Source organism: Tenrec ecaudatus, chromosome 5, assembly GCF_050624435.1.
Source record: "Tenrec ecaudatus isolate mTenEca1 chromosome 5, mTenEca1.hap1, whole genome shotgun sequence".
Lineage (NCBI taxonomy): Eukaryota > Metazoa > Chordata > Mammalia > Afrosoricida > Tenrecidae > Tenrec > Tenrec ecaudatus.
Window position 1 is genome coordinate 20,101,932 of NC_134534.1, and position 60,948 is coordinate 20,162,879.

Genomic DNA, 60,948 nt, shown 5'->3' on the forward strand with positions numbered 1-60,948 from the left:
CAAGGATGGTCTTGAGTCCAGCCACCCAGGCGCCAAAGCCAACACCACTTTGACGCAGATGGGAAGCCAGCCAGGCAAGGTAGCGCTCCAGTGTCAGCCTCTCCCTCCTCCCTGGCTCAGGGGTAAAGGCTGTGGAAGAAGGGAGGAGAGGAAGGCCAGCCAGTGGAATCAGCACAGTGCACCATGTCTCATAGCCAGCAGAGGTAGAGCCTTGAATGCGGTTGGACAGTCTCCCCAGCAAGCAGAAGGAGCCGATTAGGCACCTGTGCCCTTCCATTGTGGCATCCACTCACAGGTCTCCCATGAATCTGCAGTGAGCAAGGAAGGCTTCCGGCAGCTGACAATAGCCTGTAGCCTGAAGGTACATGTTGTCACATACCTTCTAGCCTGCAGATGTCTGCTGCCGAAGGATAATGACCAGAACTGAGTTAAACAGAGAGAGTAAACGGTGAGGAGCGATGGAAGTGTGGACAGAACCTAGAGTGCAGGTTCTGGCTTGAAGCTTCAGGCTTTCTCTTACTCACCCTTTCAACGGCTCTCTGAGCCACTCACTTCTTGTCTGTCATAGAAACATGTTAACAGGACAATGGGGGAGCTGTACACAAGGTGCATTATAGTGGACATGGGAGTCACCACGGGAGTCAGAGAGGGCTCGACAGCCATGGACAACCACCACCGGCCAGTTACCAGAACGGTTCAGCTCACACCAATGGGCCTCTGGAAGAAAGAGGAGGCTGTCTGCTCTCATAAACATCTACATCCCAGAAACCCCTAGAGGCAATTCTAGTCTGTCCTGTGAGGTCAGTCTGAGTCCGAATGGACTCAATGGCAGGGACTTTATGGCGATTCTATGTTTATCTTTTAAAAGAACTTTCAAAGACCACCTGCTCTTTGGCGGTACCATTGACAGTCCCAACAATGGTGGATGAAGGCTCCATTTTCTACAATTGTCACCACACCTGGTTTTTTAATTCCTTTTAGTGTATGTTAATTTTTAAATCACTGTGATCTCACTGAGCGTGAAGTGATATCTCATGGCAGTCTGGGTTTGCATGTTTGTAGTGACTAATGTGCTCGAGCATGTGAGGAAATGGAAGGGGCCATGGACACAGCCACAGGCTATCCACCCGGCAGCAGGATCTGGCTGACTCCATTAGGTAGAGTGGTTAGACATGCCTCTCCCCTTCAACTTCCTTTACTTTACCCTGATACCAACCCACCTCTCCACTGCACTCTACTTCTTTGCTGGGTTTGTTAATACATGCTAATGGCCACAGACAGCTCCCTATTACAGGGTTTATTAGGGAAGCTAACAGGTTAGGATCAGAAACTTCAGGGATGTAGTTCTTTGATCCACAGCCCTTTTTCTCAGCCATGCTTGCGGACATGAGGACATGATTCTCTCTCTGGTCCTCAGGCTTGGCCAAGGGGCCCCTTGAGCTTTACCCTGCTCACGCAAGTGTTTCAAAGCTTCCTTAGGACTAATACATGCTCAAAGGGTTCCCTAGTCTGAAAATCAGCCTCTTGCCCAAATTTCCCAAGGCCACACCACTCTGCAAGCTAGCTTCATTTGTTGGATCCATCGGCCAGGGAGCAATAAGCACTGCTCGCAGAGTCTCGTGTTCTTGATACTGCCCCTCTATCACCATACCACGGGAGAGCGCAATACACTTTGCTCCTGATCTTCGTTCTCGGTGGTCATGGCATTCTCTGTTCCTGTTTCGGAGATGGCTCACTGTAAGCCCAAAGAAATGGCCAAGCCATCCTTGAGTTACAGCTCTGAACACTAGGCACCATTTGCACCCCCCCCTCCTCCCTAGTCATTTGGTGGGAGTTAGCAAGACTATGAATAGAGGAACCCTACCAAGTACTTCTATTTCACCACAGCATCTCTTCAGATGCTTGTTCAATATTTGGTTTTCTTAATGGATAGAGACAAACGTTGATTAATTACTACCTGGCGGAAAAGAGGGCTCATGCCTTAAGGGACATTAAGCTTTTTGTCAAAAGTAATGAAAAGTTGAGACAGTCTAATGGTGATTGTTGAACAGCATGGTGAAAATAGCTAAGGCCACTTGGTGATACATGTGAAACTAATCGAAATTGCAAGTGTTTTGTTACATTTATATCTACCAAGCTTATTTTTAATGAGTCCGGTGCATATCAATTCAGTAAAACAAAGTCCCCAAATTCAATTAAGAACTGGAGCTAATGATTGTAGAACACATATGGCATGCTAAGCCTTCTTCAAAGTTCCTTGTACATACTGTCCCATATGATTGGTAGGAGGGCTACAGGAGGTGAGGACACTATTAGCCCCTCAGTGGTAGATGGGAGGTAAATGCGACACAAGAGGAAAGAAAGGACTCTGTTATCAGCAAGGGGACAAGGGTTCAAATGCAAGTCATGCCGCTTCAAAGGCTGAAACCTTAAACACTCTGCTCTATTGTTTTTAGCCTAAAAGACCCAAATGACTTGAACACATTTGCTGCTAAACTGTCAGATCTTCATCCCATGGGACCTGAGTCTTATCTTTTATTGATTTGGGAAAAGAAAAAGGCCCTAAGAAATCCCCTTTTCAACACTTCCTGCTGCACCTGCTGCCCCTTGAGACTTCTGCTTTCGCATTCCTGTCATCTCCCCTACATCTGATACCAGACAGAGCTTCCTTCAAAAGCAAACGGTGGTAAGTACCAGGCTGTTTGGATCCCAAGGAGTGCCGTGTCAGTCACTGTCTACTTCACCCTCTAACAAACACCTCTTTGAGATTCTAGCATGACTCAGTCAGACATCCCACACCTGCCGAGCAGAATCGGCCACCCTCAGACTGAGGCTGTGCTGGAAGCACATGATTTCCAAAGACAATTTGTAGACATGATTTGGAAACCGATGCTTCAGTACGGAGGGAACACCCCTCCTTACCTAATGTGGGAAGTCAGGATCCCTGTGCTGCACAAGAACAGAGGAAAGCCACTCACTGAAATACAGCAAACTGGGGAGACCCCACTATCATTACTCACCGAAGAGCAAACATTTCTTCAAAATGAAGTAGCAAAGAAGTTTGACACTGAGGAAAAAAAGGACATGGGATGGTGTCTGACCTCTGGAAAGTCACACTCCATGTCAGCACCACCCAAGGTCAGATTCCAAGGCTGAGGTCAGACATGCCTCCAACTCAGTTCTTCTTAACCTATTCTGACACCAACAGTCCCTCCCAAGGCACGCCACCTCTGTGGCAAGGTTGCCTAATTCTTGGAATGGCCACACAGGCGGTGCTCACCACGACAGGGGTCATTAGGGAAGTTTACAGCTTGCAATTCGTGTGGGAGATGCTCAGGATGGTTACTCAGTAAGGATAGTTTCTTCTCTGCTATGCCTATAGGCAGGTCTCTCTCTGGCTCCATAGTCTTTTGATCTGGCCTCAGCCCTATTTGGACAATGTTGCAAGCCTCTTTGGGGGGCTGCCAAAAAATGCCCAAAGGTATGCCACTCCTCTGTGAGCCTCAGTCCAAAGGCATTCGGCTCCAGCTCCATGGGGCATCAAAGTCAAGTCTCCCAATTAAGCATCCCACTCACAAGTCAGCACCCTGCCCCAAGCACCCAGCTGTACTTACTCTGTAAGCTGGAAAGTCGCTGCTCTGGCTTGTGTCCTAGCTCTTCGTTCTGCTGCTGCTGCTCCTCTGATGTCCCAGCTGTCTGGCAGTACATGGAGGTTCAATGGTGCAGGATCTTAGAGTCCAGAGGACACCCCCTACTGTTGGCTTTCTCTCTTGTTGGTGGTGACATCTCTTCCTTTGTTTCTGAGATGGCTCATTTTCTAACCGGGAGGGCAATCAGATGAATCTTATTGTCATCTACCCTCACCCTCCGGTACGCAGGCCCATCAGGAGAAGCTCATGTGGTGGGAGTTACAGAAACGGGTTTGTTTGAAGAGCCGCATTATATAATCCACTATGCTGCAGGCATATTCCAAATCTGTTTTCCAAGTGGAGACAAGGAACTCATTTTTATGCACATTGCTTGGGGTAAGAAACTCATACCCCAAACCCAAACTCATTGTCATTGAGTCAATGATAACTCATAGCAACCGGTTAGGATAGGGTAGAACTGTCCAGGTGAGTGTCAGAGACTGTAACTCTTTATGGGAGTAGAAATCCCCATCTTTCTCCATAGCTTTAATGAATTTGTTACTCAGTCTTTGGTTTTGTCTTGCCAAGAAAACATTTGAGCCACACACTGATAAAGGTTGGAAACAGTAAATCATCAATTCTAGAGTCATCCCTCAGTCCTGTTGTGAAAAACTCTCCCAACTGGTTTAGTGTCAAAGTACAAATGCTCCTTCGCGCCCACTGGACCTCTGACCAGCAGAAGTGCGTCTTCTGAGAAAAGAAACTATAGCACAGATAACGTCTTTCCTATCAGGAGTAGGAAGAAAGACCAGCTGATCAACTTTTGAGAAGTAGTCAGTGAACTCCCTATGGACCACAACAGAATTAGATCCAATGTGCGCAGTGCTGGCAGCTGAGTCCTCCAGGTTGGAGAGAACTCAGCCTACACCGTGAACACAACACACTTGAACAAACCAACAACAGTAATGGTGAAGTAGGCCAGGAAACATCTTGTTATGTTGTATATGGGGCAGACGTGAGTTCGAGCCAACTCAAAGGCAACTAGCAACAAACCAGAACCCAAAAGATTGGGCTTCCTTGTTCTCAGCTTTCCCTGCTCTGATCCCCCCAATGAAGACGGACCCTAGTGGCTTCTCATGTTGTTTAGCACCTGCAGAAATATGAGCCTTCAAAAGCCATTTTGTATACCCGAGGAGGGACTTGAACGACACACGTTGGCTTGCTTCTTCTTTACACGCTGTTTAAATGTCTGCAGAGCCAACGTCTGTCTTTTCTATCTCACGTATCCTCCTGTTCCTCTTTTCTCTGCCTGTATCCTTGCTCTGGACTCCCACGATACTGTCTTGACTGTATTTAAAGACTGTTTAGTGCAGGCAGTGTGACATGCCTGTGTTAGTCAGGTCAAGCCACCCTAGACAGACCGTTGTTAGCTGCCAGCTTAGCTGGCCATCAACTGACAACAATCCCATGTACAGTAGAATCATGTTGCCTAATCCTGCTCTGTTCCCATGATCAGTGATAAACAGGACCATTGTCATCCACAGGGTTTTCATTGACTGGTATTTGGAAGTAGATTTCCTGGCCTTTCAGCCTAGAGTGTTTTTGTCTGAAAGCTTCACTACAGCCTGATCTACATCGTAGCAACAGGCCAGTCAACAGACAGATGGTGACTGAGCATGAGGTACTTGTCCAGAAATCAAATCGAGTCTTCCCCCTATTGGAGGAGAAGACCACTGAAGTATCATGGCTACAGCTGGTGACTAAACAACCCACCCTTTGCCATCAAGTCAGTTAGCACGCATAGACACCCTTTCAGACTGTAAATCTCTGTGGGAGCAGATAATCTCATCTTTCTCACATTGAGCAGCTAGTGGGCTTGAACCACTGACCTTGGCCAGTGCCTAACCTAAAGGATCATCAGTGCTCCTTATCCTGGTGCCTCCTAAGTACTAAATAAGTATGTCTTAAATTAATGATGATTATTTTATTGGTGTTGAATCAGACTTTATTTTTCTTATTAATAGTGTCCCTTTTGCTGAAAAATAAATCAGTTCACTGCTTGGGCCAAAGAGCTCTGGTGTCACCGTGTTGAAGCACTACGCTGCAGACCTACACATTGGGACCTGCTCAGTAGCAAAAGACAGTCCAGGCAAGCAGGAGAAAAGACCAGGCAAGCCGCTCCTGTCAAGCTTGCAGCCTGCACAACCATCTGGGGCAATTCTGCGCTGCCACAACAACACACTGAAGAGGCGAGGTTAGCCTAAGTCTTTGGGGTGGTGCTGATGGCAACTACTCGTTTTAGGAAACAATTCAGTGTTGCAGACAAGTTCCTCTAAAAAATTAAAAAAAAAACCAAACAAACAGCAAAAAAAAACCCAAAACCAATCTCATCGAAACCTTTGTTTTGTCAAGGTTTGTTTAAGTTAAGGGAGGGGACTTTCCTGAGTAGAAGCACCTACTTGACTCTTATGAGAAGAGTTCGAAGAGAGATTAGCTGTCATTCACCAGGTGCAGCTACCTCACACAGGCGTGGGGTGGGGAGTAAATCTTCAACCTGTGACTTGAGATGACCCAGGGTGATCAAGGGATTGTGCGGTGGAACCTGGGGTGGGCATTCCGTTTTCTTCACCCCACTTCCTATGCAACATGCATTTTTCCCTAAGCCACCAGGTGAGTGGTTTTCTTGGAATGTCCACCACTGTTTAATTAACGAACCAATTTATTGGGGCTGGAGTAAGCACCAGATGGACATCTGCATTCCAGGAAACTGGGAATGAAGTGATTGGTGTGGTTGGCAGCAAAGGTCAAAATGCCGAAGCAAGTGGTTCTGCGTCTCCCTCTAGTTGCTCAAAACACCAGACCCTTTGTTAAGGTCTCCAGTGAATTTTGTTCTTCACTTCCAAGCTTCCCCATTCATTCACATGGTCAATTTGGCGCAATTCTTGTACTAAACTTTTGAAAAGAAAATTGTGATGCATTTTGCAAGTGCAAGATGTTGACCTATGTTTTCCTCTGCCCAAGTGGGCAAGGCCCATCGTACTATTTTATGTAATTGAGCTTTTTCAAGAAAAGCATTTCCCTCCCACCCCCCCAAAAATGGGCAAGAATCCCTCCCTGCCAGCAGTTTGTCAACTTCACATAGTTAGGGGCCAGAAAAAGTAAACAGGCAATGTAACCTGGGCATGGATTAGAACCACCTGAATTCTGTTTTCATGGGGGCTATTATAGCAGAGAGAGGAGGGAGGAAAAAGTTCAGAAAAGGACAAGAAAGAAGAGAGAGAGAGAGAGAGAGAGAGAGAGAGAGAGAGAGAGAGAGAGAGAGAGAGAGAGAATGAACAGGTCGTGTTACATTTCTATAGTCATAACATTTATATGGGACATGCAGCAAGTCCACCACTTCTCTGTTTGTCGTACTATGGAGGCTTGCATGTTGCTACGTTGCTGGAACCCAGGTCACCAAATTTCAAATGCCATCCAGACCACCCATCCTGGACAGGCCTAAGCAGAGCTTCCAGACTGAAACAGGCTGGGACGAAAGATCTGATGCATTGCTTCCAAAAATTAGCCAATGAAAACCTTATGAATGGGCTAATGTCCATCGTGGTGCTGGAAGCTGGGCTCTCTAGGTTCGAAGGGGCTGCATGATAGCTGTAGCCATGGACTCCAGCACACCAGATTTGATGAAGTGGTGCTTGAAAAACAATGTTTCATTTTTTTAAATACATAAGATCATCCTGAGTTGGAGCCAACGTGACAGCACCTAACCTAACAACAACACGGAGCGAATATTTCAAAATCCCACATTTTCAAGCATATGAAGCATGCGATCACGAGTCATTGAAAAGCAGGGTAGACATGTGCCCGCAAACTTCTCTTGAAGGACAGAGGAAGCTGGGTCTGAGGGAGTTCTCTAGGTAGTTCTCGGCAGAGGTTTGAGGGATCAGATTTCCCACATCTGTGCAATAGGTGACAGGTTCACTGGTCGCGGTAGCGGTGATACTGCATCAGACCTACGTGAATTGCTGGGGGTCCCTACAATTCCTTTGTCATTGTAGTTTGGGTTGGAATTGGTGGTGAATTGATGTGCTTTTGTTGGTTTCTTTGCTAAGCTGAAGATTAAGGTAACTTTTATTGAAATTCCTTAGGTAAAGTGGAATAAAATAGATTTATAGTAAAATAAGCCAAGAGTGAGCCACATATTACTAAGATGTTCGCGATGGAAGTATAATTTGTTGTGATTTCTTTAGTAGTAAGAATTGAAACACATGATTAGGTTGTAATTTTAGGCCAGAAGAGCAGAAATGTTTATTAAAGAGTACTGTATATACTTGTGGATAAGCCGAGTTTTTCAGCACATTTTTAATGCAGTTTTTGTGGTAAAACTAGGTGCCTTGGCTGATAATCGGGTTGGCTTATACTCGAGTGTATACGGTAACTAGACTGAAAATTATTTTTTTGAGTCCCAGGGGAAAAACAAAGAGAATTGTTCCACCAAAATTGACCACCAAAGCAGAAAACAGCATAAGAAAGAGTGCATGATATTTGCTAACTGATATTTTGTACCTTATATAATTCATTCCTCTCAACCCCCACATCTGTCTGGGGAATTAGCTGGCTTGTGGGAGGTAATCCAATCACTCATTATGTAGGAACCGCAGCATAAGCTGATACAAGTTCACCCAGATACTAGCTGATACTAGGTCAGCACTGACAAAATTATTGTTGTTGTCGTTGTTAGATCCTTTCAACTCAGTTCTAACTCATAGCAATCCTATGTGCAACGGAACAAAACACTGGTCTTGCCCCATCCTTACAATGTTTGACCTCATTTCTGCAACCACTGTGTTAATCCAAATTGCTGAGGTTCTTTCTCTTTTTCACCGCCCTCTCCTTTACCAAGCATGATGTCCTTTGCCAGGAACTGAGCCCACTGCATAACACACCTAAAGTTCTTGAGATGAAGTCTCAGCATTATTTTGTCCAAGTAGCATTTTGGCTGTAATTCTTTCAAGACAGACTTGCCCATTCTTCTGCCAGTCCACGGTGTAGTCAATATTCTTCACCACCATCATCATCCACTTGTATCAATTCTTCTTTAGCTTTCCTTATTGTTTGCCTAGACTTCACTTGTATGTGAGGAGATTGAAAATATCATGGCTGGCTTGGGTCAGATACACCGCCTTAGTTCTCCAAGTGACATCTTCGTTCTTTAGCACTTGGAAGAAGGCTTGTGGAACAGATTTGCCCAATGTATGTAATTCCTCCTTCAATTTCAAGACAGCTGCTTCCATGAATGTTGATTGTAGATCCAAATAAAATGAAATCCATGACAGCTACCTCCTTTTATTAGAATGCCGCCTATTAGTTCAATGGTGAGAATCTTTGTTTTCTTTGCCCTGAAATGTAATCCAGGCTGAAGATTGTAGCCTTTGACCTTCATCGGTGTTTCCTCTTTGAGTTTCAGCAAGTAAGGTTGTATTATTTGCATATCATAGGTTGTTAATGAGACTTTCTCTAATCCTTCTGCTACATTCTTCTTCATATAATCCAACTTCTTGCATTATTTCTTTGGTATACAAATTGAATATGTATGGTGAAAGAATACAATCCTGACACACCTTTCCTGATTTTAAACTACATGGTTTCCCCTTATTCTGTTTCTGATTTTAAACACGCAATACCTCTTTGGTACAGGCCTCACAGGAGCACAATAAAGTATTCTTGAATCACCGTCCATTGCAACACTATTCATAGTTTTCTATTATTTAGATAAACAGAGAATAACAGAAAGACATTTACTGTGTTTCATGGACACCAAAGTCAGGCGCTATCTAAATCACAGAGTGACCCTGATGCAGAGACCCCTGTCAGCGCTGAGATGTTTACAATGACAGTGGATCCAAAAACTTTCTACCCACTGGCCTGTGATTTTCAACATTCGGCATCATTACATGTGTTTCGTGAGTCTGAAGAGGACTTAGACATATGGGCTAACATCAGACTTATGGACTTGATCTGGACTGGGTTGGGATGTTTTTTCAATGTTCAGTTGCTCTTGTATATAAATCTCTTTCTTATACACATATGTGTGTCCATGGATTTGTTTCTCTAGTCCACCCGGACTAACACATTAATAATAATAATAATAATCAAAAGACCGTGACCTGCCATCAGAACAAGCCTGACATCAGTCTTAGAGGAACTACAAGAATGTTTCTTAGGAGCAAATATGGCAAGATTTCAGTTCACTTATTTTGGGCACATTAGCAGGAAAGACCAATTGCTAAAAACGGACGGCCTGGCGGGTAAAACATAGCATCAGCAGACACGAGGGCAACCCTCAAGGAAATCTGAATGACCACAAGAGTCAGCACAGGGGCTCAAACACACCAGTGCTGGAGAAGAGGTCCCAGGACTGTTTGTTCTGCTATTCACGAGGACTCCATGAGCCGGAGCCTGCTGAGCAGCAACTCACGAGAGAAGAATCTTTGGGGAAAGACAACAGAGGTTTGAAGTGAAATGAAGACCCAATCTGCCATACATGTGTTCAGAACACAGACCATGGGAGAAGCATCTGTGACCTGAAATTGTAGTTTCAGGACCACTGAGAACCAACTCAAAGGCAGTGGGTACATGTGTGAATGCTATTTGAATTTCCACTCTATGCAGACACTTTTAAAACAACAATGCCTGGTTTGGTGACTGAAACAAAACCCTCTTTTGTGTGATTTGTAACTTATGAGTGCTCTCTCTTGTCTGCCTGTGTTGGGATCTGTAACCCTGAGAGGTTGCCAAGGTGAAATCCAGAGCTTGCTGCCCCTCTGCGGCTGCAATGACCATGTCGCTCCCAGGCTTGAAGCCTCCAGGTGGCTCTTTTGGAGTCGGGCTGGAATCGGTTACACTTTTCAACATGGCCGCTTCCCGCTTCCCTCGCCATCTTGGTTCATCCATGCAACATGGCGCTCGCCAGGCACCAGTCATCTCGAGCCTCTTCTAGATCTTTGAAACCATCCCATGCTCCCTCCCAACAGAGGACTTACTCCTACCCTGCCCTTTCTGCCTCAAGCTCCTCCCGCCCCCTCCCCCCCCCACCTTTCCCCAAGAGGAAGCATCTCCATTTCCCATAGCACTGTTGAAAAGTCACACAAACGCTCCTCCTGTAACTTGTTACTTTGGTCTAGTCCTGTTTCTAATTTACATATTTATATGACCCTTTGCTTGCCAGTTTTCTTTATTATTTCACCTTAAGAAAGTTTATTTATTCTGTTATTGTTGAGAAGATATACAACAAAACACACACCAGTTCAATAGTTTCTACAGGGGCTATTCAGTGATCTGGATTACACTCATTATCAAGCATTCCCACTCTTCTTTTCAGGATTTTTCCTCCCCATTAACCCAGATTCACTGTCTCCTAAGGTTCCCATCTAATCTTTTGAGTAACCGTTGTCAACTGTATCCCCTAGGGATCTTGAGAATAGCATAATGCTCAAGGTAGACTTCCTTTTTGTTAGTGAAACTAAACTGTTGCTAAGTTTCAAGAAGAGTTTGTAGATATTTTTAGTTTAAGATTTAAGGATTATTTTAGGAGAAAAGTTTCCCGGGTACTTTCAGCCTCTGTGGCTACAGAAAGTCTGTGGGTGGCTTATTTTAATGTAAGAATTACACCAACATAATCACACCATTAGTGAAGAGATGAGCCACAAATAATTCCTACTCACCCTCACCCCCTATCCAACACCTTTAAGCCAATCCTTAAGCAAGTCCACAGTTGAACTATACAACCAGAGTACTTCAGTTACTGCTGTATTTTCCTTCTTTGTTCCCACCCCCTCATGGGACATGCACTTCCATTCAGTCTATGGCACCTTGGAAATCAGTACCTTTTATCTACAATGCTAATGGAGTCCCTGGCTGGTTCAAAGGGTTAACATACACCATTGCTAACCCAAAGGCTGGAGGTTCAAGTGCAACTAGGAGTGTCTTGGAAGAATAGCCTAGTTCTCTACTCCTGAAGAGTCAGCCATAGAAAACCCTAGGGAGTACAATTCTCCTCTGACACATTTGGGATCCCTCTCAGGAGCAGACAGCTCAGCCCCACCTGGCACTGGTACTGGTTGGATATTTATACAGTTAAAAATCATGTTTGTTCATGAAGAAACTGGAGAAGCAGGTAGGCTGCTAGCTATTAACACATCTTTTCCCTCCTTCCTCTCTGTTCCTCCCAACCCGTCACTTCTTTTGAAGTCAAGAAAAAAATTCTTTCTAATAAGATTGAAAAAATCAGGGCCTTGTCTATAGCCTCTACCTAATAGACTCTCAAATACATGATGTCTGAACTTGGGATTTCAATTTCCAGGCAAGTGAACTTAAATGCATGATGTTTCACACACTTGATGTGCCACTTCAGGGTCTGCTGTCTACCTTGTCTCCCATGTCTACTTCCGACCCTGACTAGCAGACATTTCTATTATGATAATGGTTATAAATGGCACTCTGTTTCATGCTTCTGGGGTAAAAAGATGAATTTCCCCCCCTAAGGGAACTCCCAATAATCTGCTACCATCTCTCTAAGTTTAAGGAGTTACCAGAGATAGGAAACAAAACCAAAAAATAAAAGTGTGGGACCATCAGAAAAAATGGGGCGTGAATATGTGCCCAACATGGGGCCTGATTTTAATGAGGGCAGGGAAGAGAGGATGAAGGGTACCTGATGAGGTGCCACCCATAAATGGAGCATCACACCTATCTGGTAGCCATAGGCAGAAGTGAAACTTCATAGACCTAGTGCTTAATAGCATGGATGGCCACTGGCCAGGAGGCGCCTGTCACGGAATGATGAATGTAGTCTGTCAAGCTACTGTTCCAAAGTTACCCTTGAGTCCATGTGGAATCTCTGGGTCTGTTTCAATTAAAGGTCAAGATGAACTCTAGCTTCAGAGTCTTCTGAGCTCCATAGTGGGTCACTTGGGAATACCCCAGGGGATTGACCAGCTTGCTCCAGGAATATAGCAAATGAAATGACTGATAGCCCACACAGTCTGTCGTTTCTTGTCAGTGGCTGATTAATAGCAGGCCCACACTTGGACCCTGAGATAGGGTATTTTTTTTTAATGATTCTAGATAAATGCCCCCACTAGTCCCAAGATCATGAAATTGCAGCTAATTACAGTCTTAGAGGAAATACAGCCAGAACGTCCTTTAGACATGAAGATGTGGAAATAAATGTTGGCTCACTTACTTTGGCCACATCATTAGTTAAGGGCTAGAAAAGAGTATCATGGTTGGTCAAATAAAGGGTCATGGAAAATGGGGGACATGTTCAATGAGCTAGAGTAACACAAAAAGCCACAGTAGTGTCCAAAAAATACAAATGGTCTTGAAAATGGCCTAGGACCTTATGTCACATAAAAGGTCACCATAAGTCAAAGCCGACTCAAAGGCAAGTAACAAAAACCAGCCTCCACCAAGGCTCTATGACCACAATTTGTTTCTTCCTGAGCTAAAAGGGATTTAGTAGGAAACAATGATATTCTTGCTTTTAGCGTGCTCTAATCCAGGCTCAATTTGTGTTCATATAAATATGTCTGAGAGAAACCTCAGATAAGAATAAAGAATAATAACGGCTAATGAGCACTTACTATTTGCTTGACATGATTTTGAATGCTTTACACGGTTTATCTAATTTTCAACTTGTGGTAGCCTTTATAAACTTACTGGTAAGTGTGATTATCAGCCTGTCTACACAGATTAGGGAAGATAAACCAATCGGGGAGGGAATTTGCCAGAGGTCACAGAGTGGGTATTAGAGCTGGGATGCACAGCTGGGATGCTTGACTTTAAAGACAGGCACTTCCTATGGGCCAGATCCCGCATGTTATTGGAATGCTCATAACTGATGATGGCCATCATTTATGTAATAGCCTTCATGCTTTCATTTTCTCCATATCATGTTTTGGAAATGTACTTTTATCTTACAAATGAGAAAAACATAACTTAGTACTATGGCTTAGTACTGAGTCTAAAGTTAACACTGTAAGACTCAACCCTCGATATACATTTTCCAAGCTTCAAATCCCATATATTGTACCATATTGTTTTTGGTCACCACTCATCTGTCAGATCTTTCTGTGGCGGCCTGTAAGATGCTGGAAATGATGCCACCGGCAGCCAGGTCACCATGATAGACTGGTTTAAGTACAGCTTTCAAACAAGAAGGGCCTAGCAATCTACTTCTAAAGAGAATGGTTGGTAGAAACCTTACCAATAGCAGCATCTATATCATTGTTTGATATAGTGCTGAAAGGTGACTGGTCAGGTTGGAGGACACCCAAACTACCAATAAGGAAGAGCTGTCTCCTCAATGTAAAGCGGACCTTCATGGTGTGGATGGAACAAACATTTCAGGACCTTCCATTGTTGATCTGGAAAGACTCAAAATGAGAAGAAATCATTGCCGGTATCCATTACTAATCAGAATGTGGAATGTACAAATATTAATCTAGGAAAATTGGAGCTTGTCAAAAAAACTGATGGGTTCAAAATTGATATCCCAGGCATTAAGGAGCTAAACTAGGCTGATATGAGCCAGTTTAAATCAGACAAACATCTGATATACTGTACTCGGAATGACAAATCAAAATGGGATAGGATCATGTACTTTATCAAAAAGAACATTTCAAGTTAAAGATCTATCCTTCAGTACAACACTGTCAGTGAGAGTATAATAGCTCTAGCCCAATAAGGAAGTCCAGTTAATATCATTCTTATTCCGATTTGTCCACCAACCACTGAATCTCCTGATGAAGAAACTGAAGAGTTATTAACAACTTATTCATTCTGAACATGGATCAAACATGCAATGAAAATGCATTGATAATTACTAGTGATTATAACGTGAAAGTTGGAATCAGGGAGACAGAGTAGTAGTTGGAAATATGGCCTTGGATATAGGGGTGATGCTGAAGGTCACCTGGTAGAATTTTGAAAGACCAATGATTTGTTCACTGCAAATGCCTTCCCCCCACCAACACATAAATGGCAACTACACGCGTGGAGTAGCCTGAAGGGAAAATACTCCTGTGGAAAGAGACAATAGGGAAGTTCAATTCTTAAGTCAGAGCAAGACATGGGGTCAACTGTGGAACAGACCGCAGGTTGCCCATATGCAAGTTTTAAATTGAAGCTGAAAAAAATTAAAATGAGTCAATAAGAGTGAAAGCAGGACTTTGAGAATATCACACCTTAATCCAGATGTAATCTCAAGAGCAGATTTGAGGCACTGGACATTAGTGATTGAAAATCAGACACACTGCAGAATGACACCAATGGCATCATATATGAGAAAAGAAAAAAGGTTACATGGGAAAAACAAAGGGTTCTTTAAAAGGAAAGAAAAGGCCAAAGTGATATCAGAAGGAACTCTGAAATTTTCTCTCTATTGGAAGAAATGATGAACTGAAAAAGCCGAATAGAAGACTTAAGTGGAGGCATCAGAAGATAAACCAAAGCAAAACGAAGTTCACTGCCTTCAAGTCTATTCTGATTCACAGCGACTCTACAGGACAGGGTAGATTTGACCCCTATAGGTTTCTGAGATTGTAAATCTTTATAGAGTAGACAGCCTCATTTCTCTCCCGAGGAGCAGCTGGTCATTTCAAACTGTGAGTAGCAGCCCAACGCATAACCCACTCGCCCAGGGCTCCTTCGAGAAGAACAAATAAAGTATTGTGATGAAAAGAGCAAAGACTTGGGGTTAGATTTTCTGAAAAAGTCCTTCAGCATTTCCCAAGCTGAGAAAACTGAAGAAAAATTCAGCTGTAATGATGCAGCAAGCATAAAAGAATGTCCAAGGAATATAGAGAGTCACTATACCCCCCCAAAATTGGTTGATATCCCAGTATTTCAGGAGGTGGCACAAAATTAAGACCCAGTGGTACTGAAGGGAGAAGTTCCAACTTCACGAAAGGCATTGACAAAAATCTCCAGGCTCCAAGACTTGGCTGGTACCAACTGAGTTGTTTTACCACAACAAAACAAAATGCAAGATGTACCTAATTATCTATACCAAGAAATTAGGAAGACAATTTACATGGTCATCTGACTTGAAGAGATCCATATTTGTAACCATTTAAAGAAAGGTGACCCCAAAGAATGTGTAACTTATCAAGCACTGTTATTAATCTCTTAGGAAAGTACAATTTTGCTGAAGTAAAAAATAACATTGCAGCACCACATAGACAGGGAATTGTCAGGAATCAAAGCCAGTTTAGAAGAAGATATTCAATGTGAGATATCCTCACAGATGTTAGACGACTCTTGGCTAAAAACAAAGAATACAAGAAAGATGTTCCCCAGTGTTTTATTGGCTATACTAAGGTATTCAAGTGTGTGTGGATCATAACACATTATGGGTAACATGGTGAAGAATATAAATTCCGAACACTTCATTATGTTCGCATAGACCCTGTACGTACACCAAAAGACAGTCATTCAAAGAGAACAAAGATGTACTTTGTGCTTTAAAATTAGATAAGGTGTTCACCAGGGTTGCATTCTTTCACCATATTTATTCAGTCTGTGTTCTGAGCTAGGAATCTGAGAAGCCGGACTCTGTGGAGACTGTAACCTCAGGACTGCAAGAAAGTTCATTAATGACCTGCAACATGCAGATAACACACTCTTGCTGTTGAGAGCCAAGAGGACTTGGAGCATCTACTGACGACTGTCAAAGACTACATGCAGCCTCCATTATGGGTTAAATCTTGCCATAGAGAAACAAATTCCCTCACATCTGGACCAATAAGGGTCATCATGTAAACTGGGGGAAAAAATACTGACATTGTCAGCATTTTTACATTTTAAATTTTGATTTATTATTATTTTATAACAGTCCATAATTCAATTAGATCAAGGATGATTGCACAATTGCTACCACCAGTTTCAAAACATATTTAATCTTCTTGAACTTTTTGATATCAGCTCTCCTTTATCCCCTCCCACCCCCACCCTAGCCCCCGGAACCATTCTCTCTCTCTCTCTCTCTCTCTCTCTCTCTCTCTCTCTCTCTCTCTCTCTCTCTCTCTCAAACACACACACACAAAAACAAAAAAGCAAGGATCCCCTAAAAAACATAATTTTTTCAAGCATATGTATTTAATTTTTTTTAGAAAAGAACCTTATCACTTTCAAAATACCTTCATCACACTTAATACATTTGTCAAATATGTAACTCCACTCTGGAAACATTTTTCAAATTCATCTCTGAATGGCTGACAGCATCGCCCTTGTTTTTTCTTCACCTCTTCTATGTCATCAAATGTCTGCCCTATCAGGTCTCTCTTTATTCACAGAAACAAAAAGAAGTCACATGGAGTGAGGTCAGGTGAGTCAGGTGAGTGGAGCAAGCGAGGCATGCAGTTTTTTGCCAAAAACTGGTGCACCAAGATGGCTGCATGAGCAGGTGCATTGATGTAGTGGCATAACCAGTTCTGTATGCCACAAATACAGCCTTTATTGTTGTAGACTGTTATGTAATCTTTTCAGAACCTTTAATAGAAAGCTTGATTAACAGTCTGATTTGGTTAAATGAACTCTAAATGCATTATGTGCCCCCCCACACACAAACCAACACTCCCCAAAACAAAAATAGATGAGCATCATCTTGATCTTTGATTACACTTGATGCACTTTTGTGGGCTGAGGTGATGATGATGTTTTCCACTTGCTTGATTGATGTTTGGTTTTGGGGTCCTAAGCATAGCACCATGTCTCATCACCAGTAATGACCTTGGGTTACTTCAGAGTTGTTCTTTCACAGTATAGCATGTTTCCACTCAACGCTCTTTTTTTATGGTCAGTCAGAACCTGAGGCACAAATTTCGCAGCCACCCTCTTCATTCCCAAATCTTCTGTTAAAATTTGCTGAATCGAGCTCCAAGATAGTCCAGATAATGCCCCCAACTCTTCAATGGTCCATCATCCTTGTCATTGGTCTTTGAACACAAGTGCATAATTTTGTTGACATATTTGTCTGTTTGGGAAGTTGACAGAGGCCCAGAATGAGGTTTGTCATTGCGTTAGTCTGAGTAGACTAGAGAAACAAATCTAGAGAGACTCATACATGTATAAGAAAGAGTAAGTGTATATTAAGAAAACATTTCAGTCCAGATCATGTCCATAAGTCTGATATTAATTAGCTCATATGTCTGAAACCAGTCTATAAATTCCTCTTCAGCTTTATGCAATGATGCTGAATGCAAGAATATCACACCAGTGATGAGACATGCATGGTAGAAGCATCTCAGCGCTGATGTGGGTCTCCATGTGGCTCCTCCAGCTCCAGGGCTCTGACTCCATCAATGTAGCTCCATGGGCTTGTCAACAGGAATATCTCACAGGGAGACAAAGCAGAGAGTCTCTGGCCTCCAGTGAGCCATTTCTCTCCATAGTGCCTCCAAATGAGGCCATAAAGCTGTGACCTGCTAGACTCCACCCCTTTCTTAAATTGACAGTAGATTATGTAGCTACCACCATCATCAATTGACATTTCACTTTTTGTGAAACAAGAAAACCACTCATACACCTGAGTTTTTCCCATAACACTGTCTTTGTAAGCTGTGTTCAACAACACAATAGTTCCTGCAGCATTTTTCCCCAGCAGGAAACAAAATTTCACAGACACATTCTTCTCTTAAATCAGCCACCACAAAAAAACGAGGTTCAAATAAAACTGTTTTTACAATAAAATTAACTGTGACCAGAGAGAACCTTCCCAGGTGATACCACTGTGTGCACTAACCAAGAGTAAGTTGCTGGATGCTTGCCTAGCAGGAAAAATGTTTACTACAAAATCTTTGCCCAGTGGAGCCTTTTTCCATTTTTTTTTCGTATCCCATTGTGTGTGTGTGTGTATTGCTGTATCTTACACCATCCAACGTATCTCTTCACCTGCAATTCTGTTATTCGTTTCCCTCAAATGGGGTTATACAATCATTATTGCTATCAGCTCCCCCTTCCGCCCCCCTTCCTGTACCCTCAGTGAATCATTCTCAACCAATACCCAAGGAAACCCCAGTGAAGAAATCAAGGGATGTTCTACTTGAAAGTTAAACAGCAATGGTTTGACAATGAGAACTGAAAAACCTCTGAACCAAGTCATTGTCCTTTCAGTTGCCTCAGACCCATATGAAACTTGGACAATTAGTAGGGAAGCCCGAAATATTGATGTATTTCAATTATGGTGTTGGCAAAGAACATTGCTTACTCCATGGACTGCCCAAACCACCAACTGTTTTTGGTACAATGGCTTGTGTACCTCCCTTCTCTCTTCCTTTGATGTTTCTTGCATCTTTCTGTTTACCCCGCTTGAGGCTTGTGCCTTTTCTTTCCTTATTTCAGCTCCAGAAATGTGCTAAGCATGTTCTTTCCTTTTTAGTTTTCCATTTCACTGTAATACTTTGCACATTTTATTATAACACGCTGTCTTCTGGAGTCTCCCTTCGATGTCTTCTATTCAGCTCTTTCCCTTCACCATGATGCTCGGGCCCTGGAGATACAGTAAGGAAGAAGACAAGGAGTCTCCGGCAGTGTGCAGAGTGGGAGGGCTGACATGCTTTTCCTCTAAGTATGTTCTGTTAAGATGCACTTTCCTCTCCTGGTGACGTGATCCCTGAGGAGGGGCTTCCTCCACAGGGACCTCTTTCCTGGCTCTACGCTCGCTGCCTTCAGCTCTGTGAACTCTGGCTTTACAACGCAGAGTTGACCAATCCAAGGAGAGGCATGCGAAACTACTTGGCCTCTGACCCTTCCTGCTTTGTTGATGGGAAAACTGTCTGTGTAGGGACATTTCAGGGAGTTCTGAAGGCAGCAAGCTCTGTGAGCAGGACATTCCAGAGACCAATTACAAAATCTGATTACTCAAGTACCTGATAGTGACCCCGTTGGGCAGAGTAGAACGGCCGGAAGGGTTTTCCAGACTGTAACTTGTTATGGGAAGTAGAAGCCTCATCTTTCTCCCTTGGAGCAGCTGGTGGTTTCAAACTGCTGACCTTACAACTAGTAGCCCATCCAGTAACCACTATGCCACCTAGTGAGGGTGGTGGGGATGGGAAAGCGAAGGGATGCACTTTAGAAGCCTTGATTGGATTTGTTGACAAATAGAGCTCATGGGCTTCACCCAAGCATTGTGGGGAGGAGGAGGAGGGAAGGCAAGGGGGATGGGGGAGGATCCACCATATGGTTAAACTTTTACCCCTAATAGAAAGGCTGGTGGTTCAATCCACCCAGGGGCGCCCAGGTCTGCCAATGTGCTTTCTGAGGGCTAGAGTCTTGAAAGAATAAAACCCTAAATCGCAGTTCTACTTGGACAGGATTAGCCTGTTAGACTGCCATTAATCACACACACACACACACACACACACACACACACACACACACACACACACACACACACCAACCCCCTCCCCCTGCACGGAGATGTGCATGGGGGAAAAGTCCTGTCTTTAGAGCCAGACATATCCGTTCCCACCTGTGAGCCTTAACAGTAAGATCAATAATGGCAAACTCCCTGGATAGAGCCGAGAGTTAAACCTACTCAAAAGTCACAGCCCTTAAGTGCCTTCGGCTCACAGCACAGGACATTGAAGAACTGCCCCCCTGCCCCCTGTGGGTTTCAAAGAGAGTAACTCTTTAAAGGACTGGAAAACTTAATCTCTCTTTCCCTGGTGGTTTCCAACAACTGCATTTGTGCTTTGCAATACAAAGCCTAACCCAGAATGCCACCAAGGCTCCTGCGCTAAAATCAAGCCAAGACTAAACAGAGGTCTTTCTGTGCCAGCTCCCTGTGTCCTTCCAGAGAGAACGGGTCACACCCGGGGGCCAGCCTCTGGGCAGCGAGGCTCCGCTTCCTCCCAGAGAAGGCAAGTATCCAAGACGCACCCGAGGCTCCGCCAGACCCTGGGAAGATGCCCTGGCGCAGGGCTCCGCAGCCAGCGCGCGCCCAGCCTCCCACCGCTGAGCGGGCTGCCTGGAGGCCAGCCGCTGGCGGGAAGGGGCAGGACACCTCCAAGCGGCGCTGGGACAGCAGCCTCCTTGTTCCGCAGCCCTGGGGCTTCGGCCTCTCTCCATCCCCGCCTCCATCCCCGCCCCGCCCCTCGCGCCTCACCTCCCCGGGCCATCCTGTCTGCGCTGGCCCCAATGGGTTAACCCGGGAGATTTCCGTGCACACCCCGCCCACCCTACTCCCCCACTGCCCCGCGGGCTTAAGGTTTCTAAAAAAGAAAGGTGCAAAGTTTGGTACTGGGTAGGGAAATGTGTGATCAAAGCGGAGCCGATACTTCCTGTCGCCTGGACGCTGTATATAATGAGATGCGCGCACGGGCTGCAGAGACGCACCCGCTCGCCTGTCGCCGCCACCGCCGCCGCCACCGCCGCCGCCGGACGTTTCCCGGGGACCACAATGAACAAGCTGCTGGGCTGTGCGCTCCTGGTAAGTTCCTGCGCCTCTGGGGCCACCGGCGCCGGGAAGGCTGCCCGCTTCGCCGGGCCCGCGGATTTCCCAGCACATGGACGCAGAGGACGCCCCACTCTTTCCCTCTCCCCAGAGAGGTTTGGAGTCATGGATCTGAAGCCATCTTTCAAGCTCTGTGGGCCTTTCCCCAGGAGTTCCCTCTGGGCTGAAGAGTTCTTTTTGAGTTTCTGGGCAAGAGAAAGGAGGCTAGAGGGATTTTTCTTCCTTTTTTTTGGTATTCATTATTTTCCTTAAAATTTTTTTTACCTTATTCATCTCTAATTATTAGCTCCCACATAGTGTCTGTCCATACTATGTGTGTTGAATTAACTTGCGCTATACTGGTTTTCTAGGAGCCCTGGTGGCTTAGTGGTTATGCTTTGAGCTGCTAACCTTAAGGTCAGCAGTTCGAAGCCATCAGCTGATCCAAGGAAGATAATGTAAACAACCAAGAAAAAGTGAGATCATGCTAATCGTGTCCTAAAGTATATTTAAGTTTCAAACCAAACTAAAAAACCAAACACACCGCCATCAAGTCAATACTGATTCACAACAACCCTGTAGAACTGACCCTGTACGTTTCTGAGACTGTAACTTTTAACAGGAGTAGGAAGCGCTTTCTCCTTCGGAGTAGATGGTGGTTTCGAACAACCAACCTTGCGGAGGATTACAGGCCAATGAGACACCACTATGCCTGCCACCAGGGATCCTAGTTTCATACCATAAAATTGTTGCTAATATGATATTTGGAAAAGAAAGCAGTTTCGGTGACTTAGCTTGTTATTTTATTATCAAAATTTTGCTTAATTTTATGACCAATCAAGTTGGTAAGACTTGCTAAATAGATGATCCTATGACCATGCCTTTTTCCCTTGTGTCACTGCAGTGTGGAATACCTTGAGATCTCGAGTAAGGATAGAAAAACCCCATTTAGGCCACTTGGGTGTTTTGAAAGTGCTAGGGGAAATGTTTGAATTTCAACCTCCACCCCACAAAGAGTGAATGGAAGGTTAGGTAGTCTTCTAAGAAGTTTCTGGGATACACAAATGTAAATAAACAGCAAAAGCATGAAAAGAAAGGTAGTTTGTATGGGACTCCGTACGTAAGTATATATATGAACCTTGGTGGAGTACTCCAACGGGCTGCTAACTGAAAGGTCTGTAGTTCAAACCTACAAGCCATTCTTTGGGAGAAACATGAGGCTTTCTATTCCCAGAAAGATTTCCATTCTCAGAAACGCACAGGGGCAGTTCTACCCTGTCCTAGAGGGTCGCTGTGAGTCAGAATTGAATGGCACTGAGTTTGGTTTGGCACACACACAGAAATCAAGAAATAACGCATTCCAGAAACTCCCCATGCCCAATCCTGGTCACCATGCTGGCCATCACCAGAGTAACCAGTAGTCAACTTCCTAATACCCTCAATTGCTTAAACTTTACTGAAATGGACTTAGAATGCTCTTTTGTGTGTCTATCGCTCTTCTCTCAGTGTCCATTTCCATTGCTGTATATTATTCCATTGTATGAATCCATCAAAATGTACTTAATCATACTAGTTTGGGACTATTATCAATACTCTTCCTATATTAACGTGGAGACTCATTCTTAACAGCCTTTGGTCATCTTACAATGATTTAGCTAATAATAAATTATTCACCATGACTACAACCTTTCAGCATTTCAACTAAATAACTACCTGCATCTAACCAATAAATAAGCAACTGGTTTTATATGTGATCTATCAGTGTGCATAGATAATCTTAATTCTAAAGGATACATCATTGTCAGAAGAGATGACTTTATATATTTTGTAAGCTTTATGGACTCTTTAGATAAAGAATTTCCCATTTCTTTTTCTGTCTCTTTTTTTAGCTTTTGAGGTTTACTTTATTTAAAAAACTATTGGAAATGGAAACTTTGTAAGTACACATAAAAGAACCACAAATTCTTTCACAAACACCTAGGTACTGTTGTAAGAGCCAGAAGCACTACCGATATGTAGTCCTTTGGTGGCATGGTGGGTTATGAACTGAGCTGCTCAGCACAAAGTCAGAGGTTTGAACCCACTGGCCTCTCTGTGAGAGAAAGGGGAGGCTGTCTACTTCTAGAAAGAATTATAACCTTGCAAACCCCAAGTTTCTCCTCAGTTCTCCTCTGTCTTCTATGTTCACTATGAGTTGGAATCAACTCAATGGCAGTGAATTTGGATTTGGGTGTGAGACCAGGCTTGCTGAAGCCCACGAGTGGTGAACATGGTTAATACACACAGTGGACTGAAAGGTTGTAGTTTCAACCCACTCAGAGTCATCTTGGAAGAGCACATCGTCTTGTATTTTCAAACACTCCAAAACGTGGCCACTGAAAATCCTATAAACATAGTTCTACTCTGCTATTCATGGGTCTCCATAAGCTAAAATCAATTTGATGGCCATTGGTTTGGGCTTATTCCCGCCACCCCCACTAGACAGGAGACGTAGAATAGAAAAGGACGTTGCCATTGCTCTCCCCATGAACTAGACATTCTTGTGGCAGATAAGGGACAAGCAATCGATGTGTAACGAGGGTTTTACAGAGAATATACTGAGTGGTTTGGGGATAGGCCCTCCAGCTCTTAACAGCAAAGTCACAGTATACCGAGCCCATGGTGATCGAGTTGCCTCAGACTCACTGTGACCTTTATGCTATGTATTATCTACTGGGTTTCCGAGGCTATCAATACCTATGGAAGCCCACAGCCTTATCTTGGGGCTAAAATCCCAATACTGTTACAACCACTTACCCGACAAATAACTAGGGGCAGGTTACCTCTCTCTTGAGTTTTACGTTTTCATCCTGTGAAGAGGGGCTACTGCATATGCAACGAGACCATGAGAAGTCCTTCCTCTGTAGTGACCCGAGTCTGTAATGCGGAGCAATGGATGCAGCAGGACCTGGAGCTCAGTGACTGAGAAACCAAGTGCTGAAGATGCTCAGGGCAGGGGACGTCGCCATCTTAACGATCCATTGCTGGAGCTCAACGGGGTCCTGCTGGGATGCATGCAAAGAGGGAAGGCAAAAATACGTTAAGACGTTGTGGTGGTTAGTTGCCATCAAATCCGTTCCACTCACAGTTCCCCTACCCACAACAGCACAGAACACTGCCTGGACCTGCATCGTCCTCATGGGTGCCTTATGCTTGAGCCCCTTGTGTGGCAGAGTCTGTCCGTCTCCTTGAGAGTCCTTCCTCTTTTTCATGGCCCTCTGTTCTACCAAGCTTGATGGCCTTCGCCAGGACAGGTTTCTCCTGACAACATGTCAAAGTGTGTAAAACAAACTCTCCCCATCCTGGTTTCTAAGGAGCACTCTGGAAATACTGCCCCCAAGGCAGACTTCTAGATCCTTTCATCAATCCATCGAGACTTGCAGTATTCTTCTCCGGCTCTCCATGGGAGAAGTCAACTTCCAGAGTCTGGGGAGGCTTTGGGTGAGGTGTTAGTCTACTCACAACAAGGTTGGAAGTTAAAAATCAGCAGCTGCTCCACAGGAAGGAGAGGGGCTCTCTGCTTCTGAAAAGTTTTCCAATCTTGGAATCCCACAGGAGCAGTGCTACTTTTTCCCAGTGCGTTAAAAACTAAACACAACACGAACTCACTGCTGGCCAGCTCTGATGCACAGTGACCCTGTCGGACCTGGTAGAACTAGCCCCGTGGGTTTCTGAGGCCTCTGTACCACTTCACAGGAGTAGAAAGCCTCATCCTTCTCCTTATGAAGTTAGCTGAGGGTTTCAAACCATTGACTGAAGTCTGCAGCCCAAAGTGCCACCATGCCCTCAGGACTCCTTTCGGGGTTCCTATGAGGCAAATGGACTCAATTGCATGGGCAATGGGCATTCCTGGAATGCTTCCAAATGGAGAGACCTGGGTACCTAAGAATCCCCTAATAGACTGTGAACACCTGGTCTAGGTCCAGATTGGATGCTGGCCTAGTTCCAGCATGTAGCATCAGAACTGTCCACCGCACTTGAACACCCTGGTCTAGGTCCAGATTGGATGCTGGCCTAGTTCCAGCATGTAGCATCAGGACTGTCCACCGCACTTCCCAAAGCAAAGCTCGGAATTGAGATGCTGTTTCCCCAGGACACCTGCTTGCTTAGCCTTTAGGAGGATGCCCTCTGCGGTTTGGCTTTCTTAATGGTTTGGGGTATTTTGTTGGTTTTTTTTGTTGTTTTTTGTTTTGGTTTGTGGCCTTCATCCCCCACAGTGGTGGAGTGAGTGTGTTTGCTTAGCCTCCCTGAACACCCCCACCCGGCATGGTTTTGTTTAAAGAGAGTGAGTCCTCCCAAGTGTCTCAGAGATATTGACATATACTCCTGTCCACAACAGATCTGATCCGTGTCCCTAGCAACCGTCCCTGGCCTCCGTCACCTGGCAACCGTCAGCAGAGGTCCTCATTTCAGTCTGGTCTTTCATTTAGCTTCTTTGGCTGAAACTAGAGTTGTGAAATGCCACCGGTGGAGGGAGAAAGTATTCTGGGCCAGATGTTTTATCTAGTGTGTTCTAGGGAAAGTGATGGGAAGGTCTAGCTAAGGGACACAAATGACACAGGCAAATATTCTCTCTTCCCTATTCATGAATTTGCCTGCTGGGTTTTGGTCATAGCAGCCCTCACCACTCCACCCCTCTGCATCTTCCCTTTATGTGACAGGGGATTTTTGGTTTGGTTTTTACCATCCCATTACCCATCAGCAGCTTCTTTGATCTAAGGTTTACCTTTGCTGCCCCAAAAATGAGGCTTAGGAGGAATAATGAGAACGAGTCATCTCGCAAAAATTTATGTATGCTTTATCCAAGATCTTGGGTAGTGATGCTTTGCTGTCCCTTATGTTGTTACTGCCGAGTAGAGATGCGAACATTATCAATGCGTTGATGTGGCTCCCCTGGTAGGGCAGTCGTTCCTAGGTACATTAGATTCTTCATCTGCACGCTTTTACAATAAATAATTCCTCACAACCCCTTTGCTCTCCTGAACCAAAATTCATAGGACGTATATTTTATCTGCACACATGATTTCCGGAAGGCCGTGTGTCCTCAGGGCAGTGCCACGAAGGATCTAATTTATACTAGAAGCTTCCTGGAAGAGATCCTGGAGTCATAGGCTAGCATCTTCATGCAGACTCACCAAGAAGTGACCACTAGGGACGCGGCTATGGTGGATGGGCTTCACTGATGGGTTGAAAACCATGAGCTAGTGGCCTTTGGTGCTGTGCTTTTCAGAAATGGCGATGGAAACTTGCTAACACATTACACAAAACAAAAGTACCATCTTCCGGCAGAGGATATGTTGGTAGAGTCCTGAACAATCCAGTGTGCATAAAAATCATGTAGGAAACGCTCTGTGTCCATATAAAATGGATGGTTTGGAGCCAGATTTGGAAACTATTAAATAAGTATATCATTTACACGGGAACCTTAGTGGCCTAAGGATTTAAACGTTGGTTTTAAACCCACCAGAGTAGGCCACCTGCTTCCATGGAGATTTACCGTTGGAGGAAACCCCACAGAGTACTTCTCTACCCTACAGGGTTGCTCAGGATCCCTGGTGGTATAGTGGGTTATAGTGGACTTCCAGTCTGCTAGCGGGAGAGTCCGCAGTTTGAAACCACCAGCTCGTCTGCAGGAGAAAGATGAGGATTTCTACCCCCAGAAAGATTTACAGTCTCAGAACCATACAAGGTGGTCCTGCCCTGTCCAGTGACATGGGTTGGAATTGACTTGGTGGCAGTGAGCTTCACTTGCATTTTCCTGTATCTATCAGTTACTAGTAAGAACGTGTACGGAATATGGGACTATTCGTCATAATTTTGGATATCTAGTGCTAGACAGTCATTGTCACACCACAGATGCCACCCCAATCTCCATCCTCAGACTCCCAGAACAACTCTGAGGGCCACCCTGTGGCACCACCCTGAGGCAAAGAAGACAGCTTTCTTCTCATCAAACTTGAGGCCCCAGCACCCAGACGATCCCTGACGCTAAATGAGGGCTTACTGGGTGGGTGAAAGAAGCTACGATGGTATTTGGACAATCTACCAACAATCTGTATAAAATTTCCCCTAGAATTTAGTGTATCAATACTCCCCCCCCCCCAAACACACACACACACACACACACACACACACACACACACACACACACACAAACTCGCTGCCCTAGGGTCAATTCTGATCCGTAGCGACTTTGTAGGACAGGGTAGAACTGCCCCTGTGAGTTTCTCAGACTGTAACCTTTTATAGGAGTGGAAAGCCTGGTCTTTCTCTCGCCCTGGTGGCTGGCTGGTGGTTTCCATCTGTTGGTCTCACTGTTAGCTGCCCAATGTGCAACTGTCTACGCCAGCCACCAGGGCTCCTCTAGTTCACTGTGAAATTCTACTATTGCCTTTGGCATTTTTGAAAAATTGTCAGGCCCTTCCCACCTGACACCTGCTTTATGTGTTATTTGGTACTTCTTTACTATGCTAGGTATAGCATTACCTTTTGGAGGGCTCACCCTTAGGAGTGTGACCACAATGAACCAGAATTGTATATTGATCTTTAGAGGTACATTCTAGGCTCGGCGGTACCTCTGTGCTTTCTGACCTTCTGCATCTGCACAGTGTGTGGTGCTGGCTCTTGAGTGGAGATCAAGTGTTCATTCGGATTCAATAAATATTATGTCCTCGTAAAATATTGGACGTGCCCAGTAAACATTTAAACAAACATTAAAATTGGAGCACGAGAAGGGAGAGAGGACATCTGAATCATCAGCTTGGAGATGGTCTGTAAGACTACAGGAAAGACAGACTTCGCATGGGTCCAGACAGGAAAGATTGAAACAGCCCCGGCCGGGGCCCATTTTTGGTCTTGATAGTCTGGTAGACAGCATGCAAATATGAACAGTCATGTTTTGAAAGGAAAACAAATCAAAATGAAACTTAGCAACCCACAAGAGCAGGACCTAGTGACTCGGGAATCCTAGCAACATCTGTAAGCGATCTGAGCACAGAGGAGTGAGGTATGGCCAACTTGAAATAGATACAAGGACAGTGTTTTTATGTGACATGTAATTAGCTTTTGGAGCTCACTGCCACAGAATATTTTGGGGGAAGTAGGATAGAAAAGAATTCTATAAAAAGAAACCTTTTAGACAGTCGAGAGTGGTAAGAATAGTGTTAGTACGTATTAGGCAAGGTCCTATGTGATACCTGTTCCCCTGGCATTCACCCGACCTCTCTAAATTAAGGCCCTGGGCCAGAACAGTTTGCAGGCACCCGAAAATGGTTTCTCCAAACTATAAAGTTGACAACCGAGGGGCTTGGGTAGGTTTGTTTCACCCCATTTTCCTAGAAGCACCCAAAGTATCTAGACCATAAGTAGATGGAGGCTCCAGGAACAAATGAGGTCTCATTCCTGAGGCCCTTCTTAAATAAGGCTTTGCTTTGCCAATGTCCTATACAGATGTCCTATACATGTTCACCTCTCCACAATCACAGTTTTAATATTTTCATGACATTGTTTCATTTCCTCAAAGACCCGTCTATAAAAATAAAAGAGACTCCATTTGTTCCCACTTCTAGCTCCCCTGGCTCCCACAGAATGAAACACCGCATGGTCCCGCACCTTCCTCACAATGATTATGTTGGAGCCCATTGTTGTAGCCTCTGCGTCAATCCCAGGGGGCGGGGGGCAGCCTCCACAACCGAATGGGCCCTGAGGCGTGGTTGTATAATTGAAAGCGAACATTGAAGAGGCTACAAGCCATGCAAAGGCTCATCCCTTGCATGGAGTCTGGAACCAGAGAGTGAGCGAATGTGTCCTCTGACAGACTTAGACAGTCTTGGGCTAGCCAGCCCTGGTAAGCCCCTAAGTAGGAGGAAGGGGAGGTATTAGAGGCATACACGGCATCTACATGACTGGAAGTCACCTACATAACAAGGTGGACTGGTTCTAGGGTTAAGATGACACCTTCATCTTGGCTGTCCCCGAGCTGGCTTGACCTTAGGTATCCCTGAGCTCTTCTCCAGGGGAGCCATCTGTGATCCTTCTCAGGAGGGAGTCGGCCCCACCTAGGGGAGAGGGGGTATCTGATTACTCCCATGGCAGATAGCTTGAAGACACAAGCTCTACAAGCAAGGCTATAGTGAGCAACCATGCGCGTATCAGAAGCTTCTTAAGATTGGCATTATTTGGGGGACCATTGTGAGAGATAACTGGTAGGAGAATGTGACTGGGAGTCACCTCTAATTCACGAGCCTGGAGGCCTTCCTCCGCCACAGTCTACCTCCCAGACTCTTCATTGCGTGTGTAGAGAATGTTTCCACATACACTCTCTTCCTGGTTCTCAGTTTCCCACAAATCCCCATGTTGAGGGTCCTCATCTCTTTCACCCGCCCTTTATTTCTATTTTACCAAGCATGGTGTTCTTCAAAAGAGCTGGCCTCTGTTGATGGCTTGTCCAAAGTACACGAGGTTAAGTCTCGTCGTTCTCCTCTGTAAGGGACCTTCTGTTTGCACTTCCTCCGAGACAGATTGGAACGTGGCACTTTCAAAATTTTGTCAACGCCATAATTAAAATGTAACCATTGTTCTTCCATCTTCCTTGTTCATTGTTCATCCTTCACTTGCCTCTTAAATGACATGCTTGGGTCAGACACACCTTAATCCTCAGAGTGACAATTTTGCTTCTTCAGCACGTTGATGAAGTCTGTTTTGCTGCAGATTTGCTGAACAAAATACGGAGGTTCGTTTCTTGACCACCACTTCCACGATCATTGATTACGGATCCAAGTAAAATGAAATCCTCAGTTTATCACGTTCCTGTTGTGATTTTCCTTAAAACTTTACCTCCCTTAACTTATAGCTTTAATATTTCCAAAATATCGCTTAGTTGCTCTAAAGACACCTCTATAAAAATAAAACAATAGCCTTAGGATTTTCATTTCCATTCAGTCTGTGCATTGGCAATACTCTCTCTAGAAGCCCCTTACTAAAAGTTAAAAAAATAGGTGTCAAGGTGAATTTCAATGTAAAGCAAGGCAGTAATTCATCTATGCTTAATGGCTGCCTTTGGTAAATTCAAATTTATTCTCCAGCTTTTGATTCCTAACCTGTACTCTCTCGCTGTGTAATATTACTTATATAGAATACTGTATGTTTACTTTTCGAGAACATGGACATGATAACCACATTATTTTAAAAGTTGCTCCCATTGCCAATTTGCACCAATAGCACCATTACCAACAATTATTGAAATATTTTTGGGAGCTCAGTGCTAAGGCAGAGTGATAATAAAATGTCAGTAATAGCAGACAGGAGAGAAGGGTTGTAATTTCTGAGCATGAGTTAGGCATTGGATGTTTTAAATCTGAGAGTGGGTGGTTCAAACTCACCTGATAATTATTCCAAAGAAATATGAGTCTGTCTACTCCCATGAGGTTTTACAATCTTGAAAACCCCTTATAGGTTTGCTGAGTCAGGATCAACTCTGGCAGCAGGATTCTTTGGTCTTAGTCTGCGATTCAATTAGTGAATACACTTCCCTGATAAGTACCCTTGCTGTAAAACAGCTCCTTGCTATCAAGTTGGTTTCCACTCACGCCGACTACACCTAGCATCTCCAGGGTTTTGTATATCTTTAAGGGAGAAGCACCTGGTGGACTTGACACACCAACCTTGAAGTAGTAGTCCAACACCGACTTTACTTACCTCTAACTAGCGGCCGGAGGCAGCGGCGGTTCAACGATAGAAGGCTCATCTCCCACACAGGAGACTTGCATTTGATTCTTGATCAATATACCCGAAGCACAATCACTGCCCATTGAGTTATCCTCAACTAATATGGCCCTCTTACAAAAGATTTCCTACACCCATCTGTCAGTGGGGGTTTGTGTGTTGCTCTAATTGCTGAACAGATTTCAGCAGAGTTTCCAGCCTAGAAGGAACTAGGAATAAAGGCCTGGTGTCTGGTTTTTGAAAACCTGTCAGTGAGAAAACACTCTAGATGACGATGATACCAACTGCAACTGGCTCAGGGGATGACACTGGACTGGGCAACATTTCGTTCTGTTTTTTGAACATCAGGCTCCCTGAGTTCAGGGTCTGCTAGGGGGTAGATGTTGTTGTTGATGTTAGAGTTGGGTCTGATTCATACTGACCCAATGCACAAGAGAATGAAATACAACCCCATCCTCTGCCACCTTCACAGTCATTCTTATGTCTGAGCCCATCAATGCAGCCACTTGCTGATCCATCTTGTCGAGGCCCTTTCTCTTCTTCACTTTCCCTCTACTTTCCGAAGCCTGATGTCCTTTTCCCAGGACTGGTCTCTCCTGACAACATGTCCAAAGTATGAGAGAGAAGTCTCCCCATCCTTGCCTCCAAGGAGCATTCTGGTTGTGATTCTTGCAAGACAGATCCGTTTGTTCTTTTGGTGGCCCATGGTACTTTCAATATTCTTCACCAACACCATCATTCAAATGGTCTTTGGTCTTCCTTATTCAAAGTCCAACTTTCACATGCATATGAGAGGATTGAAAATACCATCTAATGGCAAGTACTAATTCTGCATCAGTTTTAAACTTTCATCATCTGCCTTTTAAAGAAAAGAGACTGATTATATGCGACTTCTCTCCATCTGTAAGATTCATACAGGCTCACGTATCCCTTGAAAACATTATCTTAAGTAATGTGTGCGTGTTTTAGTCTATTTGTTGAGCTTGTCAAGGTTTCTGCCCACGTGGTTTTCTTCTAACAAATTCTAGGTGGGTCAATGGAACCCAGCAAAGGAAGAAGCTTTTGAAATATCAGCTGCTTTGAAGTGATCTGATGTATTTGTCTTAGGATTACCAATGATTCTTTATAAACTGAAAATACTGGTACCTTCTCATTATAATCCGTCTGGTATTTAGCTGGTGTATGTAGAAGTTGTTATTGTGTGTATTTTTTTTCATATCTCATTTATTTAGAAGCCTGGTTGCTAGAAGCCTAGTCAGAAGCCAAGACATTCCCTAGGGCCTTACTGAAGAGGTATAATTATGGTCACTAGCAATCTCCTTAGACTCATTGAGCAGCATTTTCTTTGAATTTGTATCCACAACAAAGTACTTGACAACTGCACACTTCTCTTTGGAATACATGTGAGATATTCAAGCAGAATAAGCATAATAATGAGTACCTTGGCATGATTATGGCATAATACACTTGAATGATATAGCTGGCTGATAGAATACCTCAGCTCCCTGCTTTCAATTTCCTGTGTCTTCCTTTAATGTCCGGTAAGAAGGAAAACGAAAACAACAGCAATAACAACAAAAACACTCAAGCTACAGAGTACAGAACGAGAGCTCAGCTAGGTGGTAGCAGTGGTGTTACTGAGCAATGCTGTAGTTAGTCATCAGAGTTGTCCTCTGGGGTCCACCGTCCAAATGTGTAATGACGGTGTATTTCCTTGCCTCTTTATGACAAGAAGGAACTAAGGAAGTATGGATAATTCTGGCCAGTGACTTGGTAGTTAATATCGGGCAACCTCCTTCCAAACGAGAGCCTTTAGTTGCTGAACGACCTCCTTTCCCAAGTTGGTGGGTTGTTTTCTGTCCGTTCCTCACCTCCACAGCAAGCCAGCAACACTCCAGATGTTGTTGTTAGCTGTAACTGAGCCCCTATCTCACGGCAACTCTAAGTCTGCAAAGTCTAGGGAATCCTGTCCCTCACCATGTCAGCAGCCACACCTCCCCGCACAAAACAATGCTGTGTGGGCAGGAGGTGTACTGGCGGGGGACCTGATCCAGATTTTCCACTTGGAAGGTGAGCATTCTATCACGTAGCCACCATTGCGCCTGTATCCCAAATAGTGGTTACCAGTGAGGTCTCTGATAAGGGTACAGTGCTAAGAGCATGTAGCAAGCCCTCTAGGGACATGTAGCATGAATGAGAAATAAGCCCATGTTTCTTAAGCCATTGAGATTTTAAAGTTGTTCCTTAGCCCAGCAGAACACCTAGCTAGTTCTGATAGATTCCTGTTCACATCTGATCTTTGAGGGATAAAATTTGCAAAAGACTACTTCAAAGTTAAAAAACCCCAAAACGAAAATCTATGAATTTAGATGAAACCAGTTTCAATGACTCCTTCGAAAATTCAAAATGTAGGGAACTGAGATGACAACAAAAGGCTTAGTAGGACTGCAGATACTCAGCCATGTACTCTCAGATGCTGCCCTAGTGCGTGTAGCAGCCACACCGAGATCTTGTCTGTTCCTTTCATCATTTCGGAGTGAGCCTTCCTTTGTAGAAGTCTGCTCATCCTCTTCTTTCATTTGAGCAACATCAATCCATGTAGGCCAGGCCAAAAAGAGGAAGCCATCCAATAGAAAGGTGCTGGCCATTTGTGGCCTAGTGGTTATGGTGCTGGGCAACTTACCGCAGGGTCATAAGTTCGAAGCCACCAGTCACAAAATCCTGTGTTGCCTGGATTGTTATCTGCAAAAGAGGCCTTAGCACTTTTCCCTATAGTTACCTAGCTGAGTTTTCCTTGTCCCAGGAGCTGACATCTAGTAGTGAAGTTGAAGGACACACATAAGTGAGCGCCAAACGTCTGTGGTGGTGTTGAATCCACACTTCTCTCCAGGATGGGGCTCATGAGGGTTAAGCCCTTGGGTGGAATGATTCCTTTTGTTTGTTTGTGTTTCATTCTTTTCCCCCATTTCCCTGTGGCTCCAAGAGATTGCCTTATTCTCATTTGTTAATTTGTTGACACGACATTGTAAATCTCCCGCTTACTGGGTGGGAGCCTTGGAGGTGTTGTGCATTATGCCCTGGCTGCTAACGGCAAGGCCAGCTGTCCTGAGGGCGAAAGATGAGGCTTTCCACTCTCAAGCAGTTACAGTCTTGGAGACTCACAAGAGCAGTTCTACTTCGCCTAATATGGCAGTGAACTTGGTGTTTTTGGTTTGGAAACTTGTTGGATATGAGTCCAAAGTCTCTAGGGAGCAGAGCATGAGGCAAAAGCTTGGCTGAGCATCTTGGTGAAATGAACAATCATGGGGTGTCAGGAGTGAGTGGCTTCAATGCTCTGTATCTGTGTTGGAAGAAGTAAGGCCAGAGTGCTCCTTAGAGGCAAGGATGGCGAGACTGACTGACATCTTTTGGACATGTTGTTGAGAGAGACCAGCCCCTGGAGAAGGACAGCATATTTGGTAAAGTGGAGGGGCAGCGAGAAAGAGGTAGGCCCTCAATGAGATGGATTGACACAGTGGCTGCGTCCATGGGCTCAGACACAGGAACAATGGTGAGGATGGCAGAGCACCGTGTAGTGTTTCCTTCCGTCGTGCATAGGGTCCCTATGGGGCTGAGTCAACTGGGTGACACCTGACCACGACAAGGAGTGAGTGGAAGCTAAGGAAGTCAGAAGAGGAGGGTGAGCAAATACAAAGGGTGCATAGTGCAAAGCCACTGCTTCGTCTGGAATGCAGATGACTGCTCAGTGTCGAGGGCCCCCATCCAGAGAGGCTGTGGGGACATTCGGTTTCGGGACAGAAGAAGAGTCAAGAATGTACTCACCAGTCCAGATAGGTAGGCAGGGAGGGAGCTTGGTAGATGGGTGGATAATGGGATGCAAAGAATGTATTTACCAGTTCAGATTAGGCAGGGAAGGAGGGAGCTTGGTGGCTGGGTGGGTGGCTGGGTGGGGTGGCTAGGCACATAGATAGATGGATCGATAAAATTAAGTTTTATCCTCTTATAGTTGATTAAACTCTAAGTTTGTCTTGGTCATAAAACTGTAAAATTGAAAGACATTGCCTTGAAATGATGATGGCAACACATACACAAGTGCGATTGATATAATTGATGTATGGTTTGCTATAAGAGCTTTTGGAGGCCCCAATAAAATGATAAAAAATAAAAAAACTAAATCTTTACAGGGGAGAGTTATTTGTCAGCGGCTTGGGATTAGACAGGCTTGGACTTGAATCCCAGACTCACTGAGCACATTTGACTTGTGACCTTGAACTTCTCTGACATTCTGTCTCTTCATTTATTAAATGAACTGTTCGTATGTCCTCAGAGGCTGTGGGAGGGGATGGATGATAAGAACACTCGAAGAAAGGGCTTAGTGGTGTTGTTTGCTGGCTGCCGTTGAGTCAGCCCTGATTTTTGGTGACTCCACGCACAGAGGATCAGTTCATTGTGATCCAGAGTGTGGTCATTCATTCATTTTCAAAAGTAGACCTCAAAGTCTTTCTTCCTAGTCTGTCTCAGTCAGGAAGCTGTGCTGAAACCTATTCAGCATCATTGGCGGTCAGGTGGTGCATTAGCCTGGAGTAGATCATAGTAGAATAATCAAAGTAGATCATAGTAGAATCAAAGCTACCATTAAGAGCTCTGGTGGAGCCTTGGTTAAAGCACTTGGCTGCTCATTGGAAGGTCAGCAGTTTGAATCCACCAGCCACTCTGTGGGAGAAAGATGTAGCAGTCTGCTTTCATAAAAAGCATAGCCTTCATAAACCTTGAGAGACAGGTTCTACAGAACTTACATGAATCAGAATGGATTTGGCTGCAAACGGTGTTTAACTGGCAAGGCTGTTATTATTCACTGTCCCAACCATGAGTCCTAGGGCAATGTTTCACACTTCAGAGGCACACATTGCGTAATTCAGGGGCTTTTTAGAAGTCTTCAGTTTCTGTTCCATCTCATCACCAGCATGGTTTTTCTCCAATACCTTTTTCTCATCGGCTGCACTTCTCTGTATATTGATGGGTTTCTATATGGATCATTATAAACTAAAAGGGTTCCATAGGATTGTTATGGAGAATGCACTGTGGAGTTAAAAAAATATAACATCCACAAATATCAATTGTGGGACCAATTCTGGGCCCAAACTAACAGACATCCTGGCTGGACAGGGACCTTTGGTGGAGCTGCAGGTCCAGGGCTGGGCTGCTAACAGAAAAGCCAGCGATTCCAACCGACCTGTTGTTCCACAGGACGAAGCTGAGCTTAGCTGCGTCCGTAAAGATCTACAGCCTCGGGAACTGTGTGGAGCAGTTCAACTCTGTCCTCTAGGTCCGTGTGAGTCTCTGGACTTGACGGCAGTGGTTTTCCTTGGGGTTTGTGTAGCTGGACCACTCAAATCATAAGGCCATGCTTGTGCCTATCAAGTGGGCCTGCCGGTGATAGGTGATGGGTCGGAACAAGTGCTGCTGGCTCTGCAGTCAAGTTGGGGAGTTTCCAGGACCAATGTAATCTACGCCAACTCACCCGAGCTTCGCAGAAGAAATCATAAGACCCGGGGGGGCAAAATAAGTGGGATTTGCACATATCTTCCTTGGGAAGTCCCAAGTGCGCCCCTTATGACCTCTTTCTCAGAGATGGTCTCTGCTTTTATTCTATTAACCCACCGAGCATGAATCCTGTCTGTGAAACACCCCCGAAGCAACACAGTCCTTGTACGTGAGCCCGCTCTGACAGTTCTGTTGGTTTCTAAACCCAACCTGGGATTGCTCATTCCTTTTCTGAAGGCGAGAAGAGCCACATTCAAAATTGGAGGAAAGATAGGAAAATGTGTAGTGAGTGATCTCTCGTACTAAAAATAAAAATCAAGTATTTGGTATTAGGTTCTGTACTGGTATCACCATCTTCCCTCTTTGTAATGGGTTCAGGTGATACGTTGTAGACATACCTAATGAACTTTACTTCTACAAATTGAGTAAATTTCATAAATAGTGGGGCCATGTGGGCACTGCACAGACAAAACCCCATGTAGACAAGTAGTTGGATGGGAGGCGGGGATTCCATTTTACCTGGAGCAATTCTTCAGCCCAAAGTGAGTTCGCATGAGCAAATGTATAGGCTTTGGTCCAATGGTTCATCCAATAAAGAATAACTAGTTGTGTTTCTTTTTCCCTGTTTGCCTTACAAACGCTGTTAGCAGAAAATCTATTCTGCATAGATGAACAGATTTCGTTCATTTACTCTTTCCTTCCTTCCCTAGAGATATAATCCTCAGCCAAACAACTGGCAATTGTGAACGTTATTAAGCAGTGGTGGGCCATCAAGGAATCTTGGTGATGCCATAGTTAAAGCACCTAACGGCTAATTAAAATGCTCATGGTTCGAACGCACGGGCCTCTCCATAGGAGAAAGATGTGGCATTCTGGTTCCCTCAAGGGCGACCGCGCTGGAGACCTCATAGGGACATTCTATTCCGTCCTGTGAGTCGGACTCAATGGTACCGCAGTGGGTTTGTTTGTTTTGTCTTTAGATTTGACAGCCCCTCTGGTCAGGAATGGGCAGCAGTAGATCTACTTCTCAATGAACTGCCTCCTTTCCCGCCCATTCACCGGCTGGACACAAATGATGCAGAATGACAGGGAAGATGAAAATGACTTTATAGAGTATCTTCCTTCAGGCCTATTTGGTCATCCCTCTCATTGTACAGATGACACAAGTGCAGAACCTTTGTGCTTGTCTTTGAACATGTATCCTTTATGGGTTAGAATCATCTTTAATCCTAATTGCTCGTAGTAGGTATTCACCATAGCTTTTGAATGGAGCCATATTCGAAGATGTGTTTGTTAGGTTCCATCGAATCGACTCTGACTCCCAGCACGTCCTGTGGCAGAGGACAACTCCCCATGGGGTTTCCTGGACATAAACTTGATGGAAGATCATTGATTCTTTCTCCTCTAGAGATGCTGGGTGGGTTCAAAGCACTTGCCTTCTGTTTAGCCACTTAGCCCTTAACCTCTGAACCACCAAGGCTCCTTAGAGTGAACACATATTGGGCACTCTGCATACGACGTCCTGCTAGGCATTTAAGAATTACAGAGGCCAGCACCATTCTTGCTGGACTCGCTAAGCAAATCCGTGAAGCAGTTTCCCTAGACCAAGAAAAGGACCCCAGCTGGAACGACATCAGAACCAATCTGGAAAAGCAGGCAGAGACCCTTTCCCTGGCTACAGTGGTGAACTGGCCAAAGACTCCAGAGTATGGCGCATTTCAAGATGGTTACTCTCTGCTGATAAAGAAACTTCTGCATGTCTCCAGAAATGGGTCTGATTATAAAGCCTCCTTTTTTTCCATTGCCAGTGTAATTAGCATGTGTAATAATGCCTGGCACTTGTCTGGGCACTTATTCTTTATGATCTTTGTTTGTGTCCCTTTAATCATTTGAAGCCCAATTGTTGCATAAGCTAAACTCCAAACTCACTGCCATCTGGTCAATTCTGATTCATAGTGGCTCCATGGGACAGAGTGGAGCTGCCCAGTGGGTTACTGAGCCTTCCAAGATTTTTGAGAGCAGATAACCTCAGTGCATAGTTACTTGTGCCTCCGGGGCTTCTTAAAATTGCATGTAGGAAGGTAAAGTAAGGATTACTAGCATTTCAGAGATGTTTCTAAGCAGGAGATGAGTTGAATTTGGAACTCAGCTTTGAACATTCTAAACGCAGGCTTTCCACAAACGGGAAATGCACTGGGTCACTCTGGCTCTGTTTCTGTGAAATCCCCAGCCTGACCTCATTGCTAAGCTGATCGCTTGTCAGAAGTTCCTATTTGTTCACCACGTCAACTCCTTTTTCAAATTGTGCCAAGAGTTTTCATTTTCTATTGTATTTTTTTATTATCTCTTCTTTGTCACACGTATGTTTTGGATTGCACCCAGTTTTCTGCGGGAAGATGATCCCCGTTCTCTGTTTCTAGGACCATTTCTATGCTCATGGCCCTGAAAGAAAACTGACTCCCAGCTTGTGGATACAGTCTAGTAGACCTCACTGCTGAGTCTCAGAAACGGAAAAGTTTCAAAACGACATTCATTCTTTCTGCACAATGGACTCCTTTTACTGTCATAGCGAATGGCAGCACCACATGCTTAGTGGTTCGATTCTAGGCATGCCTTCCATGGCTGCTCCGCTCCCCTCCAAGACACTCAAGCAGTATATCCTATCTACCTCTTCATCTGTCCCTCTTCCTAATCCCTGAGGGCACTCCCTTATCAATTCTGAGATGCTCTTCCATTGAGTTTTCCCTTAATTGCTGTTCTGCTCTCTTCTGCCTCCCATGTTTTCTGTGATTTGAGTGTTTTGCGTAAAACCGGGCTTTCAGATGAACGCTCCAATGAAAGAGTGGTATTGGCATACTCAACCCCAGTGGCTAGCAGCACTGCCAGAGCAGAGCAATTGTTTCAGTATATGTTTGTTGAATGACTGCGTGAGTGAATTATTTACGACTTGGAGGGAAAAGGCAAAGGGTTACACTAGAAGACACAGCAAATCAAGTGAAGTAGCCCTCACCGGAAATTCTTTTTCTTTCAAATAAACTTCGTAGTTTATACTATGGTAGATCTCCAGGAAACTCGCCATAACTTACCTCATGAACACTGCCTTTCTTGGCTCCATCAGGCTGTAAAATGGCATGGTTTCCAAGTGACTAGAAGCTCGGCCAACTCTGGATAGTCCTCAAATAGTTTCTGCGGCGAAGATCATGGTGAAGGATCATAAGAGGAGCTCCCAAACCAAGAGTTCATTTTAGACTTTGCGTGGGTTCTGTTGAATGGATTTTCCATAAATGGAAAACCGAGTGGATCACTCATGTCTGCATACCAGAGAGAGCCAGTGCTGTTGCACGGGGCTGCCTGCATTGCGTAATGCCGAAGGAGACTGGCTGCAGGAGAGTGTTCTTTTAATTTTTAGGAAGAAGCAGGTACCAGTGGAGTGCTTTCGTCAAATCACTTGTTAGCTGAGAAACTGCCATAAGGGTGGCTTTGTACCATTGTTAGTCTTAACACGAGGAAAGAAAGGTCGCTGCCATCTGGGTTTGAAGAAGGCCTTAGTTGCTCTCCTAACGTGATGCCCTTGAGTCTGAATGAAAACGAAGCACAGTAGGGTTTGCAATAATCCTGTTTTGAACAATCCTGGAAAGCAACAGTTTAACTGAAAACGGCAAAGACTTTCACCAGAGAGTAGTATTATATACTCCATGCTCTGAGTTGAGGCTGCCGTCCTGGGCCAGGTTAATGGGCCTTTCTACTACTTAAGCTGAGACTTAAAGATAGTCATGTTAAAGCACCCTAACTCAGGTGCTACTCAATGCGTTAAAAGTTTTTCATTCACTGCCTGGCACAAAGTAGAGTTGAATCCCTAAATGTTAGGGTAGAATAGAAAGAACAAAATTATATCTTCATATTGCCTTTAAAAAATCTGCCTACATCACTATACCAGTCAACTTCAAATAGCATTGACTTTCGAAATTTTGAACGTTAAGCACCAAAGTTAGATAATTCATCAAATAACCAGTTAAATGATTTAATTAGTAAATTATATATATATATATATATATTTATCTTAAATATTCTGTTCACACTTACAACCTTTTAATTGAACGGTTTCTCATCTCTATTTTGATATGTGGCTAAAACCTTTCCTTAGAGGCAGTGTCGTGTCTACTAACCAGAGTTCCATGCTGCCTTTCTTGTAAGGGATCTTCAGAAAGTTTCGGGGCAAATTCCATAATCTTTTCCTTCAATTTTCCCACGTACTTTGGGAAGCCTCTTTGTATCACTCATTCACTTCAGTTTGGGAGCTTAATTACCAGACTGATGATAGAATGTGTTCTCCATTTCTTAAACAACTGTCTCAACTACTCCGATTTCCTGAGTGAAAGTCTTCATCCCCCTCAGGTCTGCCCAAAGCATGCCACTTACTTCGATTAGAAAAAAAAAAATCAGTTCGAGTTCTAGTTTTCTTAGAAGACACATTTTTTTTACATTCCCATTTGATTGGTTTTCGTTCACCAAATTATTTCATGATAATGACAGATTCGACTAGCGTGAATAGACTTTGCAGCAGGCACGCACCTGACTCGTGTTCGGCACACAAGCACAACTCCTCTGCTAAGACCAGAGGTGAGATAATATTTTTGAGAGCTGATACAATTCAGGGCTCACAGTGCGGGAGCATCAGTTTATTTGACAGATATGTGTGAGTCTAAAAAGCCACATAAGTGAGTCTGGAAAGCCACGTAAGTTGGCAACAGGATTTTTTCTGTAATTTGGGATTCACAAGGAAAATAAGAGTAGGTAGCAGGGTGTGGTTGAAATAGGCATCAGGGTGTTGTTGTTCCCTGCCAGCAAGTTGGTTCTGACTCGTGACCTTGTGTACACCAAAACAGAACCCTCGTGGGCCGGCGTCATCCTCACAGTTGTTAGGTGTGAGCCCATGGCTGCAGCCACTGTGTCAATCCACCTCATCCAATGGCTTTCTTTCTTTCACTGTCCTACTTTACCCAGCATGATGTCCTTTCCCAGGGACTGGTCTCTCCTGAGAACGTACGTGTTCAAAGTATTTCAGGCAAAGTCTTGCCATCCTCACTTCAAAGGAACATTCTGAGGGATCTGTTTGTCCTATTGGCCATTCATGGTACCTTCAGTATTCTTCGCCAGCGCCCTAATTCAAACACATCAATCCTTCGGCCTTCCTTACTCAGTAACCAACATTCACATCCATATAAGGTGAACATGCCCTGGCGGAGGTCAGGTGCACTGTAGGTCTCAAGGCGACATCCTTGCTGTTCAATACTTCAAAGAGGTCTCTGCCACAGATTTGCTCCCATGCAATATGCTGTTTGGTTTCTTGACTGCTGTTTCCATGAGTGTTGATTGTGGATCCAAGCAAGATGAAATCCTTGACAGCTTCAGTCTTTCTCCATTTGTCAGGATATTGCCTAATGGTCTAGGTGGTGAGTAAGCGCAAGACAATTGTTTACAATCCGATAATTAACAAATAACTAGTTCCAGTCCAACTATAGACTATAAAGGGGGGTGTGTCAATGAATATAACCCACTTTTCTCCTCTATCATCCTATTCGGCTAACTGTTGATAAGGAAGAAAGAGAAAAATTGAATGTACTGAGCTTTTGGCTGGGTGTTAAATGGAAAATTCTTTAATACTGTCCAATGCTAAAAAATGAAAGTCAATAGAAGGTCAAAACTATCAGAGAGTGGGTCTCAACTTTCATTGCAGGAAAAGAGACATGGGGATTTCTGGAAGAATCCTGGACTGGCGGAAAGCATTAGATTGGAGGGATTTTGTGTTCCTTTCGAGTAAAAAGGTCCTATTGCCAAGGAATGTGTAGGCAGGGACTGGGAGGAGCACAAAAGAAAACATTGGAAATAAAATTCCATGGAATTTTTCTTCAAAAGTCAAACATAAAGCACAGAGTAGCCTCTTCTTTGCTAAGCTCATTCTGCTTCTACAGATGGACCGATGTAGACCCGTGCCCTAGCTTTTGCAGGTCTTCTTCAGGGAAGTTTCAAGATTGCATTTTAGACAGGAATTTCGATTCTATGCTATTTGGATTGTAAAGATCACGTGGGAAAGAAGATACAATAAATAGTCTCATGAACTCTTATGGAACATCTTTTTCAGTTGCTTTTCCAAGAACTGCAGAAGAAAAGTAAGAGAGAGGCCTGAGAGGAAGAGCTAGCTTTATTAATCTTGTTCATTCATCCTCTGTCCAGTAACTAGCTCCATTCGCTAGAAATTCAGTGTGGGAATTGGGGTTAACCAGATCTTGAGACCTCAACATCCAATTTTGGCCACACACAGTTTTGTCCTTTTAACCAAAGTGGAAATTTTCAAATAAAACACAGAGACCCAATTGAACTTCTTGAGAGTACATCTCTGACTCTTCACAGTGCTTTGTTTTTTAGGGGGTAAAAAAAATATATATGTAAATTCCATCTGCTGACCTTGAAGAAATTACCTTCACTAATCACTAATAATTGCTCTCCAATCCTTCAATCAGCCTCACTTATTTCATTTCCTCTAAGGTCTCCTTTCATCTCAACCTTCTTATAGTTTGAGTAAATGGCAACAGATGTCCAAGCACGGTGTCAGAAAACCAGCCATGAGGCGTCTAATAATGTAGGAACATAGCAAGCACTCTCAGCCCCCGATGGGCCCTACCTTGTTTTTGCACAGCTCCTCCAGGAAAGAATGCAAGCCCAATGGGCAGCTTTAGCACATCTTGGTCGGAGAGAAAAGAGGCAGCACTGAGGAACCGGTGTTGAAATACATAATGGGGGGTGGTAGAGAGCGCAGCTAAGGCAGTGAGTGGCAGGACTCCCCCTCTCTGGATAATGGCTTACTCAGCAGCAGCCCTCAAGACAAAGAACTTTCCGCAGATCTCTGGGTCAGGCCTCTTAAAAACAAACAAAACCTTCAAAAGTGGCTTTCCAGGAAATCAGAAGCCAACAATAGGAGGAAAAAGTATTTCTTCATGGCTTGGTCATGCAAAATTGCATTGGGAAAACCTCACTGCTCAGCACTGAGCATCTTCCACAGACGTGAGCCAAATCCACATGAGGGCACTTGAATGCGGCTCACATGACCATTCAAATGACCAGCGAGGTCCAGAAGCTGTCATTTCACCTCGCTTGCTTCCTTCATAGCATTTGCCATTATTTGTGATGATGTACGTCTGTGCTTATTTGCTGTCTGCCTCCTCACTTAACTGTGAGTTGTAGGAAGACAAAGCACACCTGCTTTGTTCATCATCATCTGCTAAGTTCCTTCCATGATGTCTGATGCACAGTGGGTATTTAATAAGTAGGTGTTCACTGAATACATAGATTAGCTTACTTCTGAAAAATCCAGATCAAATCAGAATTTTCACCTAGTATTATTGGTCCATGGAAGGAACCTTGGTGGTGCAGTGGGTTAAGTTTGGGGCTCATCATCTCAAGGTGGGTAGCCCAAATCCTTCAGATACACCAAAATACCACGATGAGGCTGCGTGCTGTCGTTAAGATGTAGAGTCTCAGAAACCCCTTTGAGCAGGGTCGCTGTGAGTCAGCAGGAACTCAGTGGTAATGAGTGAGGCTAGGGTGGATCCTCACCATTCTGAGCCAAGAACAGGTCTCTGTGAAGATCAAGAACATACTTTCTCCAGAAACCCCCAGGTCAAGAGCATTTTCTGAAAAGACCACTGAACCAAACCCATTTCTGTGCTTTAGTCTCTGTGTGGATTGAGAGTTTATATCAAATAAATGTGTGGGTTTTTTTGGGGTTTTGTTTTTGGACAAATGTCGGTTAATAGAGCCATGGAACTAGTTGAGATGCCTTCCCTTTAATCTTCTGATTTAGCAATTCATACTTAGTCCAGTCAGACCCGAAGCTTGCTGTGTTTCAGGAAGAATTCAATGATGGGAGTTAGATCGAAATGCCTTATTGCTTATTAAATGGCTAGTCTTTGACTTTCCCACCCTGATTCAAGGGCATGCTGTTTCTCAAGCTTGGGGTGCTTTTGTTAGGGCGTGGGGTTTCTGTGAGATTTACTGGGTTCTGCAAAGAAGTGTTGGGAGAAAATGATGATGATATTTGGGCTGCTCCCTCTCCAAATCCTGAAATAGTGTTGATCCCTCTACCCAACACAAACAATAAAAGCCCAGGACACCACCTCTGCACACACCAATGCGATTTGTGTGTGTGTGCGTTTCCTGTAATTCAGGTGAGGATCTGACCTCAGTGCTCTCTTGGAGGCCTTCTGACGTGTGGGCTACGAGATCGAGTTCCCAGTTGAAGCTGCTTCTAAAGCCGTCTCCTCATTCCGGGCATCCTTTCTCCTGTGACACAAACTTCTCCCTGCGATTTTTACATGGAACTGTTGAAACCCTGCCTCCTTCCGGAATGTGTCCCAAGTTAACCTAAAGTCAGATGGTCATTTAATTTTCTAGAATCCACTTGCCTGTGTGAGTCCAGACTGGACCAGGTCACATTCTGGAAAGAATCACAGTCTTAAAAGTTCTGCCACCTTTTCATGGAATGGCCAGCGCCATGGGGGCCTGCCTCCTTTACTAGCATTTTCCTGATGCTCAGTGAGGAGTAGGCGTCCAGGGAATAACTATTTGTACGAATGAATAGGTGTATGATTAAGAGTGATGGCTGATGGTATCATGTAACCTTCACACCCTGCCAACTCTGTACTTCCCTATGTAGTTGGAATCATTAAGTCTTATTATGTGAAAATCAAAAGGGAAGAGTATCTAGTTCTAAACTTTGCCACGGGAACATCTGCATGGAAACTGGAGTCTGAGCTCCCTCCGTGCTTCCCCTGTCTTGTAGCTGAACTTTTTTTTTTAATAGCACGTTTCACTTTCTAACTTACATTTTATTATCTTCTATTTCTTATTCCCTATATTAAGTTGTAAGCTTCACAAGGGTTGGGTTTGCAACCTATTTTATTCACCGCGCTGGCCCAAATGCCCAGAGTAGAGCTTGGCACGCCTCGAGGGGTCCACTGAGGGAAGGGAAGAGCAGTTACGGAGCACAGACTCTGCCCACTGCAGAAGCTGTGGACCTTCCAGAGCCCAACCCGGGAGCGCTGGGTTCAGAACGTTCAAGGGCGTGAGTCCCGGGAAGCTGTACTTTACACGACTGCGGCGTACCCGTTCTGAGAACAACCTGTTCATCCACCTCGTTGTTGTTGTCATTGTTGTTGTTCTTGCTAGGTGCCTCACATGGTCTCCAACTCTTAGCAACCCTTCCCCCCTCCCTACAACAAAACAGCACATTCTGGGCCTGCGCCACTCTCTCAATCCAATTCACTAAAGATAATCCCGAGGCCCTGGGCAAGAAGTGTCATTCAGAGTCCAAGGTCATTAGGCGGTACATCTCCAACTCAAGATTTGTGCTCTGAACGAGCTTTCCACTCCAGTTATTGGTGAGCCTGAATCTATTTAACGTGTTTGCTGGCGAGCGTTCTCCGTCTTTGAGGTCAAGGTACAGGAGGCAACGATTGCTATTTTGTACTTCTTCCGAAAACGCTTCTGGGGTGATGCATTTCATCAGGCACCAAGGTCACTGGGCGTGTCGGGTAGTAAAGGACTTTTTCAGTGTAACGCCTTTGTAGGGCAGAACCTTCCTCCTTCCAAGTTCTTTACCGTGCCTTCCTTTCTCCTCGTAGTTCCTCGACATCTCCATCAAATGGACCGTCCAGGAAACCTTTCCGCCAAAGTACCTTCATTATGACTCTGAAACCTCTCGTCAGCTGATGTGTGACAAATGTCCTCCCGGCACCTACTTGAAGCAGCACTGTACGGCAAGGCGGAAGACCGTGTGTGCCCCGTGCCCGGACCGCCACTACACAGACACATGGCACACCAGTGATGAATGTGTGTACTGCAACCCGGTGTGCAAGGAGCTGCAGGACGTCAAGCAGCAGTGCAACCGGACCCACAACCTCGTGTGTCAGTGCCAGGAAGGACGCTACCTCGAGGTGGAGTTCTGCTTGAAGCACAGGGCTTGTCCCCCTGGCTATGGAGTGGCACAAGCTGGTACGTATCAGCTCTCAACGCACGCAGTGTTCCTTAGGGTTGAGCAAAGTCAGGCTGTCTTGAAAGATTAAGAGCGCACTTTTGTCCTGGTGGCATTACGGGACAGCACCTGGAACCGACTAGGGATGGTCCGGTACACCTGGATGGCTGCCCACGGAACATTTCTCAAAGGAGTGCTTTGCACTCCAGGGCAATTTAGCGACAAATCTCAAAGGCAGCAAATTGCTCTCTAATGAGATGCGTGATGGATTGCACTTTTTTAAAGGAACATGCAACGAGTTACACACTGTATGGTTGATAGATACTTCTACGTTTCCCTCTCTCCTGGGGAGCTTCAAACTGCAGTTCTTTTTGACAAACATCAGAAATGTTAATTGATACCAGGAGGGTAATTGTGCTGATATTAATGAGGCTCCAGAGTGCTCACAATGAGCGGTTATAATTAATTATGTAAAAAATGAGAACGGCTAGGGGAAATGCATTTCACTATTCAAAATGAAGCTAGTTCTTTCCCTGGCAGGGGAGGTGAGTGTCTGGGAGGGTAAAGATGGTAGCAGAGTCTCTTCAGCGAGCTCATTCTTTATCTCAGACAAAACAGATCGTCAAGCCCAGAGCAAGTGCTCGTCTATGCGCACGTTCCTGCATTCTGAGAGCGCGGGTTAGGACCGGAGTGCACTGAGCCTTTTGAAGCTGCCACCCACGTTGTTTTTCTCCCACCCACAAAGCCCCCCGCAAGTCCGTAGCCTCTCGAGATGGGGGCATTAGGAGCGTTCCATTGCTGTTCTGGAGGAGAGTCGTGTGAACGCATTCTGATTCATCAGGGTAGAACAGGGTTTCATACACTGACTGCGAATGGCATATGGGCTGCAGACTTCTTAGCTCTGGGGAGCTGTCCCATGGGTGGTAGGCTGGTCTCTCTCTACCCTGGAGATGCCAGCAACACCCGTTGTCCAGTTGTGACGACCAAGAAACTTCCCAGACATGGCTGGAAACATTCTTCCTGGAGAGCCACTGATTTAGAAGACATTGATGATTTGTAAAAGGAACCATGCTGGCCCCGTGGTCTGGTGCTGGGTTACCAACCTCAAAGTCTGCAGTTCAGACGTACCGGCAGCATCTCACAGCCAAGTAGCAATTTATGATCATAAAGATTGTGACTTAGAAACCCGATGGGCCAGCTCCATCCTATCTTTTGGAGTTGCAATCAGTGACAAACAGTAGTGGTATATAGAATGTAGCTTATTAGATGGCAAATATGTTAGGTTTAAAGCTTCGAATTGCATGAACTTGACTTAAAATAACTCTACTATTATAAATTAAGGGACGACTTAGCAGTATTTCCTTGTTTTATTTGATATTACTATGGGGCAACAAAGTTGAGCCAAGTTGTAGCAGGTTGAGGGTGGTGGGCAGTGGGGGTGGGGGAATCATCCAACACAAATAAATCCATTTCCATAATTGTGAAAAAATAAATAAAGCCATTTAATTCAATTCTCAATAAGTTATGCATGCTGGGAAATGAATTAAGCATGAGCTATGCAGCCTGAAACTAAAAGAGTCTGAAAAATAAGGAAAATAGCAAGGAATTTCCTTGCATAAACAGACAAACTGTATTTGTAGAATGAAGGAAGCAGGCAGTCAGCAGACCGAGGGCAAGGTAGAGATTTTATTTTATGGCACCCCCAAACCCAAACCCAACCACCGCTATGGAGTTCGTTCTGACTCATAGCGACCCTTCATAGGGTTTGGGGGAGGGCGCTGTAACATTTTATCTTTGTGCTGCTTCCTCTCATCTTCCAAGTCACTTGTTCCTAGTATTTTAGCATGGGAAGATGCCGTGGAAGCCCTGTCCAGACGCTTCAAAACTCTCTGCTGTTGAGTCTTTGTGGACTTCTAACAACCCTAGAGGACAGAGTAGGACTTCCCCGGTGGGTTTCGAAGCCTATGATGGTTTAAAGGAGTAGATAGTCTTGTCTTTCTTATGAGGAACGGCTGGGGGTTTCGAACTGCTGACCTTGCAGTTAGCAGCCCCATGTGTAACCACTGGTTCTGCTTATATACTGTATGATGTAGTATGAGTTAGACCTTGCTGGAAAGTTTGAATGACCAACCTCTCAGTTAGCAGACCAATGCCTAATCCATAGTGCCACCCAAACAAGATCTACAGGCTTCTTCCTTCCTAACGTCCCACACAGTGTTTCCTCATGGAGAATAAGAGATGTCCAGCCCAAGGGAAGGAAGGAATATGATGAATTATTCGTATTCCTTATTAAATAATATTTATTCCTATTTCCTATTCTTAAGTTGTATTTATTAATCTTTCATCTAGTTGTTTTCTTAATTTTAAAAAGTCAGATTCCTTCCTCTCCAGGATTTATGTATTTGCAACCTGTCTGCTAATCGTCAAATTCCTCTGAGATCACTGATATCTGGTGTGGCAAACCTTACCACTGTAAGGTAGACTCCGTCTCATTAGCAAGGTTCACATTTTGCTTCAAAGCTTAGTAGACTGTCAGTTTTACATGCAACAATGCATACACGTTTTGTTTCAGTGAATCCAGGCCAATCACCTCAATGAATCATCAGTTCTTTTCAGTATATCCTGTTTCCATTCTTTCTTTTTACCCGAACCCTTTGTACGTCTCTTTTGTCTTAAATGGTGGATTATTCTAACCTGGGGGTGATTCCATTTCAGACATGAAGGGTGACTAAGGGCCAAAGCCTGGCATTTCCAAACGCCTCTATCTGGAAAGAAAGCCCAGTCGCTTTCATGATTTTGAATTTTGTTCCAAATTTTTCATCCTCTCTATCCAAGACCTTCTAATGTGATCCTTTTCTGAGTAATTGGAAATGGTAGCTGGGCACCATCTAGTTCTTCTGGTCTCAGAATTTTCTATTGCTATTAATAAGGCACAATCGTTTACCTAGACCGATTTATTTTAAAAATCTAACACGAAAGAGGGAAGTTCTATTCAAAAAGTGCTTTAAAATAAATCTGCTGACTCGACTAAGAAACATTGCTCCTGTTGTTTTTGGATTCCTCTCACCAACCTTCATGAATTACCTAGAAAAGTATTTTAAGCATATGACCTCAATAGGATCCCCAGGAAGAACCGAACCACACAAATCTATTTCAAACACAAATATATACCTCAAATGTTTTCCCCCTGCAGAACTTGTGGCAAGGGACTATAGGGAATTTTGGTTCTTATTCTCAATATTTTAACAGTGAAAAAATATCATAGAAACCTTGTCCAAATACCTCTGCTTATTATACTCTTTGGTTTGATATGGGGTGGGACCCTGCTTAAGGATGTGGGATGTAATATCCTTAGTATTAAAAAAATACCTCAAAGACTTCCGTGTGAGGCAGAGGTTGCCAGGGTATGGCACTGCAGGGCTTGGGCGTGCATTTGACATGCGAAGGTTTTAGGCCTTTGTTATCCGCTCCTTATTTTTTACTACCCTTTAGTCATTTCTACTGGTCGATGCATCATCAATCCCTTTAAAAAGGAAAGAGGCAGAAGATCAAAGTAGACCCAATCCTACCCACTCCTTCATTTTGAGCCGGTTTGGGTGATGTATGCAATGAGTAGGAGGTTGACATTATTAGTAAGCCAAGTTTCAATAAATGAGGTCTTAATAAGTGGACTAACATTCTCTGTCTCTTTTGTACCTGTTCTCCTGGTTTAGGACGAATTGGCCAGTCACAGCTACATTTGAACCTGGAGGTCTAAGTCTGTTCAGCCAGCTTACACTAGATGGAGATATTTTCATATGCAAATGCACTGTAATACATAACATGTCCTTGCATAATAGAGTCAAGTATTTGAAGATACTTATTTTTAATAGGATCATTACTTGTTGACGGGTTCAAGTTTTTCCTACCAATGATTTCTCCAAATTTATCAAGTATCCTTCCCCCATTCAATAAAAATGCCCCTGTACTCACCCTTCCATGAAGCTTTTAACGAGCTTATTCTTCCCCACAGCAGTTTAGGCAAGCGGTCTATCGTCTCCCATTTACTGTGTAGCTTAACTGCAGGCTTACACTTTTGCATCGTGCCCAACTTTATTGCCCCCTTCAAAAGTTTATGGTAGTGTAGTGAATTTTTACTTTTAAGCTTAGCATAGTTATGAGTTACACCATAATTAGAATTCAGGCAAGAAAGGACTTCACTAGGAACCCACTGGAATTTAATGGCATGGTGTTCAAAGGGTAGTAATTTATGAAAATGATATTATTATAGCAGACACACAGTGGCGATCTCCATGATTTTTGCAGAAATCAGTGGGTGAAGAACCATGTAGGAAACAAGGCAGGCCTAATGAAAACCCAACTCTGTTTCGCCGTCTGCTGAAACTCAGGGAGTGCTTTGTAGGTGAGAACAGCAGCAACACATTGTGTTTGCATGGCGATGAGAGAAGACTCCCGAAGGCTCGCGGTAGAAGCATTATTCTCTCTGTCTCTCTGTTCAACGGAAGAATGGGGCAAGATAACAGTAGCAGTGCGAAGCGTGTAGGTCTTTCTTGAACTGCATTAGGAAAGTATCTACAGTGAAAGTATTGGAGAGGAAGGTGCTAAATTGCTTGGTGTTCTCTGCAGGAACCCCGGAGCGGAATACAGTTTGCAAAAGATGTCCAGATGGGTTCTTCTCAAATGAGACATCATCTAAAGCAGCCTGTCGAAAACACACAAATTGCAGTGCCCTTGGCCTCCTGCTCATTCAGAAAGGAAATGCCATGCATGACAATATGTGCTCTGGGGACAGTGGATCGAGTCCAAAATGCGGAATAGGTAATTATGCTTTAAACAGCCAAGCCTTTGCAATGATTCGTGTTTCATTTTAGTTGAGCACAAGGCCCACGGGCTACTTGGTTTGTGGAAGTTTCATTTTCCTGGGTTTGAATTGTAACCACCTAAGATTATTCTCTGTGCATCACTACTAAAACCACCATGAAAAAATCCTTCCAAAAATGCGTTATCTTCTCATAGCTCACACTCCACATCTAAAATCGCTACCATCCCATTTCTCGGTCAAATGGAATAGTTTTCCTGAGTAGAAGGGTGATGCAGAGTTTGTGTCTGAGGCCAAATGAATAGTATCCACCTTGTATGTGTGGGCTTCAAAGAGTCCGTGGTAAGATTCCATGACCTTTCAATTCCGTGTACCCACGAACCTTTTTAAGACTCTTTGCAGGATATTTACAGTCATGAATTTTCTTTTTTTTGCTTTTAAGAATGTCTATTTTCAGCAAAGTATAAATCAACAATGAACCAGGAAGTCCAGTGGCACACAGATTTTAGAAATACACAGTTGGTGTTCTTTGTGAAATTACTGCATCCATAGCATGGAAGTTCCAAATTTCTGAGGGTTGTGTTAAATTCTTTTCCCAGTAAGGGTCACTATCACCAAGGTCAAATTATCTGCAAGCACTTGGTGTCAGCTCCCAATCAGTCCCAACACTAGTCTAGTTTCAGAGAGTCACGTTGTTTGAGTGGCAAAGTGCTCATGACCTGTACGTCAAGCAATGCCATGGAAAAGTTTGATTCTGCTCAGGCATCTCTTTGTACAATATCAAAATGTATAAAGCATAGCAATATGGGTTAGAGAACTTAGATTCCAACCCATTTTCAACCTATTTTCACTATGCAGTGAAGTCTCAGACACTTCATTTATGGTGGTTTAAGCATACAGCTTGACCTCATTATGCCAGAACTGCTTTACCGAGTTTCATCATTTCTACACATTATATGTGTGGGTGAGTTGTTTGAAAAATAACTACATTGAGGAGACCTATGTGAGGTGGCCTTTCTTTGTTCTTTTTTTTTCAAAACTGTTTTATTGGGAGTTAATACCGATATCATATCATTCTATAGTTCAGTCGCATCAAGCAGGATCACACAGTCGCTACCGCAGTCAGTTTCAACACATTCCTTTCTTTCCTGGACTCCTTGACATCAGCTCCCCTTTACCCTCCCCCCACCTCCACTCCCCCCCACTGTACCCCCCCCCCCACACACACAGCAAGAAACCCTTATTCTACTTGCTCTCCCTATAGGTTCATCAATCCTGGGTCTCATCTACTGAAAACCAGAAAAAGAAAACCAAAATTCAAGATATTGGAGCCCAATGATGCCCCTTGTCTCTGCTCTCTCATCTTTGGAATCCCATGACTCCGCTTGTCTCTGCTCAGTCCCCTTGGGATCTCCCTTTGTCACTGCCCACTCCCCTTTGGAACCCCATGGCATCCCTTGTCACTGCCCACTCCCCTTTGGAACCCCATGATGCCATTGTCTCTGCCCACTCCCCTTTGGAACCCCATGGCATCCCTTGTCATTGCCCACTCCCCTTTGGAACCCCATGGCATCCCTTGTCATTGCCCACTCCCCTTCGGAATCCCATGACGCCCCTTATCTCCACCCACTCATCTTTGGAATCCCATGACTCCCCTGGTCTCCGACCACTCCCTTTTGGAACACCATGAAGCCCCTTGGCTCTGCCCACTCCCCTTTGAAACCACCATTAAAAAAATAAAATTCAAGAGTGATCCCACAGTGACATAACACATCTGAGCTACACTCCAATACGTCCAAACAAAAAACAGAAAAATACAGAATATCTTGACCAGGTCAGGCCTTACATGCATCAGAGGGAGGAATCTATGGAATCGGTTTTAACTGTTGTTATTTAAAGAATGAATTAAGGAAGAGGACTGAATCGCTAGGCATCTTCTAACTTTAACATCGTTCTTTATTTTGTTTTTTTATGATTCATCAAGCATATACGGTATTAATGAACAATCATCTCACTATGAGTTTTATTCCTTAGAACCATGTGTGAAGGTTGCCGAGGGTCCCATATATGCTGAGTGGCATATCCAAGGTTTAGGCCAAAGCCTGACAGACACACCCCTGTCTTACACCTTGGGATATGCTTGCCCTACCTAGATCCCCTGAACCTTGCACTTCTTTTCTACCTGGATTGTATTTGTTTTCCTGTTTAACGTGTGTTTTCACGCATGCATCCATGCCCAGCCTGTTCCCTAAAGTTAATCTATGTTAGTGGGCATGTGTAAGGTATCATTCTACATTGTGTTTCACGCTCACTAAAGGCAGAGGTGTATGTTTTCATAACAGTCTTGAACTACCCTGTGGGCACTAAGTAAGCCTTCATAGAATGGAATGTTGACATTAAGTTATATGATTCATTTTGGGCTGCAGTTTATTTATGTATCTTTGACATTTATTCAGCTCTTGCCCCCGAAATGCTTACCCGGGAATATGAATCGGCCCAGTTGGGTAGATAGTCTGCTACTAAGAGCAGCTCACAGAAGGTTGATTTTGTTGAAGCTTCACATTTTTGCGCTCTTGGTATCTTGGGAAGCCTAAGTGCCTTGATTTTAGACATCTTTTTGTTAATGTCCAATCGATTTCCAAGACCAGCTGAGTAAATCTTCTTGACTTTTCCCCTTCACAGATGTCACTTTATGTGAGGAGGCATTCTTCCGCTTTGCTGTTCCTACAAAGGTTACCCCTAATTGGCTCAGCATCCTGGTAGACAATTTGCCCGGCACCAAAGTCAATGCAGAGAGCGTGGAGAGGATAAAAAGACGACACAGCTCACAAGAACAGACTTTCCAGCTGCTGAAGTTATGGAAGCTTGAAAACAAAGATCACGACATGGTCAAGAAGATCATCCAAGGTACAGTAACCCGGGAAAGCAGATGAGCGACTCTTTTGTCATAGCATCGGACCAAGACTGTGTTGAGTTGTATAGGTGATGTCTCCCTTTGGAATCATTGTTGGACTGAGAAGAGCTCCCACCTAAGTCCCTGTAGATGCTGTTCTAAGCAGCCGTCCGAGGTGATGTGACTTTGACTCTCCCCAGGGTTTCCTGTTTTGTTTTGTAAGTGTACTGACTACTCTGAAAGAAGAGAGACTGTGTTCCACATAGGGGGCTATATCTATTTTGCTTCCAGAGTGTTTTATTCGGATCCCCCTGGCCTCCCGGAGGATACGTCCGTTAGCCACTTCAGATCTTAGCAGGCATTTCTGTGTTGTATTTCTTCGGTAATTTTCTTCAGAGAGGCTCCAGGTATCTTACAAATACCCTCCCATTAATCCTCACAACGTAGCTTATGTTTAAATTACCATTTTAATAGCCTATGTTATAAGGATTAATGAGAAAAGGTCTGAAAACCATTTAAAATTCTTGGCGGAAAGAACTAGTTTAAAACCAAGTACCCTTGTATTTTAGGAGGTTTATAAAGCATCCCCTTTAGAAAGAGTGAGATTGACGATGAGGGAGTAAATGTGCCTGTCTATGGTGGGGAAGCATCCCAAGGGAAAGCATGGGGCTCCGAAGTACGGCGTGGACGATAAGCTCTACAAAATGCAGAGGGAAGGATTCCAACTTCAATTAGCATCAGAAGACTTGCCAATACAAAATGAGGGAAGGTTTTCCTATCACAGCGTCCATAGGAACCTCAAACTGTTCTTCACTAACGGCTAAGTGACGACATAGCCTTGCGCTCCACCAGCGGCCTCGCACATACGAAACCAAGGCACCAGATATTAGGAGTTCCATGCCAGGCAGCTGACTGCTTTTGCTTGTGCAAAAGGGTAAGCTTTTCTTCTGTTCTTGGCAAGCCCAACGTGCTCTTTGAAAGTATAATTAGCCCTGAAGCCAAAAGGAAAGAAAGTACAAAACCAGACTGTTAGAATCGGGAGGATCCAAATCCCCCGTTTTATAAATGAGGACAATTCAGCCCAGAAAGATGAACTGCCTTGCCTTAGGGCTCACGTATACTAAATGACTCATGTCATTAATACAAACATTAGTTTCACTCACCCTTGTGTTTATGCCGTACTTCATCACGGAAATAAATCCTCTCTAGCCTGAGTATACTCTCCAGTGCTTTGGCCTCATACGACTGGGTTTTTAGCTAGTCTCTTCCATCATCATAACCCCCTGATGTTATCTTATTTAATAAAGCATGGCTGAAGAAACTATTTTCAATCGTGCATATGCACTCTGATATCAACTAATGAGAGTTGGTATTACAAATGGACGGCTATTGTTTTGAAATGTTCGGGATTTGGTTTCAGAAATCCTATCGCCTCTTCTTAGGGAAATGAGAGTGTGCGTGTGATTTTCGATGGTTAATTTTTCAAAGTTAGGTGCTCCTCAGAAAGCTTTGAAATCGGGTGCCAATAATGCTTAGCTGCTAACCCAAAGGTTGGGTGTTCACATCCATCTCAGATGCACTTCAGAAGACAGACCTGGCAGTCTACTTACAAAAAAGCTACCATTTACACTTAATGGAGTGAAAATGGAGTCCCCTGACATGTAGCAGTTCCATGAGTTGGAATCAGCACCCTGGAAACTGATGTAACAAAGCTTTGTTGGATACCCAGAATATATAATTTCTTATTGCAGTACAAATATATTTACCTCAGTCCTCAGAAGCAGTGACACCTCCCCCACCTACCCCCCCCCCCCCAGCACCAAAAGAAAGCCTATTCTTTCAATAATTTCAGTCCTTGAGAGAACCTTTGGCCCCAGACTGGTTTTGTGGTGGACATTAGGTAAAAAGAAATCACATTAACCTCTCTTTGTGCCTTGCTTTCTACAGACATTGACCTCTGTGAAATCAGTGTGCAGAGGCACATTGGCCATGTCAACCTCACCTTCGAGCAACTCAGCAACTTGATGGAAAGCTTGCCGGGGAAGAAAGTTGGCACAGACGACATTGAAAGGACCATGAAGACATGCAAGTCAAGTGAACAGATCCTGAAGCTGCTCAGCCTGTGGAGAATGAAAAATGGCGACCAAGACACCTTGAAGGGCTTAATGCATGGACTGAAGCACATGAAAACATACCACTTGCCCAAAACTGTCACTCAGAGTCTAAGGAAAACCATCAGGTTCCTGCACAGCTTCACCATGTACAGACTATACCAGAAGCTCTTTTTAGAAATGATAGGCAACCAAGTCCAATCAGTCAAAATAAGCTGCTTATAAATGGAGGCAGTCACTAGCCTGCTTCCTCCCCGGGAGTCAGATCCGATGGGCACGTGAACTGTTTCTCAGGCACTTGAACGGGGTATAGTGAGTCCTTTCTCACCACCAATGCCTACATTTTCCCCCAGGGCACTACATGAAACTATGATGTGGAGAAAGAACTAGGGCTCCCCAAAAGTTTAATAAACATCAAATCGTTTATCCACCTGTCAGATCTGGTCCAAAATCTACTGACTATATCTTCCCTTATTACTGTTTGCAGTAATTCAACTGGAAATAATAAACTAGACTCTATTGTTCCTGATTAAATATGGGAATGTATAACTTAAGTAGCTTGGAGATTTCAGCAATGCTAGAGGCTTTTATTAGAAAGCCCTATATTTTTTTTCTGTAAAAGTTACTAATATATCTGTAACACTATTTCAGTATTAGCTATTTATATTCACTTGGATATAAGGTTTGTATATATTATCATCCAAAAGGGAAACTGTGTAAGACAATTTTAGAAAGAAAAAAATATGTTTTGTTTATTATTGTGACAGGTGAAAGAAATGAAATATATTTTTTAATGGAAAGTGTGTAGAATTTTCTATGTGGAGTGTTTATGTAATATAATTTTATCTGTGTAAGCTGTTATTTCAATGTATAGAACATTCATTATTTAGTCCCTTGTTTAATGTTGGAAAGTGTATGGAATATAAGTTATCTGAATATTAGATGCTCTGAGAAATTGAATGTACCTTATTTAAAAGATTTTATGATCTTACAATATAAGCAACATCATTAAAGTTTTCAAATTATTTTTCATTGCTTTTCCTCTGGTTTTCATTTGAATGGGACCCACTCTTCACCAGTATCCTTGTTCTCGAACTACTTGGCCCACATAGGAGATGTTACATATGCAGATTACGTGGGCCTTATCTTGAGCAACTTTGGGCAAGCGGTCATATCCATTTTTAACAAGCTTCAAAGTAATTATATTGCACTCACTTTGGAGAACTTATGAAATCAGGCTTAGTATTACAGGTGGTGCAGCCCACCTCTTGAGACCAAACTGATTAAATTCTTTTAGTTTCATGTAGTAGAATCTGACATGGCTGAAAGAAAAGGAGAAAATCAGCCCGGGTCACAGTGAGTAGAAGAGTAGCCACCCCCACTACCACCCCCATCTCCATCTCCTGATCTCCAAGCCTGTGAACCTGTACTTCGTTCGACAAACAATGGTTTTTGCCAATGTTAAGGATTTTGAGATGAGGAGATCTTCCTGGATGATCCCAGTGGGCCACAAAGCCAAAGAGAGGTGTTTTCAGAAGAGACAGGCTGTTGAGAAGGTGTGAAGGTGGAATTGGAAGTTTGTACTTAATAGGCGATGTGAATGCTGATGGATGATTGTCAGGTGCCTCTGAGTGGGTGCCAACTCACAGCACTCGTTTCTGCAGTCTTCCTCTAGGTGAGCCTACAGTCCGTCACGGCATCCGTTCATCTTGCTGAGGATCTGCCTCATTTTTTGCGGATCCTTTCTTTTTCCCTGCGTGAAGTCCTCCGGGGACTAGTTCCTCTTGATTACATCCCAGAGTATGCGCAGCAAGTCTCACTGTTCTTAGTTCTATGGAGCATTCTAGTTATGCTTCCATGACAAATTTGTTTGTTCTTCTGGGAAGCTATGGAGTGTACTGCCCTTCATCAATGCCATAATTCAAAGGCACCAATTATTCAGTCTTCCCTTTTCATTACTCAGCTCTGCATGCAAATAAAACACACACACTGCCACTGAGTGGCATATCTATAGTCATAGCAAATCTATATAGAGTGTCTGAGAATGTAAATCTTTACCGGAGCGGAAAGATTCATCTTTCCTCTGTGGCGTGGCTGGTGGTTTTCAAATGATGCCAGTGTTGCCATGAGCAACTCAACACCTAATCCGCAGTTCTACCAGGTCTCCTTTTGAATTCCTATGAGACAATTAAATATATCTTGACACACCTTAGGCTTCAAAGTGACAAAGTTGATCGTTGAGATTAAAAAAAAATTCAAACCCAAACTCACTGCCATAGAGTCAATGCCGACTCATAGCGACGCCAAAGGACAGGGTAGAAATGCCTCTGTGAGTTTCTGAGATCTTAACTCTTTAAAGAGTAAAAATCCCTGTCTCTCACCCACAGAGAAGCCGGTGGTTGGGAATTGCTGACCTAGTGAATAGTGAAGATAGCTGTAGAAAAATCTGTGTCTTGCTCGCAATTTCCCTTTTGATATATCTATTCTTTCACTTCTTTCCCTTCTTTTCTGACATCTATTGTGTTTGTTCAGATCTTCAAATTAACCTTCCTTGTTACACTTGTTGATTTAGTACTTATCATAATTGTTATTTGTTGCTCAAATGTGTTCATTCTCATCTGTAGTTAATCAGAGTCAAATAGCTGTAGTTGTTAGGTGTCATGGAGCTGGTTCCAACTCATGGATACCCTCTGCACACCGGAACCAAACATTGCCCGTCCCGGTCCAAGGCCATCCGCACAATTGTGCTTGTGCTTGAAGCCTTGTAGCTACTGTGTCACTCAGGCTCCTTGAAGAACTTTCTCTTTGTCACTGCTCCCCAACTTTACCAAGTGTGGTGTCTTTTTCCAGGGACTGATCTCCCCCGACATGTCCAAAGGAAACAAGGCAAAGTTTCCTCATCTTTGCCTCCAAGGAGCACGCCGGCCCTGCTTCTTCTAAGACAGACCCTCCTGTCATTTTAGCCACAATGCAATTACATCAATTCTTCTTTCGTCTTGCTTATTCAACGCTCAACTTGCACATGAATATGACACAATTGAAAATCCATGGCTTGGCTCAGGCATGCCCTAGTTCTCAAAGTACCATCCTTGCTCTTCAATATCCTAAAGAGGTCTGTGCAGCAGATTCACCCAAGGCTGTGCATCTTTTGATCTCTTGACTGCTGCTTCCCTGCGCATTCATTGTGAATACAAGCAAAGCAAAATCCTTGACAACTTTCTCCCTTTCACGTTTCTCCATATAACGCCTGTAATTTTAATTTCAGGAAAAAATGTTTTTGTTTTTATTCTTTACTTTCATATTAATATATATAACAACCAAAATACATTTTAAAAATATATAATTTGCAATGCTTTTAAAATGTAACCAAATTGTCACATTCGTCCATGGATTTATAATAGAAGAATAAAAATTGTACATTCATTTCCACATTATTTTTCATCTTATTTCATTATTAAATTAAAAAACTGAAAACATATTTATAAAATATAATACACAGTTTATTTGTTTATACTTTTAGTGTGAAATTGAACAAAACAATTTTTAAAATTTGTGATACAAAGATGAACTTTGGATTTCCTGCAGGAAAATATTGGTGCATTCTTGCAGTTTACATTTTTACCTCTTCCTTTGTTTGTGACCTGAGGGTAATGGTGAAAATCATCCGAAGGGGTATCTCTTTCAGGGATACTTTTGGTGGCAGGGCCTCTTCTCTTTTTGTTAGAAACTCAACATCAGTAAAGCTAGCAGAAGGTCTGCCTCTTTTTGTTGTACTATTACTTTTTCCTTCAAGAAGAGTTTTGGAGATGCTCATTTTGAACCCTTGCAGACTTTGGATTTTGTCTTTTGGGTAACAGAAGGCTCTCACAGTCTCTACGATAAAATAGCCAAGAGTTCATAATAGTCACATCTATAAAATGAAAAAAATAACTTGTGATAATGTGTTTTCAATCTGATGTGAATTCTGTATAGTGAAATTAGCAAGTCTATCAAATCAAGCAGTGTACCTAAAAATTGCTCAAGTTCCTGGCTACTCAGTGCAAGAGGTTTATTGGGATTTTGCTGGATTGCATAAAGATTTGAGTGGTCGACAATATGAGTGATGATATCCCTCGAGAAATATGTCTAAAATATTCAACAGGACGTTTTACTACCCCAGAAGCATCTATTTGCCCTAACCATTCAGGCCAACGTCTACCTGTACCGTCTCCAGAAATGTGCAAAGAGGAATTCTTTGATTTCTTGATGTCGATGGCTTTGAACTTGTAGTTATTGGAATTGACTCTTCAACTTCAACAACTTAAGTTTCTAACTTATCTTCACTAGTATTATTATTTCAAACTACGGGGTCTTCTAATTCATCCAAATCAGAATGATTGGGCGTATATTCACTTCCTATCGTGGGAAAAAATAAATATTGTTATCAAAAGAGTTTGAATAGCAATATAATTAAAATTTTACATTGTAAAATCAAAATTTTTTTACTATAATACGTCTTATTTACTAATTTCATCCATATTAGCATCTGGTTCTTTGTCTGAGTCTGTACCGCTTCTATCTAGGTCATAAATTTACTGTTTTCCATAAAACAAATCACAATCCATGCTGTGGTCATTTTTATCACCGTCGATTCAAAAGACGTGCGTAATGAAGTCGTCACATTTTGAAA

General features: G+C 43.7%; 1 protein-coding gene across 1 annotated transcript; it reads left to right on the forward strand.

The window, feature by feature from the left end:
- Positions 1–20,859: 20,859 nt before the first annotated feature.
- TNFRSF11B (TNF receptor superfamily member 11b) lies at positions 20,860–57,273 on the forward strand. Its single transcript, XM_075549339.1, has 5 exons — positions 20,860–21,117; positions 46,107–46,476; positions 51,083–51,274; positions 53,958–54,182; positions 56,116–57,273. The coding sequence occupies exons 1-5, from the start codon at positions 20,992–20,994 to the stop codon at positions 56,502–56,504; spliced, it is 1,302 nt and encodes a 433-aa protein (XP_075405454.1). The 5' UTR covers positions 20,860–20,991; the 3' UTR covers positions 56,505–57,273.
- The last annotated feature ends 3,675 nt before the right edge of the window (positions 57,274–60,948 follow it).

Bases quoted from the DNA above. Each gene is read 5' to 3' on its own strand.
- TNFRSF11B (XM_075549339.1), top strand. From the start codon at position 20,992: ATGAGATGCGCGCACGGGCTGCAGAGACGCACCCGCTCGCCTGTCGCC. The intron at 21,118-46,106 runs GTAAGTTCCTGC...TTCTCCTCGTAG, and splicing joins TGCTGGGCTGTGCGCTCCTG to TTCCTCGACATCTCCATCAA. The intron at 46,477-51,082 runs GTACGTATCAGC...TGTTCTCTGCAG, and splicing joins CTATGGAGTGGCACAAGCTG to GAACCCCGGAGCGGAATACA.